Consider the following 72,089-nt stretch of genomic DNA (forward strand, 5'->3'; position numbering starts at 1 on the left):
AATGCGCTACTACTGGCCATATAAATTGGGTGTTGTAGATCATCCAGATTCTTGTTTGTCATAATTCTGCAAAAAGAAAGTTCACTACAATGGTGACTCCTTTTGGTGCTCCCATGATATTTGACTTAGCTGAGGAGGATACGAAGCAACAGAGGAAGGCTACCAGAAATGGTAAATGGCATCAAAGGGGAACTCTCTGGGCATATCAATATGTCACCCTTCAGATCAGCAAGCCCAGGCATAGCTACATAGCTAATATTCCCAGGCAGTATCCACAATGCTTTGATTTTGCTTCAGTCGTCTGTGCCAGCTGTTCTGAAAGCTAAAGTAAACAGGAAGGATGCCTACTGGGAGACCAAAGCTACCCTCTTTAGCTTTGGCTAATGACACCATTGCAACGACCATGAGCATAACCAGAGTGTGAATACAACAAGGACCATGCAACTGCCAAGATCGTTACTGAACACTTCACTTGCATTTTGAAGCACTGATTCAGATGTCTGCACAGATCAGGGGTGAATTACAGTACAGCCCACACAGTCTCCAGGTTCATTATCATCTGCTGTAGGCTTCACAATTTTGTTCTACAAAAAGGTGGCAATTGGAGGAGTCCAATCTAGAAACAATGCCAGAGCACAAGGCAGACAGTGACCATGGGGATGTGGCTCCTGAAATCAGTGCAGCCAAGAAGACTGGTTTGCCATGTTCTTATGCTAACTACCTGAGCTGCCCCTTTAAAAAAAGACATCTGTCAAGGTCTACAACACAAAGTGGCTCAAAACACTACCAACAATACAGTCCCCTGCCTTTCCTCAACTACCACCACTATGTAATATTTGCTATGCAGATACCTTATTTTACACAAAGAAATTCTGAACAAATAAAGTGCATTTTACTTTTCCACTTTATGTTTTGTGTGACTGTTGTCAGTGTGTTCATCATTGTGATTCCCTTAAGTGCTGGGAGATTGTGCCCAGTGTTTGACCCCTAACCTGCTGCTTCTTCTAAGCGATTCCCTGTGGAAGGAGCAAGTGTGCTGGCTGGCTGTAGGGTTTCAGTAACATCCAGTTGGGATTTTATTAGCCCTATATGTCTAAATATTGTTTCCTCAATCAGAAGGTGAGATTTCCACCTCAGACCTCCAGTAATTAAAGGGTGAGTGTACCCCTTAAAGAGGGGTATACAGTCACCCTCACAAAAGTGTCAGCTGCTGAGCAGAAATGATTTCACAGTAATTCTTATTGTTTCAATGACCCTCACAAATATAATTTCTTTGGTTAATTATGTGATTTTTCAACATTACCTGTTTGTTCTATGGCCTTTGGAAGTCTTACTTTGCTAGACTCATTAAAGTTTGCTAACTTCTCTCACCTGTTCCCAGATTCTACAGGTGCTGGGAGCAGCATTCAACCTAACCACCACCTCTTGTCAGGCATGATGCACTGTCAACCACTAGAGAGGGTTACCCTGGAGTGTTAAACAGGATAAACCTCCTCAAACAGTGACACATCAAAGGTTCAGTGCATCACCACTGCACGATTTACTCACAGCATCTGATTCATGCCTCCACATTCAGTTCTCCAGCCATTAAAAAGGCCCCAATATTTGAACCTATATGCAACCGTTTCCCTTTATTTTCCCATATCCCTTTAAATTGAAATGTGGCAGCGAAATTTGTTACATTAGCACCGGTAGGTATGGCTGCTTTTAAAAAAAAAATGCGTCTGCCTCGCCTCTGCCCACTTCCAGCGTGGCCTGCACTGTTTGCCATCTTGCTGAGGGTGATAGCGCGGGCAGCACGTGTGTGCACCGGCAGTAGGCAGAGTAGGCAGATCGTGACGTCAGTAACACTGATTTAACGCATGACCTGCCATTTTTGACATCACTGCTCCGTTCAACGCCCTCTCCTAAACACACACAGCTGAACATGCATTCAGCTGCATGAGGGACCCCCCCACCATAGCAACTTAAAGGCATACATCCAACTCACAGATAATTTGATTATTCCTTTTGTACTAGCTCTTGCAGAGTTTGTATGAGTACTGGGTTTCTGTAAGAGATTTATAAAGTTATTAGAGTGTGCAGGGAGTGCTGCTGGATGTTGGGAAGGCGTTGACTGCTACCGGAAGGCCTCTGAGTACACCACTTGCTCCCAGTCCCCCTTGTGCTGGAGCATGACAGGGAGATGGAGCAGAGGCAGCAAAGAAGACAAGCTGCTCACAGAGGGAGGAGGAGGAGGGGCAGGAGGGCTCTTAGCAGGAGGCCTTACCCACTTACGGTCTTCCAAGAGGACTTCTCCTACCAGCACCTAAGCCAGGAGCAGTGTATTCGGTGGCTCCGCTTCATCAAGTATGTGGTCACAGAACTCTGCCACCTCTTGGAACCAGACCTGCAGCCTCAGAGCAGGGCAATGATGGCTCTGCCAGTGGTCCTCAAGGTGACCGTAGCCCTGAATTTTTTCATCAGCAGATCCTTCCAGGTGACATCTCGCAGTTCACTGTCCATTGCTGCATCCAGAGCTCACAGAGGCTCTGTACTCTAGGAGAGGTGACTTCATTAACTTCTCCCTGAACAGAGAGAAGCAGGAGGAACATGCACGTGGCTTTGCCAGGATATCGGGCTTCCTCATGGTGCAGGGCTTCATCGACTGCACACACGTGGTTTTGCGTGCGCTGCATATCAATGCTGAGATGTTTCATAACCGCAAAGGATACTACTCACTTAATGTGCAGTTGGTGTACGACCACACCCAGCACATGGTGTACGACCACACCCAGCACATGGTGTACGACCACACCCAGATGAATGCCCAGTATCTTGGCAGCAGTTATGATGCCTTCATCCTGCACCAGACCGCTGTGCCAGCAATCTTCCAGCCACCATGTCGAACCAGAGGGTTGCAGCTAGCCGACAAGGGCTATCCGTTCTACACCTGGTTGATGACACCCCTCAGCAACCCCACTTTATGGTGATCTGTTGTATCCTCCACAACTTGGCCATCATGAGGGTGCATCCCTTGCCACCATGGGCTCTGCAACCACCTCAGGAGGAGGAAGAGAAGGAGGAGGAGGAGGAGGAAGAGAAGGAGGCAGCCTACAAATCTCCGTTCCAGAGGGGCTGTCTGTGAGCGCATCATCAGATTCTGGTTCCCCTGAATGAAATCCCAGATCTCCGATGCTCACCACTTCCCCACCTTACCATCCCTCTGTCACGGAACATCACAGCGTTCCCTTGGTGCCTGTCTTCCATGTGCCTTTGCCTGTCCTATTGCTACTACAAAGCACTACCCCAGTGGCTGCAGCATGGCTAGTGGAAGACTGCTAACATTCAGTGGGGGAGACTGCAGGATGACCTTGATCAGCTGTGTGCCCAGAAGGCTCGACTGTAGACTGCACCACCTCGGCATGGGCAGTAGCAGTTTGGACTGGCTGGCTGACAGGCAACAGCAAGGGCACTGGCAGAGTAGCAGTGGTGGAAGTACGAATGCTGTCATCCTGAGAGAGTACAGTAGGTTCGAACTCCATAGAGCCACTGGCATTCCCCAGGTGCAGCGCCTTGGCAATCCTAGTAATCTGTTGGAGGACAGATTGCTGGACTGCTGTGACACCCTGTGGGTCCCTATCCACACTGGTAAATGCAGCCATGACGGCAGCAGTGTAGGGGGTTGGCGTATGCCCAGTCAGCTCTGCCTCTGACGGTCTCTGAGTGGTTCAAATCGCTCCCACACCCCCTGGGTTCTAGACATTGGACTTAGGTACAGGCGGCGATACAGAAAATCGAGTAGACAAGTGGTTTGGTACAAGAAACCGTGAATTTTATTAAAAGGCTGAATAAAACACAATACTGAGAATTACTGAAATAATTACAGGCATAACAATTACACTTATTTGGGAATGGGGAACACACGGCACATTGAGGGAACAAACACATTAACAATCCCTTTATCCTTATCCCACCCCCAATACCTAACTAGATTAAGCTATGAGGGGCCAGGAATTAATGCTCACCGATTAGAAACTTGTTGATTTAACTGGTTGTGAGTTTTGAGGTTCATCCTTGCTGTCCTTTGGGGTTCATCGTTGCCATGTGGTCACAGGGCGCAGCGATGGAGATGTTTGTGCGAAGGACCCTCCTTTTCCTCCGCTAACGTCTTCGTTGAGTACTTTGTCGTGATGGGCCTTCTTCTTTGGGCGGTCCGGTCGCCGACGGTTTTGTTGCGGTTGGGGCTCGGTTGGCGGTTTTTACCATTACTCTGATTTTCCTACCCAAGCTTTAAACGTCAACTTATTCTTAACTGGGTTTTACTGTCCAAGCATCAAACGCCAGCTTATAACTAGGCCATTTGTCTCCGCCAACGCGTCTTTCCGCTGCCCTTCTCTGCCTTTGCCGGTTTTACCATTTTTCTCATTTCGTCTCGTCTCGTCTCGTTTGTTTGTGGCCCCGTATGTCCTGTGCATTTTCGAATCGGGTCTCGTTCTCCTCCCGCGTTTGGCCCCCGGTGTGGTAATGGGCGTCCTTGGTGTTGAGCGGCACGGGGAGGGAGAAGAGAGCCCACAACGAGGCACAAAACATGAACGAGAGGCAGGAGGCAAGAGGCCAGAGCAAGAGATAAGAGACCAATCACTACCGGTGGGCCTACAATTATACCCGGTTCTTCACCCCTTATCTGCGCACCAAATCAGGTCAGTCCTTTGTCTAACTTTTGGTGGGCTTGTCTAAAATGATTACAGCCATTTACTTTAACAACTTCTGGGGCAGTTGTCTCCTTGTATAATGGCTTTGATATCCTGGCTGTTTATTATTTATGAAACTTAATCTTGTTTTCTGGCTTGGCAGCTACCTGTGAGCTGTTACCGATTATTTATGTGAAGAGTTGATGGCCTTCAGATTAAGCCCATCCTGACCTGATCTGTTCCAAGGTGAAGAATGCATATTCTGTGTTTACCTAGCTGACTGGCTTCACAAAGTCTTTCACAGATTCATGCATGTCAGGTTTCGTTTCAGGGCCTGCCTTTTTGCAGGGCCTTGCTTTTAAAATCCTGTTGGTTTTGGTCACGAGGTTTCAGAAGCCATTTTGGGTACCCTTTTTAATGACTTGTCCATAAAGGGTCCCTTTATCCATAACTTTGGGGAATGTGGGAATTTTGAGAACCCTACACTCCCCCCTGTTGATACTAAACTCGCTTTAAGTATCATCCTGACAAGGTGAGCAAAATTTCCGACCCTCCATAATTAATCTTCCCCTGTAATTACCTATCTACAATCCCATGACACACGCATTTCCCATTCTGTAAAATGTAGTGTACATAAGCATACATAGAATAATTACAGTCATTTACACACATCCAAGCATGGAGGGGGTCCAACACCCCTACACCACTTGGTACACATACATATCTTTATTAAAACAACACATCAAAAATCTTTATTAAAAATAACAGAAAGAACACAAAAAAATGACCTTTATTCAGGAATACAACAAAATTCAAACAGGTGTATCACCCTCCATCTTAACATAGTGTTCCTTCCAGGTCCTCTGGTTTCAGAATTCTAGTATTTGACCTTTTCCCTTACACTGAGTGCACACTAGGTACAATACTATTCCCAGCTGGCAAACCACAAGAATGTGGGAAGCCAGTCTAATCCATGAAGGGACCTCTACATTTTCAAATATATCCCACCAGGGTGGAACTACAATGTCCAATATTTTAGCCCCTAACTCTACTGTCTTCTGCTCTAGAGTGTAGAAATGTTTCTGGGAGACTATTACTGCTTTGAGTATTTTGGTAAGATGTTCTGGGAGAAGGGGAATTTCATAGCTGAAATGTGCTACATACTTTTGCAGGTTGGTGACATTTTCCTTTACAGTGAGGTGAACAGTGGAGGGTTCAGGAATGGGGACAATTCATTCCTGGGCCACTTGAACTTCTGCCTCGGGTTTAAAGCAGAAACTGCTGTCACTTACCGGACACCAGCTATGCTGTCCATGCTGGTAGTGGGGCGCACCTGTGGTGACACAATATGTCCCACCTCCTATATATGCTACCTGTGGGGGAACATGCTCTTGTGCCATTACCACCAAGGTACAGTTTATAGGTTTTGCGTCAGCAGCTTTAAACCTGCACTGTGGTTTTGAATAGGCGTTCAAGTGATGGGGACACAGTATTATGTGTGCTCCCCAGCTCTGGCACCCCGAGAGGTCAGTACCTGTCATAGCGTGCTCCCACTTTATGACATAAGGTGGGACCGCTGTGAAACGGATGTGTGCACCCCCTTGAATGACTCCAATGTTCTCTACCCTGGGCTGTCCCACCTATGACCGGCATCCTTACTACTACACCCATGATGGTATGATTAGACCGTCCACAATCTACTGGGATGGGGTAGGCCTCAGAAGCTAGCCGGAGTTGACACAGGCTTAATGCATTCTCAAATGGATGGAGGGCTGCGAGGTGCTTGTTGCTGATCCAGGAGGGGACTAAACCCTGTTTTAAATCCTCCAGATTACTGCGGCCCTCGCCCAGCAACCACGCCCCATACAGCACGCACACCTCATTCTGTGCAGCCTGGTCAGAAGCATTTCTGTCCTCTCTTATGAGGGAGTTTACGGTCTTTGCCTGCTTCTCCAGCTCGGCTATAATTTCCTTTAAATGGACCATCATGGCCTGGACCTCATGTAGTTCTGAGCCTACTAACTTCTTTTCATCCATTAGGATTTTCTTCAACTGTATTTTTAAACCGTTTATCTGGGTCTGCAATTCTATGTCATCCAGACTGCTGATGACAGAGGACCCTGTGTTAAATGCAGTAAAAACATCATTCCAGGCTCCCCTTCTTTGCCTCCCTGTATTACCCAAAAACTCATGGTGTGTGGTGTGCAGTTCTGTTTTGTCGACATTGGCAACATCGAACTCGTAAAATTTCCTAAACATCTCTTTTAGCAGGGCCTGGTATAGCTGCTCTGTTTCTTTGGGGCACCACTCCGGTAAGTGTACCTCGGTGAGTTTCAAAATCACGGAGGCTACCGCGTAGTGTACCCCCTGGTACAGCACCTGATCCGTAGGCACTAGTACCAGCCCATTCCCTGGTCCCTTGGTGGTGGCGGGGCACCCCTCTCTGTGTGACCTTGCTGCCTGAGTCATGGGCAGGGGCTTTCGGGGCAGGTAACAAGTTCAGTGGCATTCACTGGGATCGGGGAGTATGGGACTGCACACGCCTTCAGGCTGAAACCCCACTTCACTCCCTCCCCGGCGTATGGATATGACTGTGGGGCAGACCTTCTCTGACCCCCACATACAGATATAAATCCCCTGATCCGGTTCCCACCACTTGTCCCAGCACACACTTAACCCCCCGTGAGTCCCTGTAATCGTCCAATGGGTATTGTTCCCCAATCGTTCCCACTCGACTGCGGGGTTTCCCATATCCTTGCTCAGTTTTCTGAGCCACCACCACCTATCCAAAGGAATCTGTCCCTTGCAGGTTAAACATACACGTTTCCCTACAGTGACGCTGACCCTTGTAGCAACGACCTGTACCATGGGGCACAGAAGGGAGGCCTCCCCATACGTGAACCCGGTCTGGCTGGAGTACTGAGTCAAATTGGACCCCAGCCGCCCTGGCCACCTTCCCTCGTGGCAGTAGACGCCGAGCTCCTCCACATCCCGTTCATCACTTCCATCGGTAACTATAGGTGCTCTTTCTCCTGAGCACCCATAGATGTGGGATTCCTCCATGTCACCTCGCTTTTCAATGCTCATTCCCATCAGGGTGAATAGAAGTACGCCCCCCTTCATCCTGAAATCCTTTCTGCAAAGAGATACAAGAACATACAGCCAGGTCCCGAGGAGATTCTCTGGCTTGGGTGAAGCATAGTCGGGACTTGCGACCTCGACTCAATATAAACACTCTTAACAATACTACTACTTATTTAAAACTACCCATCACCTCGTTTAACTTAAACTAAACAACCAAACTTAACAATACCAAACTCTTAAATTACCTAAACTATATACATCCGCCGCCCGTCTCCGGGCGGCCAGCCTAAATCCTGTTCGGGCTGCGGCACACCGCTTCCTTCGGTGTGGCCGCACTGTCCTGTACTTTCGGTCCCTCACAGCCTGTGGCTGCTGGCTGGGGACCTCTGCCCTCAGACCGATCCCTCACTCGAGAGGCTGCCCTTTTTAAATGGGGAGCCGGTGACCACGGTTTCCTTGGCTGGGGCGTCCGTGGAGACCTTACATAGATACATAGATACATAGAAGATAGGAGCAGGAGTAGGCCATTCGGCCCTTCGTGCCTGCTCCGCCATTCGATGAGATCATGGCTGATCTTTTAATTCAGTATCCCGTCCCCGCCTTCTCTCCGTAACCCTTAACCCCTTTTGCCCGTAGAAATATATCTAATTCCCTCTTAAATATATTTAATGAGCTGGCGTACACTGCCCTCTGTGGCAATGAGTTCCACAGGTTCACCACTCTCTGAGTGAAGAAATTCCCCCTCATCTCTGTCCTAAATGGTTTAGCCCTTATCCTCAAATTATGTCCTCTAGTTCTGTTCTCACCCGCCAAGGGAAACATTCCTTCTGCATCCAGTCTGTCTAGACCTGTCAGAATTTTATACACTTCTATGAGGTCCCCTCTCAATCTTCTAAACTCCAGTGTGTACATCCCTAAACTACATAGTCTCTCCTCATAGGTCATTCCCGCCATTCCTGGTATCAGCCTGGTGAATCGCCGCTGCACCCCCTCCATGGCAAGAACATCCTTCCTCAGATGAGGCGACCAAAACTGTACACAGTACTCGAGGTGTGGTCTCACCAGTGCCCTGTACAGCTGCAGCAAGGTATCCCTGTTCCTGTATTCTAACCCTTTTGCTATGAAGGCCAGCATACCGTTTGCCTTCTTGACCGCCTGTTGCACCTGCATGCTCGCCTTCAGTGACTGGTGTACAAGAACACCCAGGTCTCTCTGTACTTCCCCCTCTCCCAATCTATTGCCATTTAAATAATAATTTGCCCTCCCGTTCCTGCACCCAAGGTGGATAACTTCGCACTTGTCCACATTATAGTGCATCTGCCATTTATCCGCCCAATCGCCCAGTCTGTCCAAATCGCTCTGGAGCTTCCTGGTCTCTTCCTCTGAGCCCACCCCCCCTCCTAGTTTAGTGTCGTCTGCAAATTTGGAAATGCTGCATCCGACTCCCTGATCCAGGTCATTAATGTAAATTGTGAACAGCTGGGGGCCCAGGACAGATCCCTGTGGTACCCCACTTGTTACTGCCTGCCATTCAGAAAATGAGCCGTTTATTCCAACTCTCTGTTTTCTATCTGACAGCCAGTTCCCTATCCACGCCAAAACTTTCCCCTTTATCCCATGAGCCTCAATTTTCCATGCTAATCTTTTATGTGGGACCTTATCGAAGGCCTTTTGGAAGTCCAGGTACACCACATCTACTGGCTCTCCCCCATCTATTCTACCAGTTACTCCCTCAAAAAATTCCAATAGATTAGTCAAGCACGATTTACCCTTTGTAAATCCATGTTGACTCTGTCCTATCCTGTCCCCATTTGCTAAGTGCTCCGCTATTTCATCCTTAATGATGGACTCCAGCATTTTGCCCACAACTGATGTAAGGCTTACAGGTCTGTAATTACCTGCTTTTTCCCTACCCCCCTTTTTGAATAGTGGGGTAACGTTAGCTACCCTCCAATCCATCGGCACTGTTCCCGAGTCTAATGAATTCTGAAAAATCATCCTTAGTGCATCCGCTATCTCTAGGGCCACCTCCTTCAGTACCCTAGGATGCATGTTATCAGGCCCTGGGGATTTGTCCACCTTCAATCCCTTTAGCTTCCTTAACACCATATCCTTAGAGATATTGATTTGCGTCAGTTCCTCCTTTGCCAATGTCCCTATTTTTCCCGATATCCCAGGGAGGTTTTTTGTGTCTTCCTTCGTAAAGACTGACCCAAAGTATGCATTTAGTTGATCTGCCATTTCCTTATTTCCCATTATATATTCCCCCGTATCTGACTGCAATGGACCAACTTTGGTTTTCACCAGTCTTTTCCTTTTGATATACTTATAAAAGCTTTTGGAGTTAGTTTTTATATTTTCCGCCAGCTTGTTTTCGTAAGCTATTTTGCCCCTCTTGATTATGCCCTTTGCCCTCCTTTGCTCTATCTTAAACTGTTCCCAATCTTCCGCTCTGGCGCTTTTTTTGGCTATTTTATACGCCCTATCTTTGGATTTTATGCTGTCTCTAATTTCCCCTGTTATCCACGGTTGAGTCACCTTTTTAGATTTCCTTTTATGCCAGATTGGTATAAACAATTTTTGCAATTTTGTCCCTTCTAGGGACTTTGGCGGGTGGGGGTTTTCTGGCTGGTGGGCCTTTGACCCGAACCACTGCCCTCTCCGGTGCGGTCTGTGGGCTTACCACTAGCCTATAAGAATGGTAGGGGAACCGATGCACACCCACCTAAGGGGAAGGTGCATGAGGTAAAACACGGACAGGGTAGGAAGGAGTGGCATCAGGAAGGGAATAACCCTTCGAGCAATAAGCTCAATTGCTACGGGTGTGCGAAGGATGGACATTGGAGGAAGGAGTGCAAAAGCCCTTGGAAAGTCAGCAAGGGAAAGAACTCCACAGCCCCAGCCCAAAAGGCAGAGGCAGGGATCCATCCCGCCGCGGTCGAGTCATTTTTGGACACCATGAGGTCCTTATTGACTGGCCAGGGGATCTTCTTCCTCAGGCTTTACCTCTCCTGAACCTGGGCTAGGGGCAGGTAACACTTCGCAGCCTGGTGCTACAGGCTGAGGGTCTCCGCCCCCAGGTCCCAAATCTGGGTCCGGGGCGGGGTCTTCGCCCTCGGGTCCCTCCTCCTCTAAACCTGGGTCAGGGGCGGGGTCTTCGCCCTCGGGTCCCTCCTCACCTGGATCCCAGAGTGCCCCAATCAGTGGGCGGGATTGCCCCTCCCCTTAAACAAGCCACAGCGCCTGCCTGTGCAGTCTGTGAACTTGTTCCCGCTGCAGGTTGAGGATTTCTATCCTCAGACCTTACCCCAACTGACTGTTCTCTCTTCTCGGTCTTAAACAGTTTACACTGATTAATATGGAACCATTTAGTGTGCCGAGGTGTCTTAATGGCGTATACCATGGGGCTGGCCTTGTCTATAATGTTGTAGGGCCCCATGTATAGCGGTTCTAAACTTCCTGCCCGAGCGAAATTCCTCACCACGACCTGATCCCCTACCTCCCACTTTTCGGGTTCTAACAGCAATCGGTTACTACGATGCTGCTTTCCCATGTTCCCAGCCACCTGCCCGTGGACCTGCTTAAGGTGCTCAAAGAGGTTTCAGGCGAACCTGTCCCGGTTTACCTCCCTGAGCGGACCTTCTGTGAGCACCGGGGCTAGTACATGGGTGGGGGTCCGCATAACCCTGCCAGTCATCAGCTCGTACAGGGAGTACCCCGTGCTTTTCGACTGGCTGGCTCGGATCCCCATCAGGACCAATGGTAGGACCTCGGCCGATTTTCTAGGCGAGTCTACCGCCTCTTTCCTCAACCTTTCCTTTAAGGTCCTATTCATCCTCTCCACAATCCCTGATGACTGTGGGTTGTGGGCAACGTGCCACTTCCCCTCAATGCCGAGCAGCATAAGGGTATTCTGCATTACCTGCCCGGTAACGTGACTCCCTTGGTCGGCCTCCACATACTGTGTTAGCCCCCATCGTGAGAACACTTCCCAGACCAGGATCCTGGCTGTACCCAGAGCTGTGGCTGTTCTGCAGGGGAAGGCTTCTACCCATTTCATGAACACATCTACCAGGACTAAGCAGTACTTATAGCCTCCCTGGGCGTTGGGCAGGGGCCCGATGTAGTCAACCTGTATCGACTGCCATGGTCCCTCTACCCTCCTGATGTGTCCCATAGATACGTTCCTTTTGTGGGGGTCAGGGTTGTTAGCAGCGCACACCAGACAGCTGGTGCAGAACTCGCGGACATCTTCCATGAGTCCTGGCCACCATCCCGCCTGTTCCACCCGCTGCCAGGTGGTCTCAGGCCAGGGATGCCCTGCTCCTGGACCCTCATGGGCCAGTTGAAGGAATTCCCTCTGGTGCTGCTGTGGCACAACCCACTGCTCCCCTTGAACAGCATGCCTTCTTTGACGGAGAGGGCTGCTGTGCCGTGAGGGCCCTCTACCCTTTTTCCCTCAGTCACTGCGCTGAAGACTGCCTTAAGGACGGGGTCTTGGGTTTGGGCCATCTTGAGGTCCGGGGCTAAAGCTACCCCTGCACTCCCTTGCGTCTCATCCCTACCCCTGACTGCTGCTATGGGTCTGGACCCATATGGGTCCCAGAAAGTGCGGGCACCCTCCTTAGCTAGCATGTCAGCCTGCTGGTTGCCTTGACTATGGGGTTCTGTGGAGGAATGGGCTTTCACCTTGTGGATGAAAGCCTCCCCTTCCTCCCCCACTGCTGCTAGTATTTTCTCCAGCAGGGGTTTTACTGTGAGGGGTCTCCCATCGGCGGAGGTGTATCTGCGGCGGGACCAGATGGCCAGGTACTCCATACATGAATTGCACGTAAACATGCTGTCTGAGCAAATCGTATACGGGGTGGGGAAGATTTCGGGGCGTGTAACGACGTACACTACCGCGGACAGTTCAGCCTGCTGGGCACTCATAGTGCTGGGGAGCTTAATTGCCATTGCAATGTTTGCCGCTGGGTCAAAAACTCCGCACCCCGTGAGTCGCTCGCCAGCAGATACCGTGCTGGAGCCGTCCACATAGATTTCGCGGCCTGTGGGGTGTATCCCGGACCGTAAACCTATGTCTACTTCCCAAACCCCTTCTATGGAACACCGGTTGGCTGTTCCAGGATATACCAGGTTGGCTGTGAGCTTTGGCTCACAGAGACCCTTCACCTTCAGGTCCATCTGTGAGAGAAGCAGGGTCCAGCGAGCAATGCAGGTACTGCTCACGGTCCCATCCTTGATCCTCCCATCCAGGAGCATCTGGGTGGGTGTGTGATGGGTGAGGAGGGTGATGGGAGAGGTGCCTGTGAAGATCAGTGATCTTTTCACAGCCCAATGTGTGGCCAAGAGGTGCCGCTCACAGTTGGAGTAGCTCCTCTCCACATCCGTGAGTATCCTGGTGGAGTAGGCCACCGGCCTCAGCCGGCCGTGCCACTCTTGGAGCAGCACTGCACTCAGGCTGTCCCCGCTGGCTGCTACCTCCAGGAAGAACTCTTTCCCCCCATCTATGGCCCCTAGAGCTGGCACGGTCTGCAGATCCTCCTTGAACCTGACAAATGCTGCCTGGCAACCCTCATCCCCAGCCCACTCCACTCCCTTGTGTAGGAGTCGGAGCAGAGGGGCTGCTGTGGCTGCATAGTCTTCAATAAAGTCTCTGCAGTACCCGGTTAGCCCTAGAAACGACCTCACACCCGTGACTGTTTTGGGGACGGGTAACACCTGTACCGCCTCCCTCCTAGCCTTATCTATGGCCCTTTCCCCAGCGCGTACGGTCAGGCACAGGAAGTTCACCTCCTGCTGGCCGATCTGCGCTTTCTTCGGGTTTACTTTAAGACCCTCCTGCCTGAGCAGCTCCAGCAGATCGGCCAGTAGTGGGCCATGCTCCTCTCTCGAATCAGTGAAGAGGAGCAGGTCATCCACATACTGCACCAACTGTCTGGGCTGGCTGAAGCCTTTTAAACTGTTTGCCATGCACTGATGGAAAATGCTGGGGCTGTTGTGGAAGCCCTGAGGCAAACAGTTCCAAGTGTACTGTTGCCCTTTAAACGTAAAGGCAAACTTGTACTGATCCTCCCTCCTTAAAGGGATGGACCAAAACCCGTTGGAAATATCCAGCACCGTGAACGTGGTCGCGGATGCTGGGATACTTCCTATCAGGTCGGCAACTGCTGCTCCCGTGGGTGCACAGGCTGGGATGTTGCTGTTGAGCACCCGATAGTCCACTGTGGCCCTCCAGGCATTGTCCGGCTTTCTAACCAGCCACAACGGAGAGTTTACGTGGGTGGCTATCAGTCTCAGGACTCCCTGTTGCACCAAGGAGGACATGGCTGCTTCCATGTCTGGCTCCGCTTCCTTGGGAAGTTATACTGTTTCTGTGGTCGGGCCATGGGGTCCCTATCTACGCTGACCTCAAACCCGTTGACCCTCCCGCAGTCGTGTTTGTGCGTGGCAAATGTGGCTAGGTGGGCGCGCACAAATGCTTGGAACTCTTTTGGGGTATTACTGACCATGAGCTCGAGGTTATAACCCTCTTTGGGCTTCATGGTGCCCAGGGTCCCCTTCCATTCTTTCCCTGGGATGACTACTACCTCGCCGTCCTTTCCTGCACTTACCCCCCATAGGCAATGATTTCTTAAATCCACCAGGATCCCATGGCTTACAATAAAGTCGGCTCCCAGGATCCCCTTTCCACCCTCCTGTTCCCACTTCATTAGGATACAGGTCCACTTAGAGCGGAGTGTACCCAAACAAATGGAGAGTGGGATGGAAAACGAGCCGGCCTGTTCTCTGCCTGTGAATCCCAATAGGCTGTATGGGACCCCGCTAGAGAGGGGCGAGGTGGTGGGGTTAGCTGAATGGACCATGGTGCATGATGCCCCCGTATCCAACAGATAGGTCCCCTTCACCTTTTCTACCTCCATCTCCACGAGGGGTCTCGTCCATATATCGTACTGCAGGGAACACAGGTAAACAGGCTGCGCTGGCTCTAGTCATGGCTGTGGGTTGAATGGGGCTGACGGGCTCAGAGCTCCAGTAGCCGCGGCTACTCTCCCCTGGCCAGTCAATAAGGACCTCATGGTGTCCAAAAATGACTCGACCGCGGCGGGATGGATCCCTGCCTCTGCCTTTTGGGCTGGGGCTGTGGAGTTCTTTCCCTTGCTGACTTTCCAAGGGCTTTTGCACTCCTTCCTCCAATGGCCATCCTTCCCACACCCGTAGCAATTGAACTTATTGCTCGAAGGGTTATTCCCTTCCTGATGCCACTCCTTCCTACCCTGTCCGGGTTTTACCTCATGCACCTTCCCCTTAGGTGGGTGTGCATCGGTTCCCCTACCATTCTTATAGGCTAGGGTCAACTGTCTGATCACCGTAAGTTCGGTGGTCAGGGGATTCTTGGGGTCGAACCAGGCTTCCGCCTTGGCTCGGACCTGTGGCAAGCTGTTTGCCACCAGGCAACGGAGCCAGTGGGCCAGCTGATCCCTGTTGAGGAACGCCCGGTTAGGTGTCCCCGGACAGGCACTCCGGTACACCGGCCATAACCTGTCCGCGAAAGCCTGCGGGGTTTCCCCTGCGAGCTGCACCGTCTTCTCCACACGGGTGAAAGGATTTCCCTCATTCATCCCCATGGCCTCCAAAACTTCATCCCTGAGCTCCTCATACCTGCTCTGCCCCTTCTTACACTCATCAGAGAGGGATTGGAGGAGTCTACTCTCCAGGGAGAATAGCAGCGTCTTGGTCTGCTCAGTGCTATCGCAGTCATTGACGCTGGCTGCCTGCTCTACTTCCCTGAAGTGGACCGAGGGGTCTCCCTTTCTCGGTGAGCTTTGGGATATGGCTCACCATAGCCCTAAGCTGTTGGGTGCTATAGGGTAATATGAACTGGTTTTGGATGGGTCCCTCTTCCTCGCCATCTACAGGTGGGCCGACCCTCCGATGTCGGGCTGGGCACATCGGTCCTGGTTCTAGTCTCTCCTGTGGGGTTTGCTCCACCTCCGCTTCGACCCCTGACTTCACCCCCCCTCCCCCTTGTTGCCAGACCTCGCTAAAACCTAGCGCTACGGGTGGTGGTCGCGGGACCTCCTGTTCCTCAACTGGGTCGCCCCTTGGCACTACCTGTGGTGTCTGAACCGTTCACCCCTCGTTCCCTGTAAAATCTGCCTGGCCTGCCCTCGGGGTTATGAGGCACACCATGCCCTTTGCCTTCCTTAGGGCCAGGCTCAGATTTTCTATCTGTTCCTTGCAGGGGCCATGATCTGCATCTTCAAACCCCTGTTCACTTGCCAACTTATAGGCTGCCTTTACTTCCTTTACCTTCTCCTCCTGCTCCCTTACTTGTCTCGCTAGGCGGGCGTTCTTTTCCCGTAACCTCAACTCATTACCCTTGGCTTCGGTGACTTGGCACTGTAGGTATTCCAACCTGGCCTTATGTTCTCCCATTAACTGTACCCTTTCCTGATTCAGGGCCTGCAATGCTACCAGTAACTTCTCCCCTGCTAGAGCCTTGTCCTGGATCTCCAGGGCTGACTCCTTTATCTCGGCTGCCTGTGCTGCAACAAGCCTGTCCAAAAGCTGGACCTGCTTCTTGAAGCACATTAGCCAGACTGCCTTCTCTAGGGATTTCTTGTGCTCCTTCCCTTCTGTCCACTTAGCTGCGGCATGTACCGGACGCCCAGCCTTTAACAGAGTGGTGATCCACTTCTTTGTGATATTCACCTTACTAAACACATAATCAGAATTCCTTTCCTCCATCATGGTTTGCTCTTCTGAACCATTGTCTACTGTATCGCACCCCTGTTGCCGGATTCCTGCCATGGTCGCCATTTCTGTAGGGGGGTTGGCGTGTGCCCAGTCAGCTCTGCCCCTGATGGTCTTTGAGCAGTTCGAATCGCTCCCACACCCCCTGGGTTCTAGACACCGGACTTAGGTATAGGCAGCGATACACAAAATCGAGTAGACAAGTGGATTGGTACAAGAAGCCGTGAATTTTATTAAAAGGCTGAATAAAACACAATACTGAGAATTACTGAAATAATTACAGGCATAAACAATTACACTTATTTGGGAATGGGGAACACGTGGCACATCGAGGGAACAAACACATTAACAATCCCCTTATCCTTATCCCACCCCCAATACCAAACTAGATTAAGCTATGAGGGGCCAGGAATTCATGCTCACCAATTCGAAACCTGTTGATTTAACTGGTTGTGAGTTTAGACGTTCACCCTCGCTGTCCTTTGGGGTTCGTCGTTGCTGTAGTGTATGTAACTGTCCTACCTTTAAGAGAACTATCGTATGTAACCGTTCACCTTTAAGAGAACTATTTTAGGTGTGGCACTACTTTATCTTGGCTGCTGTATACTGTAATACCGACGGTGACCACACCAGTATATAAGTGCTGTGTCAGGATTTATTGGGCAGATTCGCCCTGACCTTCGAATAGTAAAGTCCTGTTTAAGTTACTCTTGTAGTCTGTGTATTACTTCGCTATACAACCCACAGACTTTGCAGTGGCGACGAGTTCGATCTTACCCTGCGGCCGAGCGTCGAAAAGAGGCACCCGCCCTCGTCGTTTTGCTGAGAGAAAACTCGAGTCTACAGACCAAGAAAGGAGGAAGATTCAAACACGAAGTCTTCCATCAGCAACAGGCACGGATTGTCCCTTCTGCCATGGTGGTGAGTGAGCCGATCAACACGAGAAGCAAGTCGGCCACGGTGACTGTGAGTAAAGGGAAAATAGAAACAAATAAACGGAGGATAAGGGCGGTGCACTCGACCACGGTCGAGGGGGAAAGGAGCCGGACAGAAGTCGGGCCCAGAGGCGCTGAGACTGGGGCAGCGTGGAGCAGAAGCCGCGGTACAAGCAGGCTGGGGAGTGTCGTGAGACGACTAGACCGCGACGGCAAAAAAGGCCGGACAAATACCGCGACCATGAGGCGCTGCGACTGGAATCGTAAGGCGCGGGAAGATATAAACATAAATAAGCCACGGAGAACTCAGCCACAGCCGGGGAGGAAAGCACCGGACTGCGAGAAGCTGGGAGGCGCGATTGGGGTGAAAAAGGCCAGACAGTGACTGAGGCCACGAAGCGCTGCGACCGGATCGTAAGGCGCGGGAAGAGATAAAAATAAATAAACCGCGGAGAACGCAGCCACAGCCGGGGAGGAAGCACCGGACTGCGAGAGGCTGGGAGGAGCGATTGGGTGAAAAAGGTCGGACAGTGACCGAGGCCACGAAGCGCTGCGACCGGGATCGTAAGGCACGGGAAGAGATAAAATAAATAAATCGCGGAGAACTCAGCCGCAGCCGGGGAGGGGAGCACCGGACTGCGAGAGGGCTGGGAGGCGCGATTGAGAGCCGCGCGAGCAGGAGAGACAGAGCCCGAGCGAGAGCCGCGCGAACGGGAGAGACAGAGCCCGAGAGAGAGCGAGCGAGAGCCGCGCGAGCGGGAGAGACAGAGCCCGAGGAAGACTGAGCGAGATCCAGCCCAGCGGCTGAAACTGTTCGCCGTCAACGAGTTGTACCCAGCACCGGAGAGACAGAGCCCGAGCGAGGGAGGCTGAGCGAGATCCAGCCCAGCGGCTGAAACTGTTCGCCGCCAACGGGTTGTACCCAGCACCGGCTGCCCTGCCGAGAGAAGGGAACACGCTGAAGCCGACGCGCAGGCTGCACACCCGAAAGCCAGCGGCCATCGCCCGAGGGAAGCTTACCCCTCCTGCCAGGGGAAGAAATGCGGGAAGCCGCCAGTAGGCGGGGAAGAAGACAGAAGCGGGAACCGCCATTTTTAAAGTGGGCAGGTAAAGAAGATAAGCGCGGGAAACCGCCATCTGGAAAAAAAAAGTTAAAGAATATTGTTGTTGTTTCTCAGGAAGAGTGTGAAGATGCCTAAGCATAGTAACAGCAACGGTTTCAATGCCGAGGTGGAAGACTGGCCCACGTATGTAGAACGCATCGAGATATATTGTACGGCTAATAAGATAGCAAATTATGAAAAAGCTCTAACCTTATTAAACTCAATGGGTGCGAGGACATACGGGTTATTGAAGCATCTCCTATCACCAGCTAAACCGGCGGATCAGTCTTTCGATAATATTGTTGCTGTCCTGAAGGATCATTTTAACCCCGCACCGCTGATGTTAGCGGAACGATCTAAATTTTACGGGAGAACACAACAAAAAGAGGAAAGCAACGTGGAGTACTTGGTCGAGCTGTGTAGACTAGCGAAATACTGCCAGTTTAGAGGAAATCTGACAGAGGCATTGCGAGACAAGTTCGTGTGTGGACTGTCAAAGGAAGGAACGCAAAAACGACTACTCGAAGAGAACGATCTTACACTTGATAAGGCTGTCATTATTGCAGCATCGCACGAAGCCGCAGCGAGAGGCACGGTGGAAATGCAGCGTGCATCAAATGACTTCGGGTACAACGAAATGTTCTCGTTGTGGGAAGACAACACATGACCAGAACCAATGCTGGGTTAAAAACCAGGACTGTAGGAAATGTGGCAAGCTTGGCCACATAGCTAAGGTATGCCGGTCAGGAAAGAAGAACAACAATAATAAGTCACCGCAGAAGAAGTACAGAAAGGTACATGAGGTGACTGGGAAGAGTCCAGATGAACAGAATTCGGACTCAGACTCCAACAGCAAGGCACTGGGTAGTCTGAGGAGTCATAATGTGAGTAAAGAAGCTGACCGACAAACTATCTGGATCACACTACAGATTGCAAAAGTCCAAGTGAAGATGGAAGTGGACACCGGATCGGTGTTGACGGTCATGAATAAGCATGATTACAAAAAGTTATTCAAACATATTCCCCTACGGGATACGGAGATAGTATTGCAGACATACACGGGGCACAAAGTATACCCCATCGGAAAGATAGAAGTCAAGGTGAGATACAAAGACAAAGATCACCAAAGGATGGACTTGTATATGCTGCCCGCGGGAGGTCCACCACTTCTGGGACGGGAGTGGATCAGGAAAATAAAGATAGACTGGCATTCACTAAACACAATGACGGTAGATTCCGGGAAGGAAGAGAGTCAAACCTGAACGGTTGTCCAGAATATTGGACGAAGCTAAAGAGGTATTCCAGCAAGGACTGGGAACACTGAGAGGAATTAAAGCAAAAATCAAGATTGCAGAACATGCAAGCCCAAAATTTTTCAAACCCAGATCGGTACCTTACGCGATACGACCTGCTGTGGAGGCAGAACTGGAAGAGCTTGAACGTTCAGGGGTACTGTCTAAGGTGGACTGGAGTGAGTGGGCCACGCCCATTGTTCCCGTCATGAAGTCTTCATCAAGTAACAAGCCAGGGGGACTGGGGAAGGTCCGCATCTGCGGAGATTTCAAGATCACAGTTAATCCGGTGCTTCACACGGTACAATACCCGCTTCCGCGGATTGAGGATATCTTTGCTTCATTGTCTGGCGGGCAACACTTCACCAAGATAGACCTGGCACAGGCATACTTACAAATGGAAGTCGAGGAAGAGTCGCGCCAGTATCTCACAATCAACACGCACAGAGGCTTGTATCATTATAATAGACTGGTTTTTGGAGTAGCTTCGGCTCCAGCAATTTGGCAGAGGGCAATGGAGCAGGTCTTACAAGGTGTTCCAAGCACGCAGTGTTACTTGGACGATATCCTGATTACGGGAGGAGACGAGGAGGAACACCTCACAAATTTGAAACTGGTGCTCACCAGGTTGAATGAATATGGCCTTCGAGTTAATCGCCAGAAATGTGAGTTCTTCCAGAAACGGATCTCGTACTGCGGTCATGTCATTGACCAAGAGGGGCTGCACAAGTCGCCTGACAAGATAGAAGCTGTCCTGAAGGCCCCCGCTCCGGAAAACGTTTCACAGTTGAGATCGTTTCTGGGGTTGATTAATTATTATCACAAGTTTCTGCCAAATTTATCCACGGTGCTACATCCGCTGAATGCTCTGTTACGGAAAGAAGTGCCATGGAAGTGGAGCGAGGACTGTAAAAAGGCCTTTCGCAGAAGCAAGGCGTTGATTACCTCTGAGGAAGTGTTGGCTCATTTCAACCCAACGTTACCTCTTCGTCTAGCTTGTGATGCTTCCCCTTATGGAATTGGAGCAGTACTTTCACACAAGTTACCAAATGGCTCGGAAAGGCCAGTCGCATTTGCATCCCAATCGTTGACCTCCGCGGAGTGAAATTACGCTCAGATAGACAGGGAGGCCCTCAGCCTTGTGTGGGGAGTAAAGAAATTCAATCATTACCTGCAGGGCAAGAAGTTCACATTACTGACAGACCACCAGCCGTTGGTGTCCATATTCAACCCTAACAAGGCCGTTTCCACTATGACAGCGCAAAGGTTACAGAGGTGGTCCGTGTTACTTGGGGCACACCAATATGACATTGAATACAAAAGCTCCAAACAGCATGGAAATGCTGATGGGTTATCGCGCCTACCGTTGCCGGTAGTAGAAGAGGCGGCTACAATGGACCCGGTAGAAATGTTCCACTCATCCATAGTAGAATGTCTACCAGTAACCAATTCGATGATCGAGAATGAAACAAGAAATGACCCGACTCTCTCACGGGTCTACGATCTAACAGTGGAGGGATGGCCAGCACATGGCGAACCAACACTGCCAGCATTTTCACAACGGAAAGAACAGCTGTCAGTGTGCCGAGGAACCTTGATGTGTGGATCGAGAGTGGTGATTCCACCCAAACTTCAGCATAAGGTGCTAAAGGAACTTCACGAGGGACATCTGGGTGGAGTGAAAATGAAGAACCTAGCAAGAGCGTTTGTGTGGTGGCCAGGTATTGATGGAGACATCGAGGAAATAACTAAGAGTTGTCTAGGATGCCAGAAGGTCCAAAACGCACCACCACAAGCTCCTCTGCATCCATGGGAGTGGCCCTCATCTCCTTGGCAAAGGGTGCACATCGACTTTGCTGGTCCATTTATGGACTCAATGTTTCTAATAGCAGTGGATGCACACTCCAAGTGGCCAGAGGTAATAAAGATGTCCTCCACCACCACGGAAAAAACCATCACAGTATTAAGGACCATGTTTGCCAGGAATGGGCTGCCGGAACAGGTCTGTTCTGATAATGGACCACAATTTGTGTCCGAAGAATTCAGGAAGTTCTTAAAAAGCAATGGGGTCAAGCACTACACGTCAGCCCCATACCATCCCGCCACCAATGGCTTAGCTGAAAGGTTTGTCCAGACCTTCAAGAAGGCCATAAAGGCCATGGGTAATGAGAACATCAACTTACAACATAAGGTAGATAACTTCTTGTTGGCGTACAGGAATGCAACACATGCGGTCACAAATCAAACTCCCGCCATGATGTTTTTCAATAGAAGACTAAGATGCCGGCTGGATTTGATTAAGCCAAACGTCAGAAGGGACGTAGAGAACCGGCAATTCCAGGGCATGAATGAAAGGCCAACTAGATCTTTTCAGACAGGTCAACAAGTTTTGGCCCGGGACTACCGTACCGAGAAATGGCAGCCTGGAACTATTGTAAAAAGGCTAGGGCCGCTGCTGTATACAGTGGACATTGGTGACAGCATAATAAGGCGCCATGTTGACCAGATCATAGGGTCATCCACAAAGAGCCAACCTACTCCACAACCTTACACGGCTAATGTAGAAACAGAGATACCCAGATCACCTACCTCCGATCTGGTAATACTGGAATCAGATGATCCTGACACTGTCCTTCAAGCTGAATCGGCCTTGCCAGAAGAACCTACTACCCCGCCGAAAACTACTACACCACCGAGGCGTTATCCGGACAGAGTCAGGAGACCTCCAGAGAGACTGAATCTGTGAACTGTTTTACATAATTTGTATATATGTTCTAATGATATGGTTAATGGGGAATAAGTATGTTGTAAGCTAAAAAGGGAGGATTGTAGTGTATGTAACTGTCCTACCTTTAAGAGAACTATCGTATGTAACCGTTCACCTTTAAGAGAACTATTTTAGGTGTGGCACTACTTTATCTTGGCTGCTGTATACTGTAATACCGACGGTGACCACACCAGTATATAAGTGCTGTGTCAGGATTTATTGGGCAGATTCGCCCTGACCTTCGAATAGTAAAGTCCTGTTTAAGTTACTCTTGTAGTCTGTGTATTACTTCGCTATACAACCCACAGACTTTACAGTTGCCACGTGGTCACAGGGCGCGACGATGGAGTTGTTTGTGCGAAGCACCCTCCTTTTCCTCCGCTAACTTCTTCGTTGAGTACTTTGTCGCGATGGGTCCTCTTCTTCTTCGGGTGGTTCAGTCGCCGATGGTTTTGTTGCGGTTGGGGCTCGGTTGGCGGTTTTTACCGTTACTCTGATTTTTATACCCAAGCTTTAAATGTCAATTTATTCTTAACTGGGTTTTACTGTCCAAGCATCAAACGCCAGCTTATAACTAGGCCGTTTGTCTCCCCCAACGCGTCTTTCCGCTGCCCTTCTCTGCCTTTACCGGTTTTACCGTTTTTCTCGTCTCGTCTCATCTCATCTCATCTCGTTTGTTCGTGGCCCCTTATGTCCTGTACGTTTTCGAATCGGGCCTCGTTCTCCTCCCGTGTTTGGCCCCTGGTGTGGTAATGGGCATCCTTGGTGTTGAGCGGCATAGGGAGGGAGAAGAGAGCCCACAACGAGGCATGAAACACGAACGAGAGGCAGGAGGCAAGAGCCAAGAGGCCTACAATTATACACGGTTCTTCACCCCTTATCTGCGTGCCAAATCAGGTCAGTCCTTTGTCTAACTTTTGGCGGGCTTGTCTAAAATGATTGCAGCCATTTACTTTAATGACTTCTGGGGCGGTTGTCTCCTTTTATAATGGCTTCGATATCCTGGCTGTTTGTTATTTATGAAACTTAATCGTGTTTTCTGGCTTGGCAGCTACCTGTGAGCTGTTACTGATTATTTATGCGAAGAGTTGATGGCCTTCAGATTGGGCCCATCCTGACCTGATCTGTTCCAAGGTGAAGAATGCATATTCTGTGTTTACCTAGCTGTCTGGCTTCACAAAGTCTTTCACAGATTCATGCATGTCAGGTTTCGTTTCAGGGCCTGCCTTTTTGCAGGGCCTTGCTTTTAAAATCCTGTTGGTTTTGGTCACGAGGTTTCAGAAGCCATTTTGGGTGCCCTTTTTAATAACTTGTCCATAAAGGGTCCCTTTATCCATAACTTTGGGGAATGTGGGAATTTTGAGAACCCTACACTAGTCTGAGCTTGCGTAGCAGAAGTCTAAGCTTTGGCTGCAGCACTCAGACTTTGTGTCACTTCCGCTTGTGCTGCAATGGAAGCTGAGACATCGTCCTTCAGACCCTGCATCATGGTTGGGTCCACATGTGCTCTAATGGAGTTGCCCATCACTTCCATCCTGGAAACCATGGGCTCCAAGCTCTGCGCAAAGCCCTGAGCAAGGTTGGAGCCAGACTCCTCTATGCTCCTTGGCAGTGACAACAGGCTCTCTGGCAAGCCTGCCAATGCACCAAGCATTTCTGTGTGCGTGCCCATCACCCTTCTTCTGAAGGATGCTCCATCAAAATCCTTATCTGAGTCCTCTGCAGCAGAATTGGTGTGCAACCTCGCCGTACGGGGAGCTGGCACCTGTGCTACCCTTTCCCCCTGCCTTGGCTGCAGGCCACTCGCGCCTGGTGACTCACCATGTGCAGATCCCGCCTCTATAGTACCCTCTAAAGTACGCACAGTGTCAGTTTCTGAGCTGGTGCCTGCGAGTGCGAGATCGAGTGACGGTGTCTCTTCATCTCCATCACTCTCCTCTCGTTCTTCCTGCAGTGGCTGAGAAGCTTGAAGTTCTTGGATATCTGAAAGGAGAAAGGCACAGGAGTAGGGTTGTAGTGAGGGGAGGATGGGAAAGCAAGATGTTCATGTTTACACCATCAGCAGCTTGTAAGTGAGAAGAGATTGTGGGATGAGGGTGAAGTGGGATGTGAGAAGGAGGATTAGGTATGAGCATACCAACATCTTCAATGGTTTCAGCCTCATCGCTCACCACAGCCTCAGTGATGGCCCTCCAATAATGCCCAACATAGTCTACTCCAGCGGGATCAGGTTTTGCAGCTGTGCGTGTGAGGTATGAGTCGTGATTGCTGGAGGTTGTTGGTAGGTGAGTGATGGGGGTGTGGTGCATTGAGCAGTGTGTGAGGCCAGTTGTGCAGTTGGTGGGATATGGCATTTGAAGATGCATTCACTGACCTTAACCACTCGTGTGAGGTCATTAAACTTCTTTTGGTATTGGATCCAGTTTCTCGGGGAAAGACTGCTGGCAGTGACCACTTCAGCTATCTACTCCCACTACTTTCTTACAGTGAGTCTGGAGGGCCTCCTGGGCCCCTGCAGGTAGAGGGCCTCTGTTCAACCCCCTGCACTAAGGCTGCCAGTGCTGCATCTGAGAACCTAGGTACCCTTTCTCTGCCCTGTTGAGCCATAACAACCTTACAGTTGCCTTGACAACAATTATAATGAGGTGCTGAATTCAGATAGCACCTCCCCTTTAAGAAGTGCAGACTGCGTTTAGAACTGGAAGTTTGCTTGTAACAGAGCTCACCTCCCACGAACTTGGTCCCCTTGCTGAGTGCTCAGCCACTCAACAGTGCTCTCAGTGCTTGGCTGACCGCATCAATCATGTTAATTAGCAGGCAGCACAAATGTCGCATGCTGCCTACTCTGCTTTCAACGGGCATGGGCAGATCGCGCATCCCCATGCCCATTTTTGGGCCTACTCCAATTTTTAGGCCACTGTCTTTTAAGAGCTGAATATTGACAAGGCTTTGGAGTTAACACACCTTGCACAGCCACAGGCAACACACGGAGTATGAGCTTCATGAGTTTGCCTCACAGCATCCAGTGAGTCCAGCTCATCCCTCAGTCAGTGGCACCTTACCAACAGCTTTTACACCAAGGTCCATAACCAACCCTTACATGTGCATGTATTATATAGTTAGGTTGGCATATAAGGATTTTGTTTTTAATTTGTTCATGGGATGTCGCTGTCACTGGCAAGACCAGCATTTATTGCCCATCCCTAATTGCCCTTGAGAAGGTGGTGGTCAGCTGCCTTCTTGAACCGTTGCAGTCCCTGTAGTGAAGGTGCTCCCATATTGCTGTTAGGGAGGGAGTTCCAGGATTTTGACCCAGCGACAATGAAGGAACGGCGATATATTTCCAAGTCAGGATGGTGTGTAACTTAGAAGGGAACTTGCAGGTGATGATGTTCACATGCACCTGCTGCCCTTATCCTTCTAGGTGTTAGAGGTCACAGGTTTGAGAGGTGCTGCCGAAGAAGCCTTGGTGAGTTCCTACAGTGCATCTTGTAGATGGTACACACTGCAGCCATGGTGCACGATAGAGGGAGTGAATGTTTTAAGGTGGTGGATGGGGTGTCAATCAAGTGGGCTGCTTTGTCCTGGATGGTGTCGAGCTTCTTGAGTGTTGTTGGAGCTGCACTCATCCAGGCAAGTGGAGAGTATTCCATCACACTCCTGACTTGTGCCTTGTAGATGGTGGAAAGGCTTTGGGGAGTCAGGAGGTGAGATACACGCCACAGAATACCTAGCCTCTGACCTGCTCTTGTTGCCACAGTATTTAGCTGACTGGCCCAGTTAAGTTTCTGGTCAATGGTGACCCCCCAGGATGCTGATGGTGGGGGATTCGGTGATGGTAATGCCATTGAATGTCATGGGGAGGTGGTTAGACTCTTGCTTGTTGGCGATAGTCATTACCTGGCACTTGTGTGGCGCGAATGTTACTTGCCACTTATCAGCCCAAGTCTGAATGTTGTCCAGGTTTTGCTGCATGCGGACATGGACTGCTTCATTATCTGAGGAGTTGTGAATGGAACTGGACACTGTGCAATCGTCAGCAAACATTCCCACTTATGATGCAGACAGGATCTTAAAGAAGTCCCTTAAAGCCCTTTGGGGGATTTCTATAGTTACTTACTGTACTTCTCCCATGTTACACCAAGACCATGAAAGCACTCAGTGCTGTTTCTCCCATGGCAACACTTTACAAACCAGTCTTTAAAAAAAATTAATGGTCATCATAGATCAGCACAAAATTTACATGTTATGAGGCCACATTTTGTGCTGTGCCTATTTAGGGCACGGGCTTGGCATTCTAAACTGTACCTTGGCTGCTTTCTTGAGGTCTGCCATCTTCATCTTTCTATCTCTCCATATCTGCTAGGTTCTGTAGACTGTATTCACCCTGTCGGTTATTTGTTCACAAGCTGATTATTCTAGGTGCACCTGCAGAGAGCACCCTTTAGTTCTATACAACATTGTTGTTCCATACCTTACTTCCTGGGCCATTGCTTGGCCATCAAAGTGATCCCTGTAAACCCTGGATATTTGTATTTTCCAGCAATGTTACTGAGAGAATCACAGACCTGCTGTTCCTTGTACAATGCTGGGGTTTAAATGCCCCCTTAGTGCAGTTAATAGTTGCTCTGTCTTGTTATCAGTTCCACTGCTCGAAGTGCATTACAGCAGACAATTTACACTGGCTACAAATATCAGCAATAATGAAGATTAACAAGCAGGCTTCAATGCTCCCATAGTTAATGGGTGAAAGGCCTGGGTCCTAGTAACACAGTTCACCCCTGACTTGTCTGTAATTTCTTAAAAGACTTTTCATTGTGCCTAAGCTGCATGGCACACATTTACTTTGGTTAAAGCTGGCAGATGTGCAATTACAAAGAAATGCTTTGGCTTCAGTCCAGTGCCTCAATGTGCTATTAGGTGGTTTCTCAGTGGAATCAACAGCCATGGATGTTGAGCATAAATAGATTCTCCCAGTGATTCTCCTCGTTGACAAAATGCTTCCTGGAAAATGGCCACTGATGAGCATGATGGTGTTTCTGCTGATTAGATAGCCAGCCAACACATTAACTGAGCGTAAAACTTTTTGCTGCATGAAGGCCATGGGGTAGATATGACAAGCCCTGATGCCTACATGAGTCCATATACAACTTTGCACTCAAGGGAACCATGCCATCTGATAAAAGCCAACAATCCTGTCCAGCTGATATCTCATTTCCACAGGGTAAGTGAATTAGGTGCTGGACTTTAGCAATATTGTGGTTCTCACCTCCCTGATACATGTCTGCACTGCAGACTGCATGATGTGGAAGGCGTCTCTTGGATTGGCTTGCAAGGAAGCAATGGCATGGAAACTATGGAAGCTTCTTGCAGTGGTAACCTTCAGTCCTGTTATGTCAGATCATGGTGCACTATTCTCTGCCAATCTGTCTTGTAAAGTGGAGACAGCAAAAACAGGACTCCTCTGACAAGTCCAGGCATAGGTCCTGGGGTAGTGATGGTTATGGCTGGAATGCCTCAAAAAGCATTGCATTTGTTGGCGCCAAACAAATTCCTTTTCCACATTTCAATCATGCAACATGTTTGAAACTCGTGAAGGTATCCCAATCATTGCCTTTTTGTACAATACCATATCAAAGCAAGCAGGTGGTGGCACAGGGGGCCACAGAGGCAGCACAGCACCTAGAAAACTGAGGCCCATTGATTATTCACCAAACCAAATCAACCAACAGTAGGACCACAGTCCAACACTGCATGGATTGCAAATGAACTCGTATGTGCAGAGAAGTTAAAACTGAGGTGAACATGGAGATTTATTATCAACACTACTTTATTTAACTGCAGCACACGTTTAAGTACTGGTGATTACAGTAAAAATAACTTGATTCTTAATAACAATCAATAGAATTTACGTTAAAAGTAACTTAGTTGTCAGCTTCACAGTATCTCAGCATTAGTTGGGTTTCTCTTAGTGCAGTATAAATGAAAGTTTGCATTCAATCTCAAAGATTACAGTGAAGGGATATTTACTAGTCATAGCCCCTTTAGGGCTACCCTGGATCAGGCATATTTCTCAGACATTCACTTTCAACTAAAGTTTGAGGTAGCTGAATCCTAAAGACGCTTTATTGGGTCTAAAGGTCCGGAACAACCCGAGAATGTTACCATCCTCCATATAGCGCTTTTAATAAGTTTAGCTAGACTGTAACGTTCCAGATATTATGAGGGTCTGGAAAAATCCCTCAGAATTCTGCAACTCCTCACCAAAGAGTGTACAGGGATTGAGTTTGCGATTTTTTGATACAGAAGTTTTATGTGAGACAATTCTAAAAATATATAGATTTATTAAAGAACCGACATGCAATTTACCGTTGGTGAATCAGTCAATCGCAACATTAACCATTCTAAAAAGAGAAAAAATGCTATCTTATTATTAACAGGGAATCTTACTTTTAAATCTTAACTTCACTACAGTATTACAGTTCTCAAAGTTCTCTATACAGGGTATCCATCAATATCAAACACCTTTGATCCCTGAGATACAAAGAGTGGTAGACTACAGATCTCTGTAGCTGAGAATCATTTTGCCCGCTTAAAGCAAATCTACTATCTCATTTGAGAGTTCAATATTTATACCCTTTTCCAGTGGTATTTCCTTTAAGGTTTTCTGCTGATGCAAGCTAATTATCTCTAGTCATTTTTCTGCTGACCTCTGCAATTCTTACTGCCACCTCAGCTGGTAGCATTACAGAATCTTGTCCCATCTCTAGGTGTTCTACGTTTACCATATAAAAACGGTGTGACGGCAGGTGTTCCTTACTTTACGTCATCTTTACAAGGGCAGATGTTCCTTATCTTATGTGCCATCTATATGAAGTTTAAATTAGGACACCTTATCCAGGGTGAACCATTGGTTTTGTTCCCAAAGGTTAGCCTATTGGAGCCTGCACCTTCTGTTTCAATAAGGTTATTTATTCAGGCTCAACAACTGTCTTATCTCAATAGCCAGAATGCTTTCACAGCTATTTCATCGTTAGGTTTCTAAGTTTCCAAACCCAGTTTGTCATGTTTTAATAAGGCCAGAATTCTTTCATAAGATGGTGTCTTTTTCTGAATAGGTTCTATGGCTTATTCCTTCACAACAGAACGGCTCTGAAAATCTCTGGACACCTGGCTTCACCAGGTATACTGGGGCTGACCCCATGCTAGGCCACTTTGAGTGTCACGATCACAGTGAATCCTTGCCCTCCTACCCAGCTTCCTTCTACATCGATGGGCATGTTGGGGTTTGGCAGAGACTCTGCCTCCAACAGACCATCACAGATTCTCCGATGCTGGCCCTTCTGATGTACTCCCACAGAAGTTACAGCAGGATATGCCAGAAGGACCGTAGATTTTCAGGCCCAATGGTTTTATTGTGTTTTAGATTGATGTCTATGCTCAGTGTATCACTGGTAGGCCTCCAATAATAAGGCTATTGCTTGGTGATGAGGCTATAAAATCGTACAACCTTTCCTTGAATAGAAAGCTGGCCATGACATCAAACCATGCTGCTTTCCCTGATAATGCTCTGGGATCACCTTTGGGATGTTACTGCAGTGAGTCACCATGATCTTCTTTCTTCTTAATTTATGTAAACTGGTATGTATTGTAATTTTCCTCTGTTGACTGTTATACTGTACTTGTCCTAATGATTAGAAACTTATGCTACTAACATGTTACATACTCACACTCTCTCTAAACTGGTGTGAACCTTTTGCTAACCTTCTCTATATAAATGCAAAACAATCTATTAGGCCTCTGCTCTGTAGCCCAGGCAGCCTGCCTTTTCAAAATTTCTTCCTTAAATACCTTGACTAGCATAAAATGCACCTCACATCAGGTCATTTAACCAATCATGGTTCAATTTTGTTATGTTGATAACTTTATGATGTATAAGCCAATAAAATAAAGAATGTGCATTTATATAAGCACATTGCAGGATCTCAGGACGTCCCAAAGCAATTCAAAGCCAATTAAATACATTTGAAATGTAGTTACTGATGTAATGTAAGGAAACGTGGTAACCAATTTGTGCACAGCAAGGTCCCACAAACAACAATAAGATAAATGGCCAGACAATGACAATCTTTTTTTAGGGCTGTTATTTGAAGGATAAGTGTTAGCCAGGACACCGGGAGTACTCCCAGCTCTTCTTTGAATAGCGGCATGGATTTGTTTATGTCCCCCGGGAGGACAGATGGGGCTCTGTTTAACATTTCATCTGAAAGACAGCATCTGAGAGTGCAGCACTCCCTTTGTAATGCACTGAAATGTCAGCCTAGGTAGATGCTCAAGTCTCTGGATAAGGGCTTGAACCCACAACCTACTGGCTCACAGCAAGGGGCACTGTCACTAATCAAAAGCTGACACCTTAATGACACAGACATACCTTACAACGTTGTTACTGTCAGCCTGTGGGAACTTAACAAGATAGCATGCTACACCGATAACAGAATCAAGAAGACTCATTAAGACAATATGTTAAGCCACAATACTGTTTGGTCCTTAGATCTTATCCAAGGCCACTTGACCCAAAGAAAAAAGAGTCTTGCTTTGTTTGATCAACAATGCTTGCTTCTATATGTAATGGACTGTTCTATTGTCTATATACAAAAATCACATCAGCAAATTAACCCCTTTGCTTAGATTACCAAGGCACAAAAGGCATCAAAGGGTATGGGGAGAGAGCAGGAATATGGTATTGAGATAGAGGATCAGCCACGATCATGTTGAATGGCAGAGCAGGCTCATAGGGCCGAATGGCCTACTTCTCCTCCTATTTTCTATATTTCTATGTTTCTACCAGGAATTAACCTTGAGCTACAATATAGAAACATAGAAACATAGAAGATAGGAGCAGGAGTAGGCCATTCGGCCCTTCGAGCCTGCTCCGCCATTCAATGAGATCATGGTGATCATCCAAATTCAGTACCCTGTCCCTGCCTTCTCCCCATATCCCTTGATCCCTTTAGCCTTAAGAAATATATCCAACTCCTTCTTGAATATATTTAATGAACTGGCCTCCACCGCCCTCTGTGGCAGAGAATTCCACAGGTTAGCACTCTCTGGGTGAAGAAATTCCTCCTCATTTCAGTCCTAAATGGCTTACCCCTTATCCTTAGACTATGACCCTTGGTTCTGGACTCCCCAGCCATCAGAAACATCCTTCCTGTATCTAGTCTGTCCAGGCCTGACAGAATTTTATAGGTTTCAATGAGATCCCCTCTCAATCTTCTAAACTCCAGTGAGTATAAGCCCAATCGACACAATCTCTCCTCATACGACCGACCTGGGTGAGGAGTGCAGCGCGACCGGCGGCAGTTAAAAGCGGCGGATTCAGCGAGGCCCGACCAGAGTGACGGACCTGGGTGAGGAATGCAGCGCGACCGGCGGCAGTTCAAAGCGGCGGCAGCAGCAGCGAGGCCCAACCAGAACATCGGACCTGTGTGGGAGCAGCGACCGGCGGCAGTTTAAAACCGGCGGCAGCAGTGAACGAGTCTTACCAATTCAACAGCAGGGGAGAGAGGTAAAAAGTAATCAAAGTGTGACGTCACCAGGAAGCAGGTAAGTGATTGGTTAGTGTGTATTTCTCTCTTTTTTTAAATTTAACTCTGGTTTATAGTTACTATAAGGTCTCTCTGGTGTAGCGGGGACTGTTGGTAAACCAGTTAACTGTAGTGTAATTAGTGGGATTGATTGATTTAATTTAAATTCAATTAATTAAAGGGTAAGTCATGGCAGGAGAGCCCGGCCCCATTGTATGCTCCTCCTGCAATATGGGGGAACTCAGGGACACTTCCTGTGTCCCTTACAACTACATGTGCAGGAAGTGCATCCAGCTGCAGCTACTGACAGACCGCATTGCAGCACTGGAGCTGCGATTGGATGCATACTGGAGCATTCATGATGCTCAGGACATCGTGAATGTCACATTTACAGAGTTGGACACACCGCAGGTAGAGTTTGGACAGGAAGAAAAGGAATGGGTGACCAACAGGCAGAGTACTAGGCGCAGGCAGGTAGTGCAGGGGTCCCCTGTGGCCATCCCCCTCTCCAACAGATACACCACTTTGAGTACTGTTGGGGGGGATGGCTTATCAGAGGAAGGCAACAGCAGCCAACTTCTGGGCACCAGGGGTTGCTCTGCTGCACAGAATGGGAGGAAAAAGAGGGGTAGAGCTATAGTAATAGGGGATTCAATTGTAAGGGGAATAGATAGGCATTTCTGCGGCCGCAAACGAGACTCTAGGATGGTGTTTTGCCTCCCTGGTGCAAGGGTCAATGATGTCTCAGAGCGGCTGCAGAACATCTTGGAAGGGGAGGGTGAACAGCCAGTTGTCGTGGTGCATATAGGCACCAACGATATAGGTAAAAAGTGGGATGAGGTCTTAAAAGCGGAATATAGGGAGTTAGGAGATAAATTAAAAAACAGGACCTCAAAGGTAGTAATCTCAGGATTGCTACCAGTGCCACGTGCTAGTCAGAGTAGAAATAGAAAGATACTTCAGATGAATACGTGGCTAGAGGAATGGTGCCAGGGGGAGGGATTCAAGTTCCTGGGACATTGGAACCGGTTCTGGGGGAGGTGGGACCAGTTCAAACTGGACGGTTTGCACCTGGGCAGGGCTGGAACCGATGTCTTAGGGGGAGTATTTGCTAGTGCTGTGGGGGAGGGTTTAAACTAAAATGGCAGGGGGTTCTGGACCTTAGCAGGGAGACAGAGGAAAGGGAATCAAGGATAAAAGCAAAAGACAGGAAGGAGAAAAACTAAAGTGGCAGTCAGAAAAATCAACGGTTTAAATCAAACATGGCCAAAGTAAATAATAATTCTAATAGGTCTAAGAGCGTTAAAAAAACAAGCCTGAAGGCTTTGTGTCTTAATGCGAGGAGCATTTGTAATAAGGTGGATGAATTGGCTGCGCAAATAGAGGTAAACGAATATGATTTGGTTGGGATTACAGAAACGTGGCTCAAGGATGGCCAAGACTGGGAACTCAACATTCAGGGGTATTCGATAGTCAGGAAAGATAGGCAGAAAGGAAAGGGAGGTGGGGTAGCATTACTGGTTAAAGAAGGGATTAACACAAGAGTTATGAAGGATATTAGCTCTGATGATGTGGAATCTGTATGGGTAGAATTGAGGAATACAAAGGTTAGTGGGAGTGTTATATAGACCTCCAAACAGTAAGGCGGAGGATGGGGATGGCATTAAAAGGGAAATTAAAGAAGCGTGCAATAAGGGCACAGCAGTCATCATGGGTGACTTTAATCTACATGTAGATTGGGCCAACCAAATTAGTAACAATACTGTGGAGGAGGAATTCCTGGAGTGTTTACGGGACGGTTTCCTGGACCAATATGTCGAGGAACCAACTGAATTTGGATGATCAGCCATGATCTCATTGAATGGCGGAGCAGGCTCGAAGGGCCTAATGGTCTACTCCTGCTCCTGTCTTCTATGTTTCTATGTTTCCTGCCATCCCAGGTATCAGCCTGGTGAATCTTCACTGCACTCCCTCCATGGCAAGAACATCCTTGCTCAGATAAGGCGACCAAAACTGTACACAATACTCAAGGTGCGGTCTCACCAAGGCCCTGTACACCTGCAGCAAGACATCCTTGTTCCTGTACTCGAACACTCTTGCTACGAAGGCCAACATACCATTTGCCTTCTTAACTGCCTGCTGCACCTGCATGCTTACCTTCAGCGACTGGTGCACAAGAACACCCAGGTCTCTTTGCACTTCCCCTTCTACCAATCTATTGACATTCAAAAAATATTCTGCCTTCCTGTTTTTGCCACCAAAGTGGATAACCTCACATTTATCCACATTATAGTGCATTTGCCATATTTCTGCCCAATCACCCAACCTGTCCAAATCGTACTGGAGTTTCACGACATCCTCCTCACAGCATACCCTCCCACACAGCTTTGGGTCATCTGCAAATTTGGAGATATTACATCGAATTCCCTCGTCCAGATCATTAATATATATTGTGAACAGCTGGGGTCCTAGGACCGATCCTTGCGGAACCCCACCAATCACTGCCTGCCACACGGAAAACGACCCGTTTATTCCAACACTTTGCTTTCTGTCCGCCAACCAGTTCCCTATCCAAGTCAATACCTTGCCCCCAATCCCATGTGCCTTAATTTTGCACGCTAATCTCTTATGCGGGACCTTATCGAAAGCCTTCTGAAACTCCAAATACACCACATCTACTGGTTCTCCCTTATCTATTTTACCAGTTACATCCTCAAAAAATTCCAGCAGATTAGTCAAGCATGATTTACCTTTTGTAAATCCTTGTTGATTTTGTCCGATCCTGTCACTGCTTTCCAAGTGCTCTGCTATTACATCTTTTATAATGGACTCTAGCATTTTCCCCACTATCGATGTCAGGCTTACCGGTCTATAATTCCCTGCTTTTTCTCTACCACCTTTTTTGAATAGTGGGGTAACATTAGCTACCCTCCAATCCATGGGTACTGCTCTATCGAGTTCTGAATGATCACCAGCAGTGCATCTACTATTTCTAGGGCCACTTCCTTAAGTACCCTAGGATGTAGATTATCAGGCCCTGGTGATTTATCGGCCTTCGGTCCCATCAATTTCCCTAACACAATTTCCCTACAAATACTGATTTCTTTCAGTTCCACCCTTTTATCAGACCCTATGTTCCCCAGCATCTCTGGGAGGTTACTTGTGTCCTCCTTTGTGAAGACAGAACCAAAATATGTATTTAGTTGGTCTGCCATTTCTTTGTTCCCCATTATAAATTCCCCTGATTCTGACTGCAAGGGACCTACGCTTGACTTCACCAATCTTTTTCTCTTCACTTATCTATAAAAGCTTTTGCAGTCAGTTTTTATGTTCCCTGCAAGCTTACTCTCATAATCTATTTTCCCTTTCTTAATTAATCCCTTTGTCCTCCTTTGTTGAATCCTAAACTGCTCCCAATCCTCAGGATTATTGCTTTTTCTGGCCAATTTATATGTCTTCTTCTTGGATTTTATGCAATCCCTAATTTCCCTTGTTAGCCACGGTTGAGTCACCTTTTTTGTTTTATTTTTATGCCAAACTGCGATGAACAAATTCTGTAGTTCATCCATTCGGTCTTTGAATGTTTGCCATTGCCTATCCACCGTCAACCCTGTGAGTGGCATTCCCCAATCAATCCTACCCAACTCGCTCCTCAGACCATCGTAGTTTCCTTTATTTATTTAAGTTGAGGACCCTAGTCTCTGAGTCAACTATTTCATTCTCCATCTTAATGAAGAATTCTATCATATTATGATTGCTCTGACCCAAGGGTCCTCGTACAACAAGATTGCTAATTAATCCTTTCTCGTTACATAATACCCAGACTAAGATGGCCTGATCGCTGGTTGGTTCCTCGACATATTGGTCCAGGAAACAATCCCGTAAACATTCCAGGATTTCCTCCTCCACAGTATTGTTACTAATTTGGTTAGCCCAATCTATATGTAGATTAAAGTCTCACATGATGACTGCTGTGCCCTTATTGCATGCTTCTTTAATTTCTCTTTTAATGCCATCACCAAGCTCTGCCTTACTTTTGGAGGTCTATATAACACTCCCACTAACGTTTTCTTCCCCTTAGTATTTCTCAATTCTACCCATACAGATTCCACATCATCAGAGCTAATATCCTTCATTACAATTGTGCTAATCCCTTCTTTAACCAGTAATGCTACCCCACCTCCCTTTCCTTTTTGCCTATCTTTCCTGAATATCGAATACCCCTGGATGTTGTGTTCCCAGCCTTGGCCATCCTTGAGCCACGTTTCCGTTATCCCAACCAAATCATAATCGTTTACCTCTATTTGCGCAGCCAATTCATCCACCTTATTACGAATGCTCCTCGCATTAAGACACAAAGCCTTCAGGCTTGTTTTTTTAATGCTCTTAGACCTATTAGAATTATTATTTACAGTGGCCACTTTTGATTTAAACCGCTGATTTCTCTGACTGCCACTTTTGTTTTTCTCCTTCCTATCTTTTGCTTTTATCCTTGTTTCCCTTTCCTCTGTCTCCCTGCTCAGGTTCCCAACCCCCTGCCATTTTAGTTTAAACTCTCCCCCAGAGCACTAGCAAACACTCCCCCTAGGACATCGGTTCCAGCCCTGCCCAGGTGCAGACCGTCCGGTTTGAACTGGTCCCACCTCCCCCAGAACTGGTTCCAATGTCCCAGGAACTTGAATCCCTCCCCCTTGCACCATTGCTCTAGCCACGTATTCATCTGAAATAGCCTCCTATTTCTACTCTGACTAGCACGTGGCACTATTAGCAATCCTGAGATTACTACCTTTGAGGTCCTATTTTTTAATTTACCTCCTAACTCCCTATATATCCTACACTTAGCTAACTCAACTGCAAATTAGTCTTGTCCAGATTCGGCAACTGTCTTACACATGAGATCAACATCTTTCTCCCAACTCCAATCTTCTGCCTCAGATTGTGATCTCACAATTACTGGTGCCAATAGATCCCCGTAAACCCCTTGTTTTATGTCACCTGAGAGGACCCATATATAAAGATAAATTGTACAAATTCACACCTGGTCTGGAGCTTTGCCTGCCAGGAACACATATTGAGAGTTTGTATGCAGAAGGTCAGTGAGCTCCACAGGTCTTTCATGTGTAAAATTAATGGATGTAAAATGTCGCAGGGCCCACTGACCTCAATGAGTGAATTCCCATTATGTGTTCCAGAGTTAAGAAGCTCTGCACTAGGTGAGTGAATTCATATAATTACCCTTACAGTTTTAATAGAGGACTTTCACTATTACTATGGATGCTAGAATAGCTGTGCTTCCATTAGAGCCTCTTGTGTTCTCTCACTCTCCTCAGGGAGAAATATTGGCCCAGAATTTCGGGTTGGGGGCTTCCCATGGGTGCAAGCCCCTGACCTGCACTTACATTGCGCGCCAGCAGTTGAGCTCTAGGGCCCTGTGGAATTCCGCTCCGGGGCCTGGCCCAGCTGCCGGCATGCTGTGCTTGCGTGTCCCGGGGCGTAGTTAGTGCGATGCATCCCCTGGGATCACGTGAGCCATGGGCAGCCAATCGGAGAAGGGAAAAGCCCATTCATAAGATTGAGAGGTAGACCTGTCAAAACGTATAAATACTACGGTCCCAAAATAGCAGTAAACCATCAAATAATTTTTATTTTTAAATCACACTTTTTAAATAAACTATAAATTACATTAAATAACTCTTTTAAACAATAATTTAAATTTTTGAAAAAAATAATTTTATATTATAACGGGGCTAAAAATAAACTTACCTTGCTTTAAATTATTTAAAAATAATAAACCTGTGGAAAAAATGTTTTAATTTTAATTAATTGACCACTTACCTTGCAAAAATCAGGCCTTACGCCTGCTTTATAAATGTGTAAAACCTGTAAAAAAAAATGAAGTTCAAAGCGCACGTGCAGCCTCCCCTGCGCGCGCGTTCGACCTCTGCTGAAATACCTTGCATTTGCAAACTGTGACATGATTTCCTCACGTGTAGGAAGCTTGAAGTGCTCTCTCTTTATTGTTCTGTTTCGATCTCTTGGATCCAGGCAAATTCTGAGCTTTCCATTCTTTTTGTCCACAACGACGAGGGAACTCACGCACTCAGTTGGCTCATCTATCTTCTGAATCACGTTCAGGCTTTCCATCCTGTCCAACTCTGCCTTCAGTTGCTTTTGAAGAGCAAACGGAACTTTTCTGCATGGATGTATGACCGTTGGCATACTTTTATCTACTCTGATCGTGTGTTCTCCTGGAAGGCAGCCTAGACCCTGAAATAGGTCTTTGTACTCTTTCATGAGTTCATCATAGACAGTCTCTCCTTCGCTTTCCACAACGAGGACTCCCTTTACCAGGTTCAGTCTCTCACAGGCTATTAAACCTAGTATGGCCTGCACATCCTTTGGCACCACGATTAATGCTAGCGTGTGCTCTCTGTCCTTGTGTGTCACTTTGACAATGCATCTTCCTTTCACTGGTATATTAGCACCTGAGTATCCTGTCACTTTCACTTTTATTCCATGTATCTTTGGTCTGGGTCTAATTTTCTTAAAATCAGTCTCTGATATCACATTAACTTGTGCTCCAGTATCCAATTTAAATGGAATGTGTATGTCATTCACTTTTAGTGTCAACATCCAGTCTCTTTTTTCTTCTTTGTTTTCAGACACAACATCTACATAGAACTCCTCTACCTCGCTTTCATCTACTGCATGGACCTTGCTTTGTTGTGCTTGGTTCTTGCAGCAACGGGCATAATGGTTGTTTTTGTTGCAACTATTGCATGTTTTACCATATGCTGGACACTTTTTTGGTGTATGCTGTGTACCGCATCGACTACATGACTTTCGATTGCCCCTTTCATTCTTGTTCACTGGCCACGCCTCTTTTTTCACATTGGCGCTCTTTTTGTTAAACGGTTTGTGTCCGTTCTTTCTCACTGCATCCACGTTGCAGCTACTATCACTGAACAGCTCCTTTGCCTGCGACTTCACAGTCTCTGTAGCCCTACACAGTGCTATGGCTTTTCCCAGGTCTAGATTTTGCTCTCTTAGCAGTCTTTCCCTTAGACCATTATCTGGAATACCACACACCAGTCTGTCTTTTATCAGCGAGTCTGTCAGTCCCCCAAATTCATATGTTTTGCTTCTGTTTCTCAGTTCAGTCACATACTGATCAATATTCTCTCCCATTTTCTGTACACATGTGAAAAATCTATGCCTCTCAAACGTCACGTTATGTTTAGGTATGCAGTAGGCCTCAAACTGTTCCATTATTTTATCTAGCTTCATTTTGTCTCCATCAGCAGCGAATGTGAAGTTATTATACACCTCCAGCGCTTCATCACCCACGACATGTAAGAACACTGACGCTTTCATTTTATCACTTTTCTTGTCAGCTCCGATTGCCGCTAAATACAACTGCAAACGTTGTTTGAACCTCCTCCAATTTTCAGCCACATTACCTGTCAACTGAAGCTTCGCCGGTGGGTGTGTACCTTCCATTTTTTCACTTCGTTAGCTATTCTCCAATGGTAAGTAACGATGTTCTCTTTTGGCTTGCTAATATGTGGAGAGCTGATTTAACTTCAGATTTTTCCTCTTCATCTCTTTCAATCACTTCTGACACCATGTGTTGATTTGTATGTGGGTTCAATGACGACACATTCATGAAAGAGAATGACTTTTAATCTAAAGTCTGTTCAACTTAGTTAACAGCATTACAGGAGACACCATCTTAGAGATCCATCTAAAATGAAACTAAAACTAAAACTGCTTGTCTCTCACATGCCCTCTGCTGGTCAGGCATAAATAATCAAGCAGGCAAATATGCTGGTAAGGCATCATAATCAAACAGGCAAATACCATCACTATTTGCTGATATCATTACACTAATCACAAGGGTAGTCACTTGGGTGAAAAGTCTTGTAAATAGTTTTAATGCCACCATTTTCCTGGTGGCAACTGCTGCAGTTATGGCGTCTGTCATTTGGCGAATGGGGATATCACATAGAGGCCTTAGGATAACTTGCAGATGTCAGCAAGCTGGTCATATAGGTAGGAGTGTGCAGGCATAGGCCACTGTCCATGGTGAGTTAAGAAGCAGTGAGGCTGCAGTGTTTGCTGTACCAGGCTACGCAAATCTGCCCAGGATGAGTGTGTTCCTTGCATTCCGCCCAGCAATGTTCTCGCGCACTGGTGCCGCTGGTTGGCGGGCCTCTGCAGGATGCTCGTTTCCGTCCTCCTCCTCCTCCTCCTCCTCCTCCTCCTCCTCCTCCTCCTCAGCATCATCCTCAGCATCATCCTCATCCGAGGCGGCTCTGTGAGGAGCCTCTTGGTCCTGCAGAATCGGCAAGCCACGACGCTGTGCCATGTTGTGAAGCACACAGCATACCACGATGATTTTGGATACCCTGGCTGATGAGTACTGTGGGGCTCCACCTGATCTATCGAGGCATCTGAAGCGCATCTTCAGCAATCCGATGGTTTGCTCGATAATGCATCTGGTGGTAATGTGGCTGGAGTTTTAGCGCTCCTCAGTTTTGCTGGCTGGTCTCCTCAATGGCATCATTAGCCAAGAGCGCAGGGGATATCCCTTGTCTCCAAGTAGCCATCCTTGAAGTTCGTTTGGTGGACTGAATAGCGGAGGCACAGTAGACCGGCGCAGTATGAAGGAGTCATGGCAGCTGCCAGGGTACCTGCCACAAACATGCAAAATCACCTTCTTGTGGTCACACACCAGCTGAACGTTAAGGGAGTGGAAGCCCTTGCAGTTGACGAAAGCTCCTGGATTGCGGTGGGGTGCCCTAAGGGCCACATGTGCGCAGTCAATGATGCCCTGCACCCTTGGAAAGTCTGCCAGCTGAGCTAATCCAAGTGCTCGCGCCCTCATACTTGTGGGATCCCTGGTGAAATGGATGTGATTGTGCGCGAGGGCAAAGAGGGCATCGGTTACCTGTTTGATGCAAGTGTGTGCGGCCGCCTGGGAGCTGCCGCTGATGTCTGCTGCTGATCCCTGGAAGGAGCCTGAGGCGTAAAAGTTGAGTGCGGTGGTGTCTTTGATGGCCACTGGTAAGGAGTGTGGACCTGGCGCTCTGGGCTCCAGGTCTTGCTGCAGCATTGCGCAGATGTCAGTCACAACCTCTCGCGAAAGTTGGAGCCACCTCTGGCACTGCTGCTCAGTCATGTTGAGGTAGCTGACCCTGTGTCTGTAGACCCTGTTTGGGGAGTACCTCCTGCTCCGACGGCCTTCCATGCGCTGGCCCCTTCTGGCCTGTGCTGCCTCAGGTGGCTGAGCCGCAGCTTGCCACTCCTGCTGGTGCTGCTTTTGTTGCTGGTGCTGCTGTTGCTGGAGTTGCTCCAGCCTCCTCTGCTGTTGGAGATCCTCTAATGCCAGGAAGGGAAGGAACAAATGGCCTACCATGCTTCTGGCAGATGCCTCTGTTGAGGAGGCACTGAGTTAGGGTGGTGCGAGGGGCTTCCCAGGAGCTCACACTGGAGAAGTGTGTGAGGCTCCAACCTTCCACAGCTGTGCCTAAGCCATCAACAAGTTGCTCCAAGCCTTCAGCAACAAGGTCCTGCAGCCTACAAATGCTGTCTGTTTAAATCTCTTCAGTCCTGATTGACCTGCAGCTGAAAGAAAGCAAGCCAACTTTGTTCACGCCAGGTTTCATCAGCGGTGTTCCCACCAGGCGTGTTTTACGTGGGGAAAGGCTGAAAGTTGCAAGAGACCCTGAAAGTAGGATTAAACATGCCAATAATTGATCATTAGGCTCCCGCTGACCATTCCCGCCTGCTGCGGGCGGGACTGATTCGGGTCACGCTGAAACACAGGGGCGAAAGTCGGGCGGGGCAGGGAATCGGGCGGGGGGCTCATGACCCCCTATTTCTGTGATTTTCAGCCCCTGCCCGCCTGAAAACCCGCCCGATGGCTGGGGGAAAATCGGGGCCTAAAGGAAAGGGGATTATAGACATTTGTGGAAGTAATGGGAAAAGCTTTTTCAGCTGTGTGAAGAGTCAGAGAACTGTCAAAGACTGTATTGGGCTATTGAAAGATGTTCAAGTACAGGTTACAAAAGACTCATTGGGTATGACGGAAATATTAAATGAGTACTTTGCATCAGTCTTCACTCTTGAAGATGATGCTCGAATATTATAATTTAATAATGTTACTTACAAAACTAATAATATTAACATAGATGAAGATACTGTTTTAGAAAAAATTAAGCACTTGAAAATAGATAGAGCAGCCAAGCTGGATGATATCCATCCGAGGGTACTCAGGGAGATGGGACACGTACTGTGCGAGCCCAAAGCCTGTATTTTAATAGCTCACTGCACTCTGGAATGGTTCCCGTAGGCTGGAAGGAGGCTAATATAGTCCCCATCTTTAAAAAAGATAACAAGACAGACCCGGGTAGCTATAGGCCCATTAGTTTGACATCAGAAATAGGTTAGATGCTTGAGGGAATGTAGGGGTTCGCAAAAATCCCCTCAGTCCCCAAAGATCGGGAAATATTAATCTACATCGTGGAAATTGCCCCTGGGTTGGACAATGTTTTAAACATACCCAGAATCGCAGGGGGGCTGCGTTGAGTTGGGCAGCACGTGAACAACACCGTAATCGAGGAACTTCGTGGAAATATTCACACACTTTAAGACAGCACATTTTATTTAAAAAATGTACTCTTGAGTTTTGAACTGTGTAAATTGCAAAGGGATAAAAATGGCCATCAGAAAGCATGGCCAAGGACAAAGGCATGTATGTTTTTGCCGTCTGCCTTCCCCTGTTAAGCAATTTTACATTGATCGTGTGGTGCAGTTTCTTTATTACTTTGATCGTGTGGTGTAGTTTTCTTTAGTTAATAAAGTTTGACTTTCTTACATCCAGATCATTTGTCCGTTTTTAATATATCATTAATTATAAGTTCCTCCAGTCAGAACTGGAAGGGTGGGTTTAGCGATTCGAAACCGCTGTTTGGTATTGGTCTCAGTGCAGTGGAAAAAAAGGGCTGCTTGACCAGGTAAATTATCGTAAACCAGGTAAAGGAAGGTAAATTACCGTAAACCAGGTAATAGATGCCCCCCTACAAATTGGTGACCGCGGCAGGACTGGAGGCAGTTTTTGATATGATAAGTGGTCTGGATCTGGACAAAGTGTCAGCTCTTGCTTTTCTTGTTTTTAGTCTGTGGGTAGCCCTGCAGAAGTTAGTGGCAGCGTGTAAGCTGATCTATTATGGTATAGGTGGCTGGGTTAAGAAGGGTGAGATGAGGGTGCGGGAGGAGGTTAAAGAGTCCAAGAATCAGGAGTCAGAGTTGGAAAAATGCCAGGTGGAGGTAGAACGCCTCATAAGAGAGGTGAATGAGGCCAGAGATAGTGGGATGAGGGTGCGGGAAGAAAATACACGCCTCACACTAGAGGTCACAAAATGCCAGGCAGAGATAGAGTGCCTTGTGCAAGAAGTCACAGAGGCTAGGGACAGTGAGATGAGGCTACAGGAGGAAAACGCACACCTCACCCAAGAAGCTAGCGAGGGCAAAAGCCAGGCGAGGTACAAGATAGAGGCCTAGAAATTCAGTTGCGTTCGCCAGCCGTTAGCGCCATAAGAGGAGTAGATTTCGAGCGCTAGGCACTTTGCGCCCGGGCGCAGAGCGATCTGCGCCTACGCCCAACTTCAGTTGACATTTTGCGCCGGCGCAAAGTGTTTGCGCGCGCTCAGCTGCGCGCGCACCTTATGACGTAATTTCGTCGTGCAACACCGTTTGTGCGCCCCAAACCGGAACTTCAGTGGCGCCCGCCCAATATGGGCGTGGCGCTGTTAAGAACTGTGAACTGGAACGCAGCAGAGGCCCTGCGGGCCTCGGGGAGCGCTAATTAAAGGACACTTAGACTGAGGTATAAAGGCCAGCCATTTTGCTGCAATGACTTTCGTGCTTTGGATTTCTGGGCAGAGACCAAGGAACAGACCTTACTGATTTGGGACAACATAGGAGAGGTATTTTTGGCTTCTGGCCAGAGCTTGGAAATTTGACTCATTGTGATTTGACTGTTTGCAAGTACATTATGGGGGCTGCATGGGGTTCCAACCCTCAGTTCCAGCATTATGTGCGAAGGGCTCGCAGACGCTGTGTGAGAGGGGCAGCCATGCCTAGACACAGAGGGGCCATCAGGCGTCGGCAACGTAGGCCTTACCCACTCAGGGAATACCGGCAGCAGGTGTCCTATCTCACCATGACTGCCGCGCATTGTGTGAAGAGGCTGCGCTTCAGAAGGGTGGTGGTTGCAGAGATCTGCCAGCTGCTTCACAGAGATCTGCGTCCACAGCTGATGTGCAGGACGCCTCTGTCGGTGGAAGTGAAGGTCACGGTGGCTCTGAACTTTTATGCAAGCGGCTCCTTCCAAGCCGCTGCTGGGGACATAGCGAACATCTCCCAGTTTGCCGTGCATCGCTGCATCCGGCAGGTCACCGATGCCCTTTTCGCAAGGAGACACCAATTCATCTCCTTCCCCATGACCCTAGAGAGGCAGGAGCAGCGTGCAGTCAGATTTGCCAGGATCGCCGACTTCCCCATGGTGCAGGGCGCCATTGACTGCACGCATGTGGCTATGCGGGCACCTATCGACAATGCCGAGGATTACCGCAACCGGAAGGGCTACCATTCCCTCAATGTACAGCTGGTGTGTGACCACAGGCAGCGCATCCTAGCTGTCAATGCCCGCTTTCCAGGAAGCAGCCACGATGCCTTTATCCTGCGCCAGACTACTGTGGCTGACATGTTCCAGGCACAGCCTCCCTCAAGGGGATGGCTTATCGGGGACAAGGGCTACCCTTTGGTGTACATGGCTCATGACCCCGCTCCGCGCGCCCAGGACCCCTGCTGAGGAGGCATACAACGAAAGCCATCAAGCCACAAGGAACATCATAGAGCAAACGATTGGCGTCCTCAAGCAACGGTTCCGCTGCCTGGATCGTTCCGACGGATCTCTGCAGTATTCGCCGGATAGAGTCTCCCAGTTCATCATCGTTTGCTGCATGCTGCACAACCTGGCTATCCGCAGGACTCAGGCACTGCCACCTCACGTTGGACCACCACCTCAGGAGGAGGAGCAGGAGGAGCATGAGGAGGAGGAGGAGGAGGAGTACCAGCCCAGGAGGGAGCCACAAGGTCCAAGGGCCGTCCGCCGGCGGCTTATTGAACGACACTTCTAGGCCCCCTGTCAGGGAATGGCTTGTGGCAATGAACGCACCTGAATGCAGCCGCTCCGCAAGCCCTCAGCCGGTTAACGCAACAACCACTTGAAACATGACACATGGACAAGCTGAATAAATAAAAAGCTTTATTTAACAAACTCAGGGCCCTTCCCACATGAAACACAAAAACAGACAAGACCCCCAAAAAACAGTCAAAAACATATCTCACTCCCACAACCTGGGAAGGAATAACAAAACTTGTCCATCCAATTGGCCTTCATCCTCGGCCTTACCAAGACAAACCCCCCCATACAGGACACAAACACCCCCAATCTAAAAAAACATTTGCCATCATCTTCGGCCTTACCAAAATAAACCCCCCCCATACAGAACACAAACACCCCCATATAAAAAAACATTTGGCAACACACTCTACTTGGTGTGCCGAGAGGGCGAGTCCTTGTGCAGGCTTCTCCGGCCCCTGCCCGACCTGCTGCTCCACCTCAACCTGGGCCCTGTGGGTGTTGCAAGGCTGGGGGAAGGCTCCTGAGGGGCACAAAGCGTGACGGCAGATGCCCTTGGGGGTCGGCCTAGACGAGGTCCGGCCCTGGAGGGGCCGGCTGCTGACTGCTGCAGCTGTGGCTGGGCAGCATCAGTCTCTCCAGCAGCTCGTCGCAGCTTTGCTGGGGGAGTGGCAGTGGCGGCTGCAGCAATGGGGGCAAGCTGGCTGATGCCAGGCGCTCGCTGGTCACCAGAGACACTGGCACTCGGCCGGGCTGGCACTGCAGCAAGCGCAGCAATCTGGTGAAGGCCAGACCACAGTGCTGCAGCAGCACGGCGGGTGCCCTGGCGATGCGTCCGTGACACAGCGAGTGTGGCAGAAGTGAGTGCCCGTACTGCCCTGGTCTGTGCCCGCATCAGACCAGCCAGTGTCTGCACGGCACCACTCATGAACTCTCGACTCGCGTTCTGTGCTGCCGCGAGTTGTTCGACACCCCTGGCCTGTGAGTCCCCGAAATCAGCCACACTATGAGCCAGGGACTCAATGGCCTGAGGCAACTGTCCCACGACCCCCATGAACTCGGTGTGACGCCGCTCCGAATCCGCGGACATTTGATCAAGGAGGCGCACCTCCTGGGCGAGGACCGTCTCCGGACTGGAGGCCAGACTCTCCCACTGGGGAGAAGGCCGCCGAGCTGGCCGACCCTTCCCGCGTGGCTGGACGCCACTGGGCCCAGCAACTGCCCTCCCCTGCAACACTTCCCCCCTCTGGGGAGAAGGCAGCCATGCTGCCCGACCCTTCCCGCGTGGCTGGACGCCACTGGGCCCAGCAACTGCCCTCCCCTGCAACACTTCCCCCCTCTGGGGAGAAGGCAGCCGTGCTGCCCGACCCTTCCCGCGTGGCTGGACGCCACTGGGCACAGGAGCTACACCCCTCTGCAACACTTCCCCCTGGCTATCCTCCAGGCAAGACGTGTCCCCTCCATTGCCATCCCCTGGCGCGGATGAGGGTTCCCCCGGTGTGCCGCCTTCCTCTTGGTCCTCGTCGTCCTCCTCTTCCGAGGGACTGACACTCGCAGCTTCAGGGACCTCCTCCTCACCAGCTGAAAGCAGGAAGGTGCAAGAGTAGCTTTAGAGTGAGGACAGGGCGTCAGCGAGGGAGGCATGAGTGGTGGCATTATGCGCATTGGTGGGACAGTGGCAAAGGATGTAGATCTGAAGCGCAAGGGGAACGAGAGAGGTCCAAACGGTCATGTCCTTACCATTGGGGCCCAGCACAGGGTCGGCATCTCCAATAGCAACGGGGCCAATCACCCGGGCATGCATGAGTCGAGCCACGCGCTCCTCCAGGTCACTGAGCTCCTGGAACTGGACACGGCCTCCCCCGGTGACAGTCCGGCTCTTCAGATTCTGTGCCAGCTTGGCCTGCAAGAGAAAGGACGGCCTCTAAGTACAGTGTGGTACCCTGTTGTTGTGTGCACTGCCTCCTATGGTCGAATAGCTTGGCCAGTGTGGTGCCCTGTTGTTGTGTGCACTGCCTCCCATGGTCGAATAGCTTGGCCAGTGTGTCAAGTGCAGAAAGTGCTACTGATGATCATGCCAGTGCCATAGCTGCTGGAGGAGGGCTGGCCATTAGGCCTTTGAGGTCCCTTTGCCCATAATGTGAGGTGCACATGCAAGGATGAGGAGGACACTGGAAAGGGTACTCACCCTGACCAACCGAGTGAGGTCGTTGAACTTCTTGCGGCATTGGTCACCAGTCCTGGGGACATCGCTGTTGGCTGTGACCCTCTGGGCGATTTCCCTCCAGGCTCTCCTGTACAGCCTCTTGGGAGCCTTCTTGCCACTGTCCGGGCACAAGATATCTCTTTTCTTCTCCAAACCCCGAAGCAGCACCCTCAAAGCATGCTCTGAGAAGCGCTGCGCTCATTCACGGGCCTTCTGCATGGCTTCAGGCGCTATTTGGGTCCAGCAGCAGTGTTCAGGCCTAGCTGCAGGGCTCCACTATCCAGGGCGTGGCAGCAGACCAAGTCGACCCTTCCCCCTTTAAGAGCTGGCCGGCGTCAGGGTGTCTGCTGTCAATCAAAACATGACCGCACCTGCGCTGCGCCCGGCCTCGGCGTTATCACTCTGCACCGCCGGCTTAGCGCCTAAAGATAGGGGTGCAACGCCAGTTTCAGCGCTCGCCCAAACTCCTTGGCCAAAGCTACTGAATATCGGCGAAGTGGCCTCCACTTTCCGGCGGGCGCTAACTTTAGCGCCCGTCCGACTTTACCGCCCCAAAAGTGGCTATACTGAATTTCTAGGCCAGAGTTCCTAAAGTGCCAGTTTACAGAAGCAAGGAGTAACGAGATGAGACGGCGGGAAGAGAATGCCCACCTCACCTCAGAAGTAACAGAGCAGGAGGAAATGGTTAGGGAGGTAAAGGCAGCTTATAAGCTGGCCTGCGACCAAAGGTTTAGTGGAGCAGATCATACCCCATGTAACCGAAAGATAGAGGCCTATAAATTCGGTGACGCCCCGCCAGCACGTTTGCGCCGGAAATTTAGCGCCCGCCGCCGAGCCAGTTGTGCCCGCCCCAAATTCACTTTCAGCGCCCCAAAGCAGAAGCGGGCGCTGGTACAGGGTGTGCCCGCCCCGCTTGGGGCGCTGAAAGTGAATTTCAGCGCTGCCGGTCCCGCTGCGCCACCCGATGCGGAGCGGCAGGCTGCTGTACTGCAGGCCTCCCCCTTCTCTTAAGGGGGAGGTGCCTGCAACGGCCGGAGCCCCGTTGAAAGTGCCGGCAAAAGAGCCCGGCACAACGGCGAAGTGCCGGGCTCCACGGAAACCAGCCGGTAATGCCGCGGGGGGGGGTGGAGGAGGCCGGGGAAGGAGGTGCGGGCAGGCAGCCGCCGAAAAAGCGGCCGGCCGCACCTGCGCTTTAAATAGCGCCTCTAAGGCTGCAGCACAGCCAGGTTTTCAAAACGTTGTTAGCGGCCGCCAGGGAAGAGGCGGCCGCTACTGAAGATGGGGATCGGCATGGTTTCGGGCGGTACCGGGGCGCTGCGCACACCGATGACGTCATCGGTGCCGGCGCAGCGCTACCGGCTTACGCCGATTTAAAGGCCCACCTAATTTCAGCGGCGACGCAACTTCCGGCGCAACCCACTCTTGCGCCCCTAAATGGGCGCAAACCCAAGGGAATTTCTAGGCCAGAGAGTTTGGGTATGGAGTTAAGGAGGACTAAGGGGATGGTATGTCTCATAAGTTCAAAGGGGATTCCGTCGGACAGTACCAGCAGCCCAAATCAAACCGCCCCACAGGCAACACCCAGGGAAAGACTGGCTAGGGAATTAGAGATCCCAAGACCGCAGCCCACAACTCCGGGTTTTGAGGAGCTCTGGCATCAAGAAGGGGTGGACAATGGGGTGGTAGAAGAACGCCAGCAGGTCCCGCTAGGCAGGCGGGGACCAGGACCAGTGTACCCACCTCTGACAACTGAGGAACGGTCCGCCCGTGAACGATAATGACCATGGGGCTGTTCAGCTTACCTATCTGGTAGCCTATGATACCCAACAGCTCAGAGGCCTGGTGAAACTTATTCCCCTGCTCTCCAAAAAGGGAGACCCCTCAGTGCACTTCCAATGGATAGAACAGGAAGCCTGTGTTAATGGCTGTGATGAGGAAAAGAAAGCCAAAATGTTGCTTTTCTCTGTAGATTGTACACTATATCAGACCCATCAGATGAGGCTACGAAAGGGCAGAAGGGCTTTGAGGACCTAAAGGAGGAAATACCGGAAGCCATGGGTGCGAACGACGGCAATCCATTCGATCGCATAGTGAAAACACTGCAGAAGGAAGGGGAGACCCCACAGGCATTCGCAGACAGGCTGTGGCCAGTCTACAACAGCGCGTGTACAGTGGGACAAAATCGGGCACAACTGAACCAGCAGCAGCGGACCCAATGGCTTTTTGCCTGGTGTTCAATTGCCTGCCCCAGATAAAAGCGAAGGCTGATAACTTGGTTTGACCGCCGAGACCCCCTAGCAACCGAAGAGACTGTAATCCGGCAGCTCACGGTAGCATATAGGAATGGTAGGAATAGTGGGACCCCCCAGCAAAAGGGTAAGGTCCATGAGGTTAAACCTGGGGCTCAATACAAGAAAGAGTGGTGCCAGGAGGGGAGCCGTCCCTCCCAGAACAAGGTCACTTGTTACAGGTGCGGGGAGGATGGCCACTGGCGCAGGGATTGTAAAAAGCCTGGGAGAGACGATAAAGCCAGGACAACCGTAGCCCCAACTCAGAAGGCAGAGACAGAAACTCCTCCCGATACAGTCGAGTCTGTCATGGAGTCGAGAAAATCTTTCCTCAGGGCCAATCAGGAAAAGGTAGCAGCCATCAGTGGTGCTGCAGCCCCCTCGCCCACCTCTGCCTCCCCACAATGACTGGCCCTTATGCAGGCCAAGGAGGGTGCATGTGCAGGCACTTTCTGGGACCCATATGGGTCCGGGCCATTGGCAGCGATTACAGGCAGGGATGGGACACAGGGAAAATTGTATAAATCTGACCATACAAGTTCAAGTTCACAGGCTGTAAAGACAGGTGCTGTGGCTTGTTCCAAGGGAAAAGTTGTCCGGCCCACCAATTGGGACACTTCTCCGCCCTAGTGGGACCTAAGTTTTGGCCAAAGTTTAAAATTGAACCAGTTGTTTGGCTCAGAGCAGAGAAACAGCAGCCTGAGAGTAGAAATCTGCAGGCTGCTGCTAGTTCATTCACAGAAAAGACTGCCCGCGCATGTGCAGTCGCTGGTCTGGAGACAGGAACTCCCCAGTCTTTTGAATGGCCTGTTCGCACAGGCGCAGTTCCCCAGCCCGTGGCCCAAGCAGCTCTTTTTCAGTTTTCCCGTGCAGGCGCAGTCGCGCGCCTGAGGGGAGAGGTTTCCCAACACTGGGTTCGCGCAGGTGCAGTCACAGACTTGGAACCCCCAGCGGCTCCTGTTCACTGTGAGGCCATGCACGCAGGCGCAGTCGGCCATTTAAAGGTCCCTGCTTCTCAGTCCATATGCGCAGGCGCAGTAGCCTGCTTGGAAGACTCAGCAATTCTTCCTACCCTTTTCAAAGAAATTGAATGTGCAGGCGCGGTTGCCTGTGATAGTGTAGCGGTTCCCCAGCCCTGTGAAGAGATTGTTCGTGTAGGCGCACTTGCCTGCGGGACCACAGCGGCTCCTCTTCGGTTTCCCTGTGCAGGCGCAGTGGCCTGTTTGAAGACAGAGGCTGCACAGCCGCTGCCGTGGTACTCCGGGGAGGAGGTTTGCACCGACACAGTCGCCTGTTTGAAGGCAGAGGCTTTACAGCCTCTGCCGTGGGACTCAGGGGAGGAGGTTCGCGCAGGCGAAGTTGCCTGTTTAAAGGGACAAGCTTCCCAACCCGCTTCTAGAGTGGTTCCCCCTATGGTGTGGGACCCTGGGGAGGCAGGGATAGCAATTCCTCTTGCAGGGGACATAGGGAAGGAGCTGGCACCAGGTTTTGGACCTGGAGAGGAAGATTTTCAGCCACCAGCAGCAGGTGGTGAGGGAATACCTGCCCCCAGTACAGGAGTGGGTAGAGAAAAGGAGACAAACCCAGAGTACCGGCAGGCTGCCAGGTTTATTATACAGTCCGGGCTGTTTGCACCAGGGGGAGAAGGTTCCCAGCCAGCTAGGGCTGTAACCCAGGCTCAGGGTCCGTCAGCCAAAGCTTCCCCCACAGAGACACCCCTCAGAAGGTCTCTTTGGGTGCCCCAGCCCAAGAAAGCATGGTCACCCATTTTACAGTGGAGTAGGGCGGTCTGCCAAACCAGGGAGAAGCCAAAGGGCAGAGGTCCACAATCAGCAGCCGTAAGCTGTGAGGGACCAGAAGCTGGAATCAGTCCAGCTTCACTGCAGGCAGCAGTAATCTGCGACAGTGACAACAGAGATTAGCCTGGCCATCCGGAGGTGGGGGGCATTTGTATTATAGCTTTGTGTTAAGTAACATTTTGTATAGCTTGCTTTTAAGGTGTTTAAATTGTAAGTTATGATGTAACTAGTAGTTTTGAGTTTAAGTTTAAAGTTTAAGTTTATAAGTGTGCCAAATGCTTGTATTTTGGTCCGAGGTCGAGGGACCCGACCATGTCTCCACCTAAGGCAGCAGGTCAGTGAGAAACCTGGCTGCATGTCCTTTTAAGTTTTTTACAGGAGAGTGGACAAAGGAACAGCCCTGTTCACCCAGCCCGAGCTGGGCATCGAATGAAGATATGGATACAGAATGTTGGGGATCACCTCGCCACTGGACAAATCCAGGAGGAGACCCCGCAGCGACCTTCGGGAGAAACCGGACAGTGTCCGGAGGAACTTGCCTACTCATCCTAGGCAGAAGAGATGGCCCCAGCTGGGTGGGGCATGGCCCCCAACCCAGCACTATCCTGACCGAATTTCATTTGCGGGAGACCTCGCTATAAGAACATAAGAACATAAGAAATAGGAGCAGGAGTAGGCCAATCGGCCCCTCGAGCCTGCTCCACCATTCAATAAGATCATGGCTGATCTGATCCTAACCTCAAATCTTCTATCACTCTGCATCCACCCGAACCCATGTGATCTCCCGGGAGAGGCGAAAAACCAGATAAAGACCCAATGGCCAATTTGGGAGAAAAAAATCTGGGAAATTCCTCTCCGACCCATCTGGGCGATCGAAATTCTTCCAGGAGATCACTCTGTCCCTATATTTTCTACAGTACTTCCCTTCTGTAAAGGCGATCTATTGAGGAGTCATGGTGGGGAAGCATGGGAGCCTTGTCAGATAGGGACGCATTCATCGGGAGTGGGTGGTGATGGCCCGGGAAAGATTGTAAAGGGGAGGGGGAGACCCAAGAGTCGCGTGGGTGCGTTCGGGGAAGGGAGGAACTCACCCAGGGCCCACGGGCAAAGTTAGAGAGTAAGTGTGGATCGGGAGGATGAGTGGGTGGCCGGATCTGGGATCCAAGTTTGAGTGTGGTGCCAGTTAGAGCCGCCACACAGGCACCCATCATTCTCACCAGCCAGTCGAGGGAAGACGGGAGGGGGAGGGACTGGGAGTCGTGATCCCATACTCTCCGGTCTCGGTCTGTGAAACGTGAGGGGTACCCAGCCTCCACAAAGGGACAAGGGAACGGCTCGGGGCTGGTGGATCAGACTGTTCTGTAAAATCCGTTCTGTATGTTTTAAAAGGTATAAGACCAGTAAAGGGGGGTGGAAGGAACATTTACTGCCCGGGTGGGAGGAGCAATACCCACTTGAATTTCGCGACCCATCATTGGCACGTGATGGTCGGGGTTTATTTCAGCATTTTGTTTCAAATATTTCAGCATTTTGTTTCAAATATTTAATGGAGATTTTTGTATTTTGTTTTACAATTCCAAGTGGTGCAGAGGCGTTGGACCCTCTCCGTGCTTGGAATCATTTTGATTACATTGTATAACCAAGATTGCAACATTTTGTAATATGTTACAATGTAACAAGTGGTGCAGGGGTATGAGACCCCTTGTTGTAACATTTTGTAACTGATGTATCTAGATGCCTACTGTACCATGGTTTTTCTCGGATTTAAGGGGAATAGACGGGTTGGGGGGTCAGTGACAGGTAGCTATATGTAAATACAGGGGATGGTTGTTTGTCGGGGGTCAGAAAATTTTGCTCACTTTCTTCAAGTGGATACTACAAGCAAGTTGGAAGTATCCAAAGGGCAGAATGTAGGGGTTTGCAAAAATCCCCATAGTCCCTGAAGATCGGGAAATATTAATCTACATCGTGGAAATTGCCTCTGGGTTGGGCAATGTTTTAAACATACCCAGAATCGCAGGGTGGCTGCGTTGAGTTGGGCAGCACGTGGACAACACCGGAATTGAGGAACTTCGTGGAAATATTCGCACACTTTAAGACAGCACATTTTATTTAAAAAATATACTCTTGAGTTTTGAACTGTGTAAATTGCAAAGGGATAAAAATGGCCATCAGAAAGCATGGCCAAGGACAAAGGCGTGTATGTCTGTGAAAAGGGGAGGCAATGGCAGTCAAATTCTGTCAATGAAAAAAAGGGAGTTTCCCTTCCCTTCAGAGACAATCAATGTTTGTTTACAGGAAACTGCTACCTTGTTGACATAAGGGATTAAACCACTTGAGGCTGCTGTTTCAAGTGACCACAATGAATGCGTTTCTGTTTACCTAGTAATACAGCCCCATTCAAAACCCATCAGGGTGAATGGAGATGGTTCGAAGGCTCAGCCCAGACTTTTGAAAAGGACACTCAAACTGAGGAAGGGAACAGTTTAAACTGAATGGGTTTGAATCACCCATTCCAGACAATGGGAGCAGTTTGGCCACTGGGAAATAGCCCGTTTGAATCAGCCAATCAAGGCCTTTCCCTTGTGTATTCGAACTCTCGGCGCGAATTTGCACACAGACCTTTTCAGCACCAAAACAACAGGAGCTCCCAGGATATAAAGATAGCTTCTCAGAAGCATTTCTCTCTCTTATTCCTTGGACTGCGGGTGAGCTCCTCGCTCTCTTACTCTTTGGTCCACAGGTGAGCAGGTTTCTGACTCCTCAACAAGGCAACCTAGTGAGAAGTAAAGGGGTGGTAATTTAAGGGAAGTATTGCTAAGATTGTAAGACTTACATTGTAGCCATTTGTCCCTCATTTTTGCCGTCTGCCTTCCCCTGTTAAGCAATTGTACATTGATCGTGTGGTGTAGTTTCTTTATTACTTTGATCGTGTGGTGTAGTTTTCTTTAGTTAATAAAGTTTGACTTTCTTACATCCAGATCATTTGTCCGTTTTTAATATATCATTAATTATAAGTTCCTCCAGTCAGAACTGGAAGGGTGGGTTTAGCGATTCAAAACCGCTGTTTGGTATTGGTCTCAGTGTAGTGGAAAAAAAGGGCTGCTTGACCAGGTAAATTACCATAAACCAGGTAAAGGAAGGTAAATTACCGTAAATCAGGTAATAGATGCCCCCCTACAAATTGGTGACTGCGGCAGGACTGGAGGCAGTTTTTGATATGATAAGTGGTCTGGATCTGGAGAAAGCATCAGCTCTTGCTTTTCTTGTTTTTAGTCTGTGGGTAGCCCTGCAGAAGTTAGCGGCAGTGTGTAAGCTGAACTATTCTGGTATAGGTGGCTGGGTTAAGAAGGGTGAGATGAGGGTGTGGTAGGAGGTTAAAGAGGCCAAGAATCGGGAGTCAGAGTTGGAAGAATGCCAGGCGGAGGTAGACTGCCTCATAAGAGAGGTGAATGAGGCCAGAGATAGTGGGATGAGGTTGCGGGAAAAAAATGCACGCCTCACACTAGAGGTCACAAAATGCCAGGCAGAGATAGAGTGCCTTGTGCAGGAAGTCACAGAGGCTAGGGACAGTGAGATGAGGCTACAGGAGGAAAACGCACACCTCACCCAAGAAGCTAGCGAGGGCAAAAGCCAGGCGAGGCACAAGATAGAGTTCCTAACGTGCCAGTTTACAGAAGCAAGGAGTAACGAGATGAGACTGTGGGAAGAGAATGCCCACCTCACCTCAGAAGTAACAGAGCAGGAGGAAATGGTTAGGGAGGTAAAGGCAGCTTATAAGCTGGCCTGCGACCAAAGGTTTATTGGAGCAGATCATACCCCATGTAACCAAAAGATAGAGAGTTTGGGTATGGAGTTAAGGAGGACTAAAGGGATGGTATGTCTCATAAGTTCAAAGGGGATTCTGTCGGACAGTACCAGCAGCCCAAATCAAACCGCCCCATAGGCAAAACCCAGGGAAAGAATGGCTAGGGAATTAGAGATCCCAAGACCGCAGCCCACAGCTCCAGGATTTGAGGAGCTCTGGCATCAAGAAGGGGTGGACAATGGGGTGGTAGAAGAACACCAGCAGGTCTTGCTAGGCAGGCGGGGACCAGGACCAGTGTACCCACTCCAGCAACGGAGGTTACATCTGCCCGTGAACAATAATGACCCAGGGGCTGTTCAGCATACCTATCTGGTAGCCTATGATACCGAACAGCTCAGAGGCCTGGTGAAGCATATTCCCCTGCTCTCCGAACAGGGAGACCCCTCAGTGCACTTCCAATGGATAGAACAGGCAGCCTGTGTTAACGGCTGTGATGAGGAAGAGAAAGCCAAAATGTTGCTTTTCTCTGTAGATAGTACACTCTATCAGACCCTTTCAGATGAGGCTAAGAGAGGGCAGAAGGGTTTTGAGGACCTAAAGGAGGAAATACTGGAAGCCATGGCTGCGAACAACGGCAATCCATTCGATCTCATAGGGAAAACACTGCAGAAGGAAGAGGAGGCCCCACAGGCATTTGCAAACAGGCTGTGGCCAGTCTACAACAGCACGTGTACAGGGGGACAAAATAGGGCACAATTGAACCAGCAGCAGCAGACCCAATGGCTTTGTTGCCTGGTGTTCAATTGCCTGCCCCAGATAAAAGCGAAGGCTGATAACTTCTTACATCCAGGAATCATTAGGGATGCAATATTGAATGCTTGAACAGAAAGGGACATATTGGGGACACCAACATGGCTTTAAAAAAAGATCATGGGGGGAAAATTCAGTTGGTTTGCGCCTCCCGTTATCGCCTTAAGAGGGCGCTAATGGGGCGCAAAGCAGCTAGCGCCTGCGCGCGGCGATGTTTGCGCCGCTCACAAAATTAACTAGACATTTTGCAGCGCTAAACACTACTGCCATAATCTCCTGCGTCTGCAGATTGTGATTTCAGTCGAGTGTGCAATGCCCCAGTAGCACCCTAGACCAGATATTGAGTGGCGCCCCCTGTCTTACCGCCTGCCGCTAGCAACAACAAGTTGAGGGGAGCATTTTGCAGTTGGGAAGGGACTGGGGGAGAGTTATTTAAAGGCGACCACTTCCTGCCTTTTTTTGTCGGTGAAATTTTTTCATCACGCATTCTGAGTGAGAGAGAGAGAGAGAGACTGCAGGAGATATTCAAAGCTGTGTTGAGGAGTTTTGGGTTCTGAGCAGCACTTTGCAGGTTCTTTTTTATTTGACCATCCTTGCATCGATTTAGAAGAGAATATGGGGGCTGCACTCTGAGCTCTTTCCCTGGGTCTCTCCATTGTTCTTTCCAACAGATTTGATGTACAGGTCTCTCCAGGCCTAGATTCAAGGTTGCAATGAGCAGGGTGTGGATGGAGAGCAAGATCGACCCTCCCCTTTAAGAACTGGTCAGCGCCAGTGTGTCTGTGTTCCAATGCTGACTGATATCACATGAGCTTCGCCAGCACTCTGAGTTAACGCCTCACTCCTCGGCCTTTGCGCCTTAAGACAGGTGTGCAGTGCCTGATTTAGCACTCCAATCACCTCCAATGGTGATAGAAACCAAGTTTGCAGTCAGAGGCGATAATTAGCGCCAGGCGCTAAACTTTGCGCCCAGCTGATAATCGCGCCCCAAACGGGGCGATATTGAATCTCTCCCCCCGTGTCTTACAAATCTAATTGCATTTTTTGAAGACGTTACTAAGTTGGTAGATGAGGGAAACCCAGTAGACATTGTTTACTTCGACTTCCGAAAGGATTTTTATAACGTACTGCACAAGAGGCTTCTCTATAAGATGTCAGGAGGAGGTTTTTTTCTCAGAGAATAGTGGACCTCTGGAATAGGCTGCCGTCTCATGCGGTGGATGCTGATTTGCTGAATTCCTTCAAGCGAGAGCTGGACCTGTTTCTGGCTGGGGCAGAGATCACCTCTTACATAAGGTGGGTTCTGCAGGGAATTCAGGGCCAGTGTGATCTCCTGGACTAGTTTTGATTGGGTCGGACAGAAATTTCCCAGATTTTTTTTCCAGCAAATTGGCCTGGATTTTTTATTTGTTTTTTTGCCTCTCCCAGGAGATCACATGGTTTTGGGTGGGGTGGAGAGTATATGTTGTGATACAAAGGTGCCTGTCCGTCATTGTTCATATGTTCGTATTTAGTATGCAAATCATTCAGCATTATATTGAAGGGATAATTACTAGTCCTAGCCCTTTTCGGGCTACCCCAGATCAGGCGTATTCCCAGACATTTCACCTTCAACTAAAGTTAGAGATAGCCGAATTCTATAAGATGCTTAAATGGGTCTAAAGGTCCAGGCTATCTCTCTCTAAAGGAAAGGAACGACATAAAGATGTTACCATCCCTCAGATAGCACTTTTAATAAGTTTAACTAGACTTTAACCTTCTGAATATTATGAGGGTCTAGAAAACCCCCCAGAATTCTGCAACTCCTTACAAAAGAGTGTACAGAAATTGAGTTCGTGAGTTTGATACAGAAATACTACTTGAGACAGTTTTTAAAATATTTATTTAAGAGCCGACATACAGTTAACAGCTGTTGAGTCAATCACAACTTTAACAGTTTAAAATACAAATAGCTTACATTTCTTATTCTCAGAGATCCTTATTCTCAATTATTAACTTCGTACATTTTTACATTTCTATTATTCTTAATCCAGAATATCCACTATACTGGCCGCGCTAGACGTGCTCCTATCTAGTTATCCAGCAAGTTAAACACTTATTCAAAATAATTCTTCGTGAAGCCGTTTGCTGTTTGAAGCCTTTACTTGAACAATTTTTGTGAAAAGATATTGCGCTTGGCCTAACATATGAAATCAGATTACATTGGATTGTGAAACCCTCATGGAATCCTCCATTACTGCCAGGTTCTTCCTGGAATTCTACTTCCTGGGATTCTACTTCCTGGGTTACACAGGAAGAAAGGTACGAAGGTCAAATGACCTCTCACAGGAAGAAAGGAACGAAGATCAAATGACCTCTCACAGGAAGAAAGGAACAAAGGTCAAATGACCTCTGCTTCATACAAACACACTGCTAACACATAACCACCACCAGAGGGTGCTATCTGCACATAAAATAGTCCATCGGTCCAGAACACTCCCCGTCTGGGGTCGTTAATGACTCCACATAGTCCAAACTCTACTTGTCACTGGAGTCCTCTGACGACAAAAGAAGAACCACCTCAGAGACGGGCCGTCGGTGTCGATGATAGGATGCAGCTTCCGTAGACTGCTGTGAGGAGGTAGGTTGCGTTCTGCTACGCACATTTCCAATCTGGGTATGGTGAGGTCTGGCTGGGGCGCCAACTTGCCTCTATCAAAGACGAAGCCGATTTTGCTTTGTCCTTCTTGAGTGGTGACCTTCAGATAAGCCACACTTGCAATGGCCTTAGCGAATGCGTCTGCAAAGACACAAAGTTCTTTGAATTGGGCATTTAAGGGAGAGAAAGATGAATAGCAGCGAGGTATTCGGATCTCCTGTAAGTCTTGGAGTGAGTCTCTCCATCTGTCCCACTCTGCTTCCATCTCTTCAGGGAGAGGCGAATCCCACTCTTCAGCGCGTGTGGAGAGTCCCCTGAGGAGCAGCCTGCCTTGTATGGTAACAGGGGCTAAGAAGCCGAGAGGGTCGTATAAGGCTGTTGACTGTAGAGAGCACTCCTCTACGTGTGAAGGGTTTCTTGACGTCTAAGACTTGGAACGTGAACGTGTCTGTTGCTATGTTCCACGACACCCCTAGGCTACGCGGTAGGGGGAGGTCATCAGTGAAGAGGTCTAGGTCCTTGACGTCCTTAGCACGATCTTCAGGGGGGAATGCCTCCATCACTGCTGGTCTGTTAGAGGCTATCTTATGCAGCCTGAGGTTGGATAGTGCAAGTAGTTCCTGGGCTCGTCCGAGGGTACTGATGGCCTCTGCTTCGGTCGGGAATGACTTCAGTGCGTTGTCCACATAGAACTCTCGTTCGATGAACCCTCTCACATCACTGCCAAAGTCGTCGTCTTCCTTGGTGGCCCTCCTTAGTCCGTATATGGCGACAGCAGGGGATGGGCTATTCCCGAAGACATGGACACGCATTCTGTAGTCCACAATGTCTCTGTTCGGGTCGTTGTCCCGATACCGCAGGAAGCAGAGAAAGTCTCTGTGGTCTTCTCTCACCACAAAGCAATGAAACATGTGCTGGATATCGGCAGTGATGGCGATGGGCTCTTTCCTGAATCTCATGAGTACTCCCAAGAGGCTGTTGTTAAGATCGGGCCCTGTGAGGAGTACGTCGTTGAGAGAGACTCCCTGAAATGGTGCACTGGAGTCAAACACCACGCGGATCTGTTCTGGCTTTTTGGGGTGATAGACTCCGAAGGAAGGGAGGTACCAACACTCTTGGCCTTCCTGGAGTGGAGGAGCTATCTCTGCATGATCGTTGACAAGCATTTTCTTGACAAATTCTAGGAAGTGTGCTTTCATCTTTTCAGATTCCTGGCGACGTCCTGCAGGGTACACATTAACGAGGCATATCTTGGAGCATGCTCTTGCACTCACTCCTTCCCCACACACCTCAGTGCACCTGGGTGTAATCTCTGGACCAGCAGCTCCCTCTCTCTCCCCGCTGTGCTCTGAAGCGGGAGGAGGCGTCTCTGACTTCCAAGGAGCTGGGCCTGGGTGGAGTGCTGAAATGTGCCGATCACTTTCACATTCTGTGCATTTTACATCTACCTTGCAGTCCTTGGCGAGATGGCTCATGGACGAGCAGCACTTGAAACATATAGGCCCAGAAATTCCAGAACGGGGCTTGCAGCGCGTGCAAGCCCCGTATTTACACTTACCCCGCGCTACTGCCGATCAGCTCCAGGGACGCCTGGAATTGGTGTTTCCAGAAGAAGAATCCCGGGCAGCGTATGACGTCACGCCGCCCAGGAGTGCAGCCAGCGCGAAGTCAGGAGCGTGCAGTGCAAGTGAGACACGCCCCTTGAGGTCTCAGTTTCACTGGACACGCCCCCAATGTTTCTGTCAAGCTGCTAACCATTTTTACATGCAAAGCAGCAGTTTAAATAGGTTTTTGGAAGTTTTTTGAAGATTTTGGTAACTTTCATAAACTTTTTTAAATGTTTACATTATTTTGAGTAATCTGAAGTAGTTTTAAAGAGAACTAAAGCAATTTAAAGACTTTTAAAAGCCCTAAAAGAATTTTTTTAATTCCATTTATTTATTTAGCAATGTCGTCGTCATACGTGTCTTCACACTGTTCCCTTTGGGGAACTGTATGAAGTGGTGGAAGGATTTATGGCCATGATTAACGCTCATTCCGTGACCGTAACCATCTTTGAACCAGCCATTAGGGCGGTTAGTCCTATGGCGGGAGGGTTTTATGGGCTCCCACAAGCTATACAAGGAGGGGGGGCCACCCACACCCACGGACGCAAATATCCCACTGGATGTCAACCCAGAATTTAGAGCCGGAGCTCCGACTCCACTTGCCGGGACTGTCTGGAGCGGGGTTCGAAACCCTACCCTGATCTGGCCCAGCGGCGGGGATCCTACCGCTATGACAAAGGCCCAATCCAATTAGCAACGTGAAATGGCAGCATAGGGCTCCAGTCACGGGGAGGGAAAAGGCGCAGGAAACGTATGGGTGTCACCTTTTGTGCGGAGTGGGCCTTTTGCATAGCAGTAAGCATCCCCGCCGCTGGGCCAGAAGGAGTAGGGTTTTGAACCCCACTCCAGACAGTCCCGGCAAGTGGAGTCGGAGCTCCAACTTTAAATTCTGGGTGGACATCCAGCGGGATGCTTGCGTCCGTGGGTGTTGGTGGCCCCCCCCCTCAGATGGGTTGTGGGAGCCCGTAAAACCCGCCCGCCATAGGACTAACCACCCTAATGGCTGGTTCAAAGATGGTTACGGTCATGGAATGAGCGTTAATCACGGCCATAAATCCTTCCACCACTTCATACAGTTCCCCAAAGGGAACAGTGTGAGGATACGTACGATGATGACCTCTTGCGCAATGCACCTCCTTGGACCCTCAGTCGCAGATGCGAGGGGGCAAGTTGTGCAATTGTTAAATTTTTTATTTTATTGACATGTAAAATGTTGGCCCAGTAATTCCCTTCCAAATGCGCTAGTACGGTCGGGGTACTTACGCATCTGGCCGGATGAAATGCCGGTTTTCAGCATGCACAGTGCATGTGGGGAAAACCAGCATTTCCTGTCCTCTGAACGAAGGGGTTCAGAGGCAGAACGCGTGCGACTGCACAGGCAGCGCGTGCGCAGTATAATTCGCCGCTTTCATTAATGCTTTCAGTGAGGTCCAGTCATTACAACTTACAGATGAAAAAAGCATGGGTACAGTTGCTCCAGAGGCTGCGGAGGAAGATATTTCTTATCGTGGAGCTTCTGAAAGTATGTATGGCTGTATATATTCCTTTGCGTGTTATGTATATATTCCTTTACTTATGTGTATGAATGTAATATTTAATTATGACTTTCAGAGAAAGTAACTTATTGGAAAATCATAATTAAAAATATACATTCATACACATTAGTAAAGGAATATAAAACATACATACATATACGTAAAGGAATATATGTGGACATACATACATAACTCATTCTCACATTCCATTCACACAGCCACAATTGCTCCTTCTACCTACCGTTCTGAAAACCCGTTTAAAAAAAAAAATTAAAGTTTAAAACTTAGTTAAAATTTCTTAAAATAACTTCCCTCCCTTTCCCAAACCTAAATATTGCTTTTCATAAGCTCCTCCATAAAATATATCTCCTTCCCCAGCCAATGAACAACTTTACACTTGCTTTTTTTAAGTGCAAGTTCTAGGGACTTACCCTCACTGAATCCATCAGTGAAATCTACAAAGTTCACTGCGCAAGCGCTGCCTGTGCAGTCGCACGCGCTGAGAATAGACCTCGGGTCTGGAAATGCCGGCGTTCCCCGCATGCGCTGTTCCTGCTGAACACCGGCATTTCCAACGGCCAGATGCGTGAGTAACCCGACCGTACTCACGCTTCTGGCCTGGAATTTCTGGCCCATAGAGTTCTTTTTAAGATATTGTTTCCGATCTTCCAGGGACATCTCCCTGAAGCCTCTGCACTTCTTTAATGGATGGGGCTTGTTGTGGATAGGTGGGTGCGTGCAAGTTATTTGGCAAGGTCGTAGGTGCTGGGACCTGTGCCAGGGTTGCCTTGGCTAGGGGCTCTATTGGGGGTCCCAAGGAACCGAGAGGGGATTTGCCTCTGACTTTCTCTATTCAGCGTCCTATTCCTCTGCACCGTTTCTTCCGTTCTGCTGGGGGAGACTCTGCAGCTTGAGGCACGCCGTCTGCTTTGACCTTGATTGGCAACTTGTGGCATGTTATACGAAGTGCTTGCATCTTTAGAGATGTGCGGGCCTTCATCCCTTTCTCCTGTAAACTGTATGTCGGCATGGTCGCTCACGTAATCTATGGTGCGCTGTCGTGGACTCTGCCACGGAATGGAAATTAAACGTTTGTAAGCTGTCTCGGGAACAGCTCCCTCCAAAACTGCCTCGAATTCTTGTGTCTCGGCTAATGCAGCATCTTTCTCTTTTTGTTGCTGCAGAGCGTCTAATGTGGCTTGGAGACGGGCCTGTTCAGCTTGTCGTTCAACCTGGTGATGGGCCAGGTCAGCTTGGTGTCAGGCCTGTTCAGCCTGGAGTTCAGCTTGGAGACGGGCCTGTCTTACTTTTATTTCTATTTCACTGTCCGCATGCGCAGCTCTGGCTTGAGCTGCTAGTAGCTTAGCCCGTGCTTTGGCGATGGCTATGCTTACTCTAGAACCACCCGATGACTGTGAACCAACTTGCGATCTGTAGTAACCGGAGCTTATAGACCGATTGTCACGTTCTACAGTTTTGTCTGCCTGCTTAAGGTCTTCTACTTGCTGCAAATCATTTTCGTTATTATCTTCTGACATGTTGATGTGAGGTAGATGTGCTCTATGAGGTTAAGGCTTACTCTGGTTTCCTTCTGCTCCGCTCTTCACAGCTAGCCGTATTGCTATCTTTTCACTGATATCTTTTCACTGTACTGGCCGCGCTAGACGTGCTCCTATCTAGTTATCCAGCAAGTTAAACACTTACTCAAAATAATTCTTTGTGAAGCCATTTGCTGTTTGAAGCCTTTATTTCAACAATATTTGTGAAAAGATATTGGATTGTGAAACCCTCATGGAATCCTCCATTACTGCCAGGTTCTTCCTGGAATTCTACTTCCTGGGATTCTACTTCCTGGGTTACACAGGAAGAAAGGTACGAAGCTCAAATGACCTCTCACAGGAAGAAAGGAACAAAGATCAAATGACCTCACACAGGAAGAAAGGAACAAAGGTCAAATGACCTCTGCTTCATACAAACACACTGCTAACATATAACCACCACCAGAGCATGCTATCTGCACTTAAAATAGTCCATCGGTCCAGAACATCCACCAAAATTAAATAAGAGTACCTTTTTGATCCCCGAGTCTCAAAGAATTAAAAAACTTACAGAGCATGCCTCTGAAGTTGAGAATCGCTTGCCCTTTCCAGCGACTTCTGACTTTCCATCTGAAAAGCTCTATTTTTATTTTATTTTTTTCGTGGTTTATCCTTTGAAGTTTTCTGCTGATGTAAGCTAATTATCTCTAGTCATCTTCTGTTGAATTATTTTCTATTCTTACTGTCAATTTAGCTGTTGACTCTCAGAATCCTGTCTTCTGTATAGGTGTTTCAAAACTTATCATAAAAAACAATATGACAGTAGTATTTATTTGATATCATTCTTATCGAAGGCCTTCCATTCAATTCTAAAATCACTTCTGCTGTTTGAAAGCAGATGTCATGTCTACTAACCGTTCCATTTTCAATACACACACAATGTAATTGCTTGGTGTATCTATTGAAGTAATATCTACAAAGTCATCTGTTTGTGTACCATTTACAATATGTAAATCAAAGCCACTTCAACCAGGGTGTTCCATGCATTTCTTAGCTACTTCAATTGGTTGCATATATAATCGTGTTTCCTGTTTCTCATTTCAAGTTACTTTTACGAAGGCACATGGTTTTTTTAATATTCTGTGTTCCTGTTCGAAGTGTTAGTTTTTAACACATTACTTGGGCATAGCTAATGGCCCAGAAATTCGGGTCGGAGGGTTCCCGCTGGTGAAAGCCTCTGACCTGCACTTACCCAGCACGCTGGCCGTTGTGCTGTGAGCCCGCGTGGGATTCTGATCCTGGGCCTGCTCCAACTGCCGGTGCGCAGTGCTTGTGTATCCCAGGGGCGCAGTTAGTTAGAAGTGTCCCCTGGGATCACGTGGGCCAATGACAGCCAATGGTAGCAGGGAATCTGTATTCATAGATTTGACAGGAAGACCTGTCAAATCTATGAATACAATTCAGACCCAAAGCATAACTAAAACTTCAAATACATTTTTAAAAAAATCACATTTTTAAAATAACTATAAATGACATAAAATAACAATATTAAACAATAATTTAAATTTTTGAAAAAATTAATTACAGTTTCTAACAGGGCTAAAAATAACCGTACCTTTCTTTAAAGTATTTAAAAATAATAAACCTGTGGAAAAAATGTTTTTATTTTACTTAATTCACCTTGCGACTGCTTTTTAAAAACGTAGCTGCTGGAGACTTACCCTCCCGGGAAAACCTGCAAAAAAAATGGAAGTTCCAGGCGTACGCACTGCCTCTCTGGCACATGCGTTCGACCTGTGAACCCCTTCCTTTAAGGGAACGGAAGTTTTGGTTTCCCGCGCATGTGCAGTGCATGCACAAAGCCGGCACTTTTGTTGGGCCTACGCATGGGTGCCCAACACGTACTCACCCGTGGGGACCCGAAGTTCTGGCCATTGTGTTGGTTCCAATGTTCAGACATAGAGGAACCTCCAGCCTGCTGTTTCAATAGGGCCATTGTCTTAGTATTAACAATCAATTCCCATTTCAAAAGCTTGTATGGTGTTTTACAGCTTTTGTGTTAACACTTCATTTTATCTCAGAAGCCTATATTTCTTTTAGCAGCCTGTGTCGTCGAGGCTTTCCAGACTTTTAAACCCCGTATGTCATGTATTAACAATATCAGAAATCTGTTCATAGGATGGTGTATCTCTTGGAATATGGCTATTTCCTTTACAATGTCAGACTGATACATAAAAAGATGCTTAATGGAAACTTAGTCCCAAGCCATTTCATGCCTCACTAAAAATAAAACCGGACTTCCGGCATGGACTCAATGGGCGGAATGGCCTCCTTCTGTGCCGTTATGACTCTATGACTCATTACAGGTTTGTTAAACTCAGTCTAATTTATAAAGTGGAAACCATAGCCCCAATATTAATGAGGAATGATTTGTGTATCTGTCCCCCCAGATCCCTCTGTTCTGCTACCCCATTTAGACACTTAGGCCTAGAAATTCGAACTTTTTGCGCCGGCCGTTAAGGTCCGTTTCAGAAAATAAACGGTGGCCACCTCACTTTGCCCTATCTCTGGTGTGGGACACAGCAGCCACCATTTTGGTAAGGGCCATAGCGCTGTTGCCAGCCCTAGCCCCTGAAATGCAAAAGAGCAGAGCATGATGTAAGTCGACGTTCAATGCCGACTTGATGCCACGTCTGCAAACTACAACCTTTTTGCTCTGTTTACTGCTGGGTCCTAAGCACGCTCAGAAAAGCATGCGTGAAGCAGCTCTGCAGAGACACTGTCAGCGCTTCTTAAAGGGACACACACAACTGTAAGGGGGGGGTTTTGGTTTGGGGTTTTTGCCTGGTCAGTCAGCTGTGTGTCTGAGCTGTTCCAGCCCTGTGCGGTTCGAATCGCTTCCCCTTTGGTTCTGACCGCAGACCCCTCCCGTCGTGGGCTAGGGGTGCTCCATTCCCCGAGCATCCAAAGACACGATGGTCCTCCGCACCTTTTGAAACTCTGAAAAAGACTTAAAAAAGCATCTAGCCAGGTTCCCTGGCTCGGGGGAATGTGATCGGGTCCCGCGACCTCGGCTCACATAGACAACACTCTGGAACGGTTCCATACTTAAAACTTATACTTCTTTTCATACTTAAAACTACCGATTGCAATATAAAATTAAAATTAACACACTCTAACTTACTTGTACACATTATTAAACTTAAACAAAGCTATATACAAGTGCAGCCCATCTCCGGGTGGCTAGCCTAATCTCTGTTAGGACTGTTGCAGGCTACTGCTTGCAGCGAAGCTGGACTGATCCCAACTTCTTGTCCCTCGCAGCTTATTGCTGCTGGTTGGGGATCTCTGTCTTTTGGCTTCTCCCTGACTCAGGAGTCCGCCCTTTTTAACTGGAAAGCTGGTGACCATACTTTCCTGGGCTGGGGTACCCAAAGAGACCTCCTAAGGAGTATCGCTGGTGGGGCTACACTGGCGAGCGGACCCTTAGCTCAGGTCACAGTCCTTGCTGGCTGGGGACCTTCTCCCTCGGGTCCCTCCCTTCCCAAACCTGGGCTGGGGACGGGCAATCCCTCGCCACTGGCTGCCAGTGGCTGAGAGTCTTTCCCTTCAGGTTTAAAACCTGGTTCAGGCTCCTCCCCGGAGTACAATAAGAGAGGGGGAATCACTCGGGCCGAGTGCTGGGGAACTTCTCCTTTCACGCACGTGACTGCGCCTGCGTGTGCAGTCTGTGTGAGTGTACCCGCTGCAGGCAGAGGATTTCTAACCTCAGGTTCAATCCCAGCTGCCCGCTTCCCTGCCTCCAGCTTAAATAATTTACATTGATTCACATGGAACTATTTTGTGCGCCGGGGCAGTTTTACTGCATAAACCATGAGGCTGGCTCTATTGACTATACTATAGGGTCCCATGTACAGTGGCTCTAAACTCCCCACCCGAGCGTAGTTCCAAACCATCACTTGGTCCCCTATCTCCCACTGGTGACTCTTGCTAGGCTCGAGCAGCAACCGGTTATTCCGATGCTGCTTCCCAATGCTACCTGCTGCCTGCCCATAAATCTGTTTCAGCTGCTCGAGGAGCTCTCGGGCGAATTTATCCTGATTTATTTCTCGAAGCTGCCCTTCAGTAAGGACTGGGGCTAGGACATGGGTGGGGGTCCTCATAACCCTACCGGTCATGAGTTCATGCGGGGAATACCCTGTACTCTTGGACTGGCTGGCCCGGATCCCCATGAGGACTAGAGGCAGGACCTCTGCCCATTCTTGGGGTGATTTCACTGTCTCCTTCCTCAACTTTTCCTTAATGGTGCGGTTCATGCGCTCCACAATCCCTGAGGATTGCAGGTTGTGGGCTACGTGCCACTTCCCCTTAATACCGAGCAGCGTGAGGGTGTCCTGCATGACCTGGCAGGTGAAGTGGCTTCCCTGGTCGGACTCCACAAACTGGGGTAGTCCCCACCGCGATAACACCTCTCGCACCAAGATCCTTGCAGTCCCCAATGCTGTGGCCTTTTTACAGGGGAAGGCTTCCACCCACTTGGAAAACACGTCAACCAGGACAAGGCAGTATTTGTAGCCTCCCTGGGCAGTGGGCAGGGGCCCGATGTAGTCAATCTGGATCAACTGCCATGGTCCCTCCACCCTCCTAACCTGTCCCATGGGTACCTTCCTTCTGTGGGGGTCGGGGTTATTTGCAGCGCACACAAGACAGCTAGCACAGAACTCGCGGATGTCCTCCAGGAGTCCTGGCCACCATCCTGCCTGTTCCACCCATTGCCAGGTGGCCTCAGGCCCGGGGTGTCACGCTCCTGGCCCCTCATGGACCAGTTGAAGGAACTCCCTCTGGTGTTGCTGGGGTACTACCCACTGTTCTTTTCTGAACAGCATGCCGTCCCTTATGGAGAGGGGGGCTGCGCCGTGAGGGCCTTTTATCTTCCTGCCCTCCACTACTGCACTAATGACGGTTTTCAGGACATGGTCCTGGGCTTGGACCGTTTTAAGATCCGGGGCTAACACTACTCCTAAGCTCCCTTGTGTCCCATACCTGCCTCTAACTGCCGCCACGGGCCCGGACTCATATGGGTCCCAGAAAGTGCCTGTGTGAGCACCCTTCTTGGCCAGCATGTCAGCTTGCTGGTTACCCTGGCTGCAGGGTTCTGTGGAGGAATGGGCCTTCACTTTGTGGATGAAGACCTCGCCTTCCTCCCCCACGGCTGCCAGGATTTTCTCCAGCAGGGGCTTTACTGTTAAGGGTCTCCAGTCGGCGGAGGTATACCCACGACGGGACCAGATGGCCAGGTATTCTGTACACGAGTTGCAAGTGAACTTGCTGTCAGAGCAAATCGTGTACGGGGTAGGGAAGATTTTGGGGTGGGTAACCACGTACATCACCGCAGACAGTTCAGCCTGTCGGGCGCTCATGGTGTTGGGGAGCTTGATTGCCAAGGCAATGTGTGCCGTTGGGTCATAGACTCCACAACCCATGAGTCGTTCTCCAGCAGATACCATGCTGGAACCGTCTACATAGATCTCGCGGCCTGAGGGATGTATCCCAGCCCGTAAACCTATTTTCACCTCCCATACCCCTTCTATGGAACACCGATGGGCTGTTCCAGGATATACCATATTGGCCGCGAGCTTTGGCTCGCAAAGGCCCCTCACCCTCAGATCCATCTGCAAGAGGAGGAGGGTCCAGCGCATGGCCAAAAGATGCTGTTCGCATATTGAGTAGCTCCTCTCCACATCAGTGAGTACTCTGGAGGAGTAAACCATGGGTCTTAGCCTACCGTGCCGCTCTTGGAGCAGCACAGCACTCAGGCTATCCCCACTAGTCGCTGCCTCCAGAAAGAACTCTTTCCCCCCATCTATAGCTCCTAGGGCTGGTGTGGTCTGCAAGTCTCCCTTGAGTTGGACAAATGCTGCCTGGCAACCCTCATCCCAAGACCACTCCACTCCCTTGTGTAGGAGTCGGAGCAGAGGGGCTGCTGTGGCTGCATAGTCTTCAATGAAGTCCCTGCATTACCCTGTTAACCCTAGGAACGACCTCACCCCTCTCACTGAGTTGGGGACCGATAATTCTTGGACCGCTTCCCTCCTCACCTTGTCTATGGCCCTCTCTCCTTTGCGGACGGTTAGATCCAGGAATTTAACTTCCTGCTGACCGATCTGCAACTTTTTTGGGTTGACTTTGAACCCTTTACTCTGTAACAGCTCCAGCAGTTCAGCGAGTAGCGGGACATGCTCCCCGACTGAATCGGTAAACAAGAGCAGGTCATCCACATACTGCAGCAACTGGGTGGGCTGACTAAGTTCCTTTAAGCTATCTGCCATACATTGGTGGAAGATGCTGGGGCTGTTATGAAAACCTTGTGGCAAGCAGTTCCAAGTATACTGCTGCCCTTTAAAAGTAAAAGCGAACTTATACTGGTCCTCCCTCCTTAAGGGGATGGACCAAAACCCATTTGAAATATCCAGCACCGTGAACGTAGTCGCGGATGCTGGAATACTCCCGATAAGGTCGGCCACTGCTGCCACTGTGGGGGCGCACGCGGGGATATTGCTGTTAAGCACCCAATAGTCCACCGTGGCTATCCATGAATTGTCCGGTTTTCTGACCGGCCAAAGCGGAGAGTTAACATGGGTGGCTATGGGCCTCAACATTCCCTGTTGTACTACAGAGGACATGGCTGCCTCCATGTCGGGTTCTGCTTCTTTGGGGAAATTATACTGCTTCTGGGGCCGGGCCACTCTAACCTCAAACCCTGTGACCCTCCCGCAGTCGTGTTTATGTGTGGCAAACACAGCTAGATTAGCCTGCACGACTGCCTGAAGTTCCCCTGGGACACCATCGACCATGAGCCCGAGGTCGTAACCTTCTTTTGGCTTCACAGTACACAGGGTCCCCTTCCCTTCCTTGCTCGGGATGACTACTACACCTCCCTCTTCACCCATGTTTGCTCCCCAAAGGCAATGATTGTGGAGATCCATGAGGATCCAGTGGCCCACCAGGAAGTCGGCCCCTAGGATCCCCTTCCCTCCCTCCACTTCCCACCTTGCCAGGATGCACGTCCATTTGGTTCGGATCATGCCCAGGCGGATTGAGAACGGCTTGGAGAATACTCCCGCCTGTTCCTTACCGGTGAAGCCCGATAGGGCATATGGAACCCCGCTAGACAGAGGTGAGGTAGTGGGACTAGCTGCGTGGGTCGCGATGCATGATGCTCCCGTATCCAGTAGATAGGTCCCTTTAACCCTCTTTACCTCCATCTGTACGAGCGGTCTCTTCCATCCATCATACCGGAGGTCAAACAAGTAGACAGTCTGCGCGGGCTCTAGTCATTGTGGGGTGGCAGAGGGGGCCGAGGGAACTACAGCACCGGTGGTGGCAGCTATTTTTCCCTGGCTGGCCAGGAGGAGATATCGTATCGACTCCATGATTGGCTCGATCGCAGCGGGAGGGATATCTGGCCCTGCCTTTTGGTTTGGGGCTGTTGGGTTCTTTGCTTTATTGTCCTTCCAAGGATTTCTACAATCCTTGCACCAGTGGCCATCCTTCCCGCACCCGTAACAGTTTAACTTAGCCTGGGAGGAATGGTTCCCCTCCTGGTGCCATTCTTTCTTATTCAGGCCCCCAGGTTTAACCTCATGGACTTTTCCCTTGGGTTGGTGCGTCTCGGTACCCCTCTTGTTTCTAAATGCTACTGTGAGCTGGCGGATCACCGCTTCTTCGATGGTCTGGGGGTTTCGGGGGTCAAACCAAGCTGTGGCCTGGGCTTGGATCTGGGGTAGGCTGTTTGTCGTAAGACAACGGAGCCAGTGAGTCAATTGGGCTGGGTTCAGTGCTGCCCGCCCTGGCATTCCCGGGCATGCGCTCCGGTAGACTGGCCACAGCCTATCTGCGAACGCCTGCGGGGACTCCCTTGGGAGCTGTACCGTTCTTTCTACCCGGGCAAACGGACTACCATCATTGAGTCCCATGGCCTCCAATATCTCATTCCTTAAATCCTCATATTCTTTCTGCTCCCTTTTGCATTCACCAGATAGGGTCTGGAGGAGATCACCTCCCAGGGAAAACAGCAGCATTTTAGCTTGCTCTGCGTCATCGCAGTCATTAACACAAGCTGCTTTTTCTATCTCCCTGAAATGCAAAGAGGGGTCTCCCTTTTTAGTGAGCTTGGGGATGTGGCTAACCATGGCCCTGAGCTGTTGGGTGCCATACGGCACCACAAACTGATTCTGGATGGCCCCTGGGTCATCGTCATCAACGGGCGGACCGTACCTCCGTTGTCGGAGGGGGTGCACTGGTCCTGGTCCCAGCCTATCTAGTGGGGCCTGCTGTGCTTCCTCTGCCATCTCATCCTCCAACCCCCCTTGCTGCCAGAGCTTCTGAAAGCTCGGAGCTATGGGTGGTGGTCGTGGGACCTCTGATTCCCTAACCAACTTTGTTCTGGGTG

This window comes from Somniosus microcephalus, chromosome 1 (genome assembly GCF_052327205.1).
Source record: "Somniosus microcephalus isolate GS21.2 chromosome 1, FLI_Smic_1.0, whole genome shotgun sequence".
NCBI classification, from domain to species: Eukaryota; Metazoa; Chordata; class Chondrichthyes; order Squaliformes; family Somniosidae; genus Somniosus; species Somniosus microcephalus.